A 72,089-nucleotide genomic window follows, 5' to 3' on the forward strand; every position below is an offset into this window, starting at 1 on the left:
AATGTAGCATTGCTCAGCCGTGAAAAAGCATGTAACTGTGAGTCCAGTCCATGGGATCTATGTGGGCATTGCAATAAAGTATGGAGCTCTGCAGAGATATAGAAAGTACTTGGGAGTCAGAAGTGGGAACGATGAATGAAAAACTATGACAATTACCTCATAGGAACCAGTTTTGTGCTGAATCTGATTTTCATTTCTCACAAAATTAAACAGTCACATTACAGATGAGGGAACAAAACGTAAATATGTACAATTTGGAATGATCAGCCAAGAAATGCAATAGAGTGCTGACAAATATAAAAACTTGGTAGATCTTCAAAAGCTTACACCTAGCGAGAGAAATCAGACACCAAGGACCAAACACTGTTGATTCTGTTCACATGAAATGTCTAGGAGAGGATGTTTCATAAAGATGGTAGTAGATCAGTAGAGGTGCAGGGAAATATTCTGAGTTAAAAATAATGACTGTTAATGAGTGTCCAGTTTCCTTTAAAGGTGATGGAAATGTTTGGGATTAGACAGTGGTTACGGTTCAATAACTTTGTGAATACAGCCAATTCTCAAGTGAGGAATGAAATCAGTTTCTAACGCTTATCTTTATGTCATATTTAACGTGAAGTCAGCATAGGGACATAATGTTCTTATTTAGTCTAGTGTGTGAAAAGATTTGCAGTTTCTTTAATCATTTATAAAGTGTACATCCAGCAAGTGAAAGGGATAGTGTTGAAGAATTTGTTGTAAATGGGTTCAATAACTTCACAAATAGGGCAAAATTGCATAAACTAAACAACAAGTAGAAAATATTCACTCCACTGAACTTTCCATTTGTTTTATTTTGTGGTGGCTTGCATGTTGCTACCAGACTGAAAGCTATGTACCAGGCATCCCAAATACCAACAGGGTAACCCGCTGGTGAACATAATAAATAGCCTTCAGTGGAGCTTCCAGACTTACGACAGACTTTTCCTTTTGAACTCACCGCCATCAAGTTGATGCTTTCTCATAAAGACCCTGTAGGACAGAGTAGAACTGTCCCCATGAGTTTCTGAGACTGTAAGTCTTTATGGGAATAGAAATCCTTGTCTTTCTCCCTTGGAGTGGCTGGGTGTTTGAACTACTGACCATGTGGATCACAGCTCAATGTGTAACCACTACGTCATCCAGGCTCCTTAAGAACAGACTGGAAGAAGTAATAGGTAGTCCACTTTTGAGTGATCAGCCACTGAAAGAACGTATGAATCATAGGAGAACACTGTCTGCTGTGGTGCTGGAAGATGAACCCCTTAAGTTGGGAAGAATTTAAAATACAACTAAGAAAGAATTGCTTCCTCAAGGTTGAGTCACTTTTAATGGGATGAGTGGAACAACGCTCCCGGGACCTTCATTTGGTGTGGGGTACAGCTCAAAATGAGAAGAAGCAACCACAAGTATCCTATGTTAGGGTTCTCTAGAGAAACAAAACCAGGGCACTTATGGTTTTATATCTATTTATACAGATAGATATATACAAGATATGAAATAAACAGCTAATTAGGCAATAGAGTAGTACAAATGGCTCAGCGCAACTCACTTCCATGAGACATTTAATACACTGGCAATCCTTCAAGTCTTGAGGGCTGGCGGGTGCAAGTCAAGGAAGCAGACAGTTGAGTCCTCTGTAGAGTAATTCAGGCCATCTGGCCACAGGCAGCAAATAGCAAGGCAGGTCACCAACAGTCAGCTAGATAACAGAGTCTGACAATCCCCAACTCAAGAGATATATACTCCTGTAGCGTGGTGAAGCAGGTCTTGAATGAACTACAAACTACAGTGACACAGTTCATGGGTTGGATGTCCCACAGGTAGTGTAGCTTGCAAGTTGAGAAAGAGAACCAGCTAAGGCAGCTGCACACTGATCCAATCATCAAAGAGCAAGAGACCAGAAAGGTGAGGCTTGCCGAGCCATTTACCTCTCTGCCCTTTAGTTAATCCCACATGTGTTCATTGGCCAGGTTGGCGCAATAAACCTACCTATCACAATCCACTAATTATCAGAATGTGAAATGTACATAGTATAAATTCAGTAAAATGAAATTACAGAAAACCCTACAGATCAATATCCCAGGCATCAATGAGTTGAAATGAAATCTTATTAGTCATTTTGGTTTAAATAATCAGACGATTTACAACCTCAGAAACCCAAAAGGGAAGTTCTACTCTGTTCTAAAAGGCGACTAATGACATACTTAATGATATTGGGTAGATGGATTAGGCACTGTTCTAGGCAGTCATTTGCAGACATGGAGGGGGAAAAAAGTCTTGCCATCAGAAAGTATTCATTACAGAGTTGTGAGAGAATTCTGAAAAGGTAAGAGTCATGGAAGATGAGAAAGCCAGCTCTACCTGGGATCAGGGTTCAGAGAAGATCTCTATGAGAAGGTAGCATTTTAGTTGGGCCAAGGGAAGGCAACGTGGTATTCATTGTGAAAACTGGAGGAATGTTTGTTTAATTATGGAACATCTAGTTTGTGATCAACATAGTTTTCGGAGCAGAGTTCTTGGTACCAGAAGCTCGATAAATGTGTCATGTCTAGATAAACACTGCAAGTCAAAAAGTGGGTAAAGTCTGGTTGCTCCCCTAAAGGAGCATTCAGTCAAGCAGAGAGGAGCAGTGAGGTGCAAGGTCATGAATGAGAGAAGCCAAGATTAGATGGAGCAGAAGCTCTGAATCGCATATACTCTTCTATATTGCTCCCATCCCCAGTACCCACTGGTCCCTCTGGCCCCTCTTCTGAAAATGTATTTTCTACTTGGGAGTTCTACATTCTATGTGTATCTGTTTCTTTTGTCAAGTGTTCTCCCTTAGCCTTTTCCCAAATGCCTCCTGCAAATGTTTATTTCTCTAAATGTTGCATACACAAGACAGGAGATAGAGGAAAGGGTTAGCCAGTATCATTTACGAAAGCACTTTGGCACTCTGCTCCGGAAATCATTTCCGCAGGAGGCTGTCCTGGACAGAGTGCACTTTACTCTCAGACCTGCCAGGCTCACTTCCAAGCAGAAGCCATTGCAGATTTTATTTAGAAGCAGAAGCTCCATGATGTTCCGGGCCCAAAGCATTCTTTTATGAAAAGCTGTTGGTGGCACCCAACATCCTGCCTTCACCTGCAGCAGGAACACGTTCTGCTCCAAACAAATCATGAGGTATCTGGGCAAGGGAAAAATCGTGGGTCAACTTCATCCAAACCAGTGGGCTTTTAACAGACACTTAATTAGGCAGATTCTGCCCTCGTCACTGAAGGCACAAATGTGGATCCCGAAGAGGTGGGGCTGTCTTTCATTGAGGACACGTCACATGCCACTCACTATGCCTGGCACCACAAAATCCTTACAAACTAGATGCTACAATTCAACTTTAAAGATCAAGGAAGAGTGAAAAAGAAGGAAACAGGGAGACAAAGGGTCTGAGGCTCTGTACCTTGTACACAGTCCCACTGCGGGTGTGCTGTCTTTATACCAAGTGTAATCCTCCAATCTTAATGGTTGCCTCCACTTCCCCACCAAAAGTTTTACCTAGGTTATCAATGACACCCATCTGCTTAAACCCATAATCAATTTTCAGTTCTCATTTGGTTCATCTCGTAGCAGCACACGATTCACTTCACCATTCCCTCTTTGTAACACGTTCTTCACCAACTTCCAAGAAAGCCCCTGACTGTCCTGGGTGTGTCCTTAACTCCCAGTTTTATTCTGTCTTCTTTTATGTCAGTGGTTCTCTCTGTTCCTAATGTAGTGACCACCCCCCAACCATAAAATGGTTTTCATTGCTACTTCATCACTGTCATTTTGCTACTATTATGAATCAGGTGCCCCCTTGTGAAAGGGTTGTTTGACCCCCCAAAGGGGTCACAACCCACAGATGGAGAACCCCTGTTATATGGCTTCTGCACCTGGCTTTCAGACATTGGAGTATCTCATGGTTTTGTCTTCAAACCTTTGATTTTGTCTTTTGACATTCACCGCTTTCGAGAAACCCATCTCATTGTCCACGTGCCATCTTTACACCAAGAACTCTCTTCTCCCCCTCCACTTTTGACCACTTCTGTGAACCTCAGATCTGTATCCATAACAGTATGTATACTATCTCTGCCTGGAGCTCTCAGTCTTGTTCCTGCCATAATACATCTTCCATCTTTTATCACCACACTTGCTCCTATGATGGATGGAACTCCTAACCCCATTCATATCTACCTTATCTTTTTTTCCCCCATTTCTCAGGACAAAAAAATATCTCTTTTGTCCAAATTCTCAAGTTTATGTTGCAGCTTAGGGCAGTAGGAATTCTCTTTCTCCCATCCCCCACCCCTACCCTCATGCTGTAGGAAGTTAAGGCCAGGTTGAAGTAGGGAGTGGCCTGCTAAAGCATGTGCTTGCTTCAGTGACTCTGACAGTCATTGGGCGGGGGTGAGGTGGGTAGGGGGTGGGGATGCTAGGCAGGGGTATAGAGAAGACAGGATGCTAGAGAACTTGAAACATCTGGGTGGAGATTAAGAAGGTAGAGTTAGGGCAAACGAAGTGGAAAGGAAGAGACAAGGAGAGTCCAAGTCAGTTTCCCTAAAACTTGGCTGTGTATTAAAATCACCAAGGGAGTTTTAAAAAATGTCTGATGCCCAGGACTCAATACAATTAAATGAGCATTTCTAGGCAATGGAATGAGGCATCATCAATTTGCAAAGCTCTGCAGGTGATTTGGATTTATATCACTGGATTAAATGGATGATTTACCGGGACCTATGTCTAACTGAATGTAACAGGTTAGGGGAAAAGATGGCTACAAATGTATGCTTTTTCCTGTTCACGTGATTTGAAGAAAGGATGTGTTTCAATGTTGTTGTTGTTTTCTCTAAAATCAAACTGGTTACATTTGTACTTGATAAGTAGCTTTGGGCATATGATCTGTTTCCAAGATAGAGATGATGGTAAAAGCTGACCTTATAGAATTATTATTAGGGTTACATAATTTATTTATAAATAAATAATTTATTAAACTCAGAAATTTATTCCAGCTACTCATATTTTAAACTTGGTTAGGAAAATTGAGTCTACAGGAGAAGGAACTATTTCAGGATGCGGAATAGTGAATTTGGTTTTCACATGTGGAAATTAAGTGTACGTCGGATGCCTTGTGGCCATTTGGAATTCATACTTGGATGTTCAAGAGGCATAGTGTGAGTATTTGACAGTTCAGCGTTGCTGTCATTGCTTAACCAAAGAGATAAGATCATTCAGGGAGAGGGCGACTCAGCTGTCATCTCGCTAAAGTAAATTATACATCAGAGCCTTTCTGGAAAAATTAAGTATGATGATGCAGGTAAACCATATGAGAAGTGTGGAATAAAAGAGACATCCAGTAAGCAAAAAATTAGAAATATGGGAAAGCTTTCAAAGGGGTAGTTGATCGAGGAACAAGCCTTTCCAATTTGAAGTAATGAGCAATTGCTCCATCTTTTATTTGGATCCTGGGTGTTCTCCTCCGTGCAATAGGCCATTGGGTTGTAGGGTGTTTATATGTGTAAATCTATTCTTCCGCTTTCAATATGTGGTTCCCTGCATTGAAAACCAAGAGCTAAAGCCAGTGAAAGACTTTGGTTGCAAGAGGAACAAAACCCAAACAAACTCAGTGCCATCAAGTCAGTGCTGACTCACAGAGAGCCTGGGGTTTCTGAGATTAACTGTTTGAGGAAGTGGAGAGTCCAGTCTTTCTCCCTCAGAATCACTGGTCGTTTCAAACTGTGGACCAGGTAGGTTGCAGCCCAACCCATACACAAGAGGAAATGCCAAGATGATTTTCTTTGGGATGGGGGGGGGGGCGCCTCATAAAAGAACATCCTGCCATAAGACAAACCATGCCTTCCTCACTGTATCTCGAACGCTTTTAAAAGTGAGTTTTGTGAAGCTGCTTGGTATGGTATCTCTATTTATGCTGTTCCTTTAACTGTAGGTCTCTCAGAGATCGAAGGACCATAATAATGCCTACTATTCACATAATAGTGAAAGAAGTCAACATTGAGCGAGCATTTGTGTCAGGTAATGTGCAGAGGACTTTATTTGATTCACATTGTATCCCCAGAGGAAGCAAAAGGCTAAAATAGTATTATCCATGCTTTCCATACAGGAAATCTGAGGTTCCAGGAGCCTAATGGACTGACCAAGGTCAAACCACCAGTAGGCGTAGTGTGGCCAGGATGAAAAGAATGCCTTCTTGCCTACATGGCTGTGCCTTTAATGCTGCTCTATTCTGCACCACTGTTTTATAAACATTTATGACATAAGTGGTTAAGGCAGAAAGCAACTGATTTTATCGATGAGGAAAGAGAGGCTGTCCGAGGTGAAATGAATTTCCTAGGATCCCATGGGCCTTTTGATACTAAGTGCCATATGCTCAGCCTCTTCCAGCTATAATTTTATTATTCTGTGCCCTGTCGGATAGAACACTGGCTGACATGAGAACAGAAGAAAGGTTCCTATGTTTCTGCCCTCACATGGGTCGAGGCAATTTTTCAAGAAAGTGTAGAAAATGTCAAGTAGATAGATTTTAGTTCCAACTTCAGAAGCCTAAGCGATCAAAAAGATGGTTTACATTTGACTTGCCGTTTCTTCTCACAGCGCCAATTTTACTTTAACGGTGAGTTGATGGCCAGCAAGAGCGGAATATGAATGGAAGCATTTTCACTTGGGCCATCTGGTTCAGTAACGCTCAATGCGGGCGCTCACTCTCCAGGGGAGTGTTGTCAACCAGGATTGTCTTGGCCATGTTTGCCCTCCTCTCAGAAATGACATCTTCGAGCCCCTCAGGGTTACAGAGAAAACTCTGCCTGCCCTTGAACAGCGCAGGCTTGTCGACTAGTCTGCCCTCATTAATCACCATCCAAATGCCTGCAAAATCACCTTCCAGATAAAGGCAGGGAGTTAATCAATCAACATCCTTTTCCATTGTTTTCTTTTAAATGAACGGGAGATGAGAGCAGCATTCTGAGAATAAAAGGAAATGATGTCACTTCGCGGGTTGTTTAGACCCTAAGGGACTGACAGACAGTCAACTGCTTCAACTTCTGACTCTGCTTATTGCGAAGAATGAGGAGGCGATCTGTCTCAGTTCGGATGCAGGCGGTATCCTTTCTTCAAGCCTTGGGCCCCACAGTTGAAAGTAGAAGAGGGTCGTTGACGGACATCACCTGTTAGAACCTTCCCAGGACTGAGCAGCTGCAATTCATTCTCGTCCGAAAGGGAGGAGCCCCGCCTCCCCGTGCCTATCTTCCCTCGACATAATTTTATTTGGACTCAGAGAATCACTTAGAGAAATAATTCACATTCCCCTAACTTCCTGAAAAGGTGATATATCTCGCAACCGCCTGCGTACTAGCGTCCCTCTGCCTTTAGCCAAAACTAACAGCACCTTCAAAGCAGAAACATTGTAAGTTTTCTTGCAAGTCCATGAAATTCTTATGATAGTACTATCAGGTAGTTACATTATTATTCTAATTTTTGAAACAAGGAAACTGAGGCACACAGAGATGCCAGAACTCATTTAGAGCACACGTCTCTCGAGCAGGCTGTCAAGTTGGGAAAGACTCAGCATCTGCCTGACCCTAAACCTCTCCTCTTTCACCACTTCTACGTGGCATCTCTTCTCTGATTTAATTCCGTATCCTGAAAGTCCAGCCTAGAACATTGAGGAGTGTACCTTATCTGTCTCCACACTCAGCTTATCAATTACGACCGCTCTCATTTCTCTCGCTCTTTGGAGGCCAATCTCTTCAATGAGGCCCATGCAGAACCAGACACATTTTCCCCATTGGCTGCTTTCCTTCTCTCTAAGAAATGACTCTGCATCATGTGGAATTTTTTTATAGGCCTCTTTCTATCTTCACAGCATCCCCCTGGTCCAAGACATTTTCATTTCTTATCTGAACTAGACATTGTGCTTCTAAGATTTCTCTTTCCCATCCAATGTCCATCCTGGAGCAAGTGGCATCTTTCTCAAACCTAGACTGGTATGTATATATATATATGTATATATATATATAAAGGGAATATATAATATATATTTATTTATCTATTAAAAGGGAAAGTCTTCCTAATTTGATTTTGTTGAGAGCACGCATAGTAAAACAGTTTCTACATGTACAATTAGTGATACTGATTCCATTCTTGCAGCTGCGCCACCACTGGCCGCTCTCTCACGAACAAGTTCATTATCCCACAGTCTCCATCTAATATTTCAAGAATGTATTGTAAACTTGACCCCACAGAGACTGTGGTTAAATAGCAGAATGCTCGGGCAGGCAGGCTAACTTAAAGATGACTTCGGGGTGTATTTCTGAGAGAAAAAGAATGATTTTAATCTCATTCCAGGTAACTGACTTACTTGTGTGATCCAACGCCCAGACGTGACAAATGGTAGTTTCACCAGAACTTATCATACTCGCTCCTATATTTCACTTGCTCCTCAGAACAAATTCCTGCTCTGTTCCCTGAGCAGGTTTTCCCTTCACTAGTCCATTTAGCATGTACTGTGCCTTCTTAACTTGGCTATGCCCCACCTCCAATGTCCCATCTCCTCCCAGAAAATTTCTCATACTCTTTAGCTGTTTGCCTAAAGCTCCTTATTTCAATTCTTTATTTTCTCTGTGTTTCCACTTGATTGTACAGATTGTGATTTAATATATATCACACCATCTCTCTCGAATCCATGAATCCATACTACTATCTTTCTGTTTCCCCTGGCCAGGGTCTGTCACACCAAGATGAGGACTGTATCTTTCTCACCGTTGGGTCCCCTGCCCCTTTGTTTTTGTTTGTTAGATGTCAGTGAATCACTTCTGAGTCATAACAAGCCTATGCACAATAGAATGGAACACTGGCCTGGCCTGTGCCAACTTCACAGGCTCTCCGCTCGCTGAGTCCATTGCTGCACCCACTGGGATCATCTATCTCATTGGCAGTCTCCTCTTCTTTGCTGACATGCTTTTTCCAAGCATGATGTCCTTTACCAGGGACCAAGCTCCCCTGATGACATATCCAAATTACTGAGGCAAAGTCTCATCACACTCATTTTTAGGAGCATAATGACTAGACGTCTTCCAACACTGTATTTATTCCACCATCGATTTGTTCTTTCTTCTGGGAGCCTTGGTACATTTTATAATTTCTCCAATACCGTAATTCAAAGGTATAAATTTTTCTGTGTCTTTACAGGTGATTGAAAATACCATGTCTTGGGCCTGTGTGCCCTTAGCTTATAGTCATTGAATAAATGAAATAATACATTGAGACATTGATTAGAGAAATTCAGGCTTGGAAATCATAGAAATATGAATTCAGTATTATTGTCTGTCTTGTGTTCGGATGGCCTTGGAAACGGGAGGTAAAAGAATGTCTAACATAAAGGGAATCACAAACACATTAAAATCACTGATGTCTCCCTTCTCCTGATTAGTTTCCTGCTTCGTGAAGACAGAAAGTGCAGTACCCAGAGTGCAGTTAGACACTTACTAAATAGGCTCTAATCATGTCACACGTTTGTCTGAAAATATTAGCGCACAAAGGATTAGGACGACATTAAGGGCCCCACCATAAAATAGTATCAGTCCTGTAGATAACGTCCCCAAAGCCCTTTGCCCTTGAACACGCTTTGATGTGCAGTGAGGCGATGAGTCTCTCTCAAAAACAAGGAGGAAAAATTCTTCAAAGTTTCTTTACTCCAGGAGGATTGAAATCTGCAAACTGCGCCTCATTAAGAATACTGTGCGGTTTCACGTCCTCTGAAGACCCTCGATAAATATTAATTGAATTGGATGTGAATGGAATTAAATAGGAAACCTGTTAATCACCCTTGTTTTTGTTCTCCTCAGAGAAACTTAAAGGGCTCCAATAGTGTGTCTTACTTCAGAATATTGGAAGCTTCTAGATGTTTTCCTGAGAGGAATAGGAAGAGAGCGGAGAAGGGGGAAATTAGAATCAAACAGACGTGGGTTCAAATCCCCATGGTTCCATTTAATAGTTATATGTTCTCAAGCAACTTGTTCAAATGAGCCTCAGTGTGTTAGTTGATATATTGGGAATTCTGATGCATATTTTGGGAATGTTTGGGAGGAGCTGTGAAATTTAAAATGTTTGTATTTTATCTCTAAATTCAGACACGCATTAAATAAATGTCTTCCGTGTATACAAATTGTCTCAGTATGATTCTGGATGACCCATCTCCTGAATCATCTGTGCCAAGCTCACTGGTTTGGTTTGGTTACCTGTCTGAAGTGAGCTCTAAGAACGCGGGGGTCCAGTGATGGCTCACCGAGGTGCCAATATGTTTGAACACTAGCCACTCTTTCAAGAAAAGCCTTGGTGACCTGCTCCTTGACAAATTAAATCATCCAAATTCACTGCCATTACGTCAATTCTGACTCACGGAAGCCTACAAGACGAACAGAGCTGCTCGCGTGATTTCTTATACTGTAAATCTTTACAGGAGTCAAAACCTCATCTCTTCCCGTGAAGGAATTGGTAGCTTCAAACTGCTGACCTCGCAGTTAGCAGAACAGCTCATAATCACACTAGTAAATCCTTTGGGGCAATTTTACTATGTCCTCTAGGACCACTCACAAAGGCGTTCAACTGCATGGGTCATAAGAAACTGTGGGATGCTTTGAGAGGAATGGGAATTCTAGAACATTTCCTTGTGCTCCTGTGGAACCTGTACTTGAATCAGGGGTGGTCAGTTGAACAGAACAAGGGGCTGCTGCATGGTTTAAAATCAGGAGAAGTATGTGTCAGGGTTCTATGCCCTCGCCATGCTTATTCAATCTGTATGCCACGCAGATCATCAAAGAAGCTAAGTTATATGAAGAAGAATGTAGCATCGGGGTTGGAGAGAGGCTTATAAACCACCTGTGATATGCAAATGACACCGCTGAAAGTGAGAAACTGAGTCACTTGGTGATGAGGATCAAGGATTGCAGTCTTCCCCGTGGCTTACAACTCAACATAAAGAACCAATGTCTGCACCCTTGGACAAGTAGGTAACATCACGATAAATGGACAACAGATTGAAATTTTGTCAAGGGCTTCATCTTAAATGGATCCACAGTCAATGCTCATGGAAGCAAAGTCAAGAAATCAAACGATGCACTGCGTTGGGTAAATCTGCTGCAGAAGACCTTGCCAGGGTTGAAAATAAAGGAGGCTACTTTGATAAAATTCCATGGCTTTTCTTTTGCCTCCTATGCATGTGAAAGTTGGACATTGGAAAAGTAAGACCAAGGAAGAATCACTGCATTTGAACCATGGTATTGGCAAAGAATATGGAAAGTACCATAGATTGCCAAAAGAGCAAACAAAGCTGTCATGGAAGAGGTGCAACCAGAAGAAGAAGAAGGCCCACAAGGAGATGGATTGACACAGTGACTGCAGCAATGGGTCCAACATAGGAACCATTGTGAGGATGATGTGGGACCAGGTAGTGTTCCACTCCGTCACTCTTGGCATTTCATTCTGAGTCAGCACTAACTTGACAGCATCCAACAACCACAGTGCCTCACACTGCTCGGAGCGGAATGGACTTCCCCTCATAACAAGTGAACTCCACTTCTAGATAGCTCTTTTTGGCTTAATGACAATGGTTCAAGTGTCCTAATGTAACTTAACTGTTATTATTTTTTTAATCTCCAGATTTCTGTGAGCATCAGGGATATAATCCTATTCCTGCATCAATGGGTTTCCAAGATTTTGACTTGAAATAATAAAATGAGGAAAATTATTGGCAAATAGGGAACAGGTTGGGCACTCTGCCTTTAAGTTTTGAATCAGCTGAAAAATAGGCAAGAGATATTTTAAACCAAACACACTATTACTGATTCCATTCTGACATACACTAACCCTATAAAGCAGAACAGAACTGCCCTGTGGCTTTCTGAGACTGTAAATCTCTATGAGAGTAGAAAGCCTCATCTTTTTCCTGTCAAACTTCTCATGGTTTCAAACTGCTGAACTTGCGGTTACCAGCCCAATAGCTAATGTCTTTGAAGTTTATGCCAAGAAATGCTAAGGAGAGGATGTGCGACCTAAAGGAAACTGTTCCCCAAAAGGAGCAATAGTCCAGTCCGATGGCTTCATATTGTTAATGAGACTTAGCAGGGACAATAGAAGTATAACTCTTCCCCTCTCCCTAGTCAGGGCTATGAGGTGGAGGGGAATGCGGAAGAAAGGGGAAAAGGCAAGGAGGTACAGCATGTTCTGCTCTTGCAGAAGTGAATTTCTTGATAGGAAAGCACAGATCCAAGTCTGCCTGAGATTCCATAAAACACAGATGTAGTGAAAAAAAGAGTAGTGTAAACTGCACAGATTTAGAGCATTAGAAAGCAAAACAAAACAACAACAACAAAACAAAAAACACCCTGTAACAGAAACATGGATGAAGGGAGACAGCGGACAGTGTAAAATATGAAAAGAAAAATAATTTACACATTATCAAGGGTTCATGAAGGTGGGAGGATGGGAGAGGGAGGGGCAAAAAGAGGAGCTGATACCCAGGGCTCAAGTAGAAAGAAAATGTTTAGGAAATGATGATGGCAACAAATGTACAAATGTGCTTGATACAAATGATGTGTGAATTGTTATAAGAGCTGTAAGAACCCCCAATAAAATGATTTATTAAAATAAAAACCAATTAAAATAAAACCCCTGAGCTTAAATTTTAGCTTTTCTGATTCCCTGTGTGTGATTACAGGCAGGGCATTTCCTTCTCCAAGGCTTAGTTGCCGTGGCGAGTGGCAGAGTGGGTTCCGAGCTACCAAGAAAGCTACTCAGAATCCACACGAGTTAAAATCAACCTGATGACCTTGACTTTTGGATACACACACACACACACACACACACACACATTCTTATTATTAGGAGAAATTTGCCAAATTACAAACTGAATGTGTTGGTTCATTTTATTTAAAGCAGTGGTTCTCCATGTGGGGTGATTTCGCCCCGTAGGGGGGGGGTTTGAAGATGTCTAGTGACATTTTAAGGAGGCTTGGTGTCACTATGGGGTCAGCACTGGACTGCTAACTTCAAGGACCATGGTTCATATCCACCAACCACTCCTTGGAAGAAAAATGGTCTATCTGCTTCTGTAAAGATATGTGTGGCTTGCAGACATGTTTGTTGTCACATCCTGGGGGAGGAACGCTGCAAGCATCTGGTCAGCAGAGATCAGGGATGCTACCCAATATGCTGCAATGCACAGGGTGATGCTCTGTAACAATGAATCTCCACCCCCCTGGAATCTCAACGATCTTGACCGGAAGCAGCCCAACTCAGAACCCACTTACCTTAGTAGACAAGGTGTACTCCAAACTTATATGGAAAAACAGAGTTAAAAATAATCGAAATTTTTGCAAAAACATTTTGAAGACCCTTCATATGCTCCATTTAATAAGTGAGAGAACATCCAAAATCATAATGTCTGGACATTAAAAATGGAATCATTACACGAAAGCCAACAAAACTTGCAATTTTACTAAGATCTAGCATTTGTTTTAACTCAAAATTTCTGTTAGAACCAGCAACATTTTTTCTAGGATACTGACCGAAAGAGAATCAACACATTAGATTTTCTATTTCAAATTCTATTGGAACCCAGACTTTCTGGAGAGACTGCAACCAGATGATCCTCTGAGACAATCTTTGAACCTTGGACACAAGCTGTCACCTGAAGCAATCTTGGAATCAACTAGTAGTCTGGGCTAATTAGAAAAGAATGCGCACTAAGCATCTCCTCCTTTGCCTATTATGTATGCAATCATATTGACAGCAGCAATTTAGAAGCATAGATGACATCAGTGAATCTGTGTTCATGATGGGGAAATTTCTTGGCAAAGGTTGTCACAAAAGGAAAGTAATTCATGTCGCTGTAGAAATTGCAAAGGGTCTGTGTGTGATTCTATGAGCCAAACAGACAAATGAAGTTGGAAACCTTCCTTAGGAACCAACACTGGTGCCGAGCTGCCCGATGAAACAAATTTTGCATCAAATATCCAGCTGCGACTAGTGATTCTTCACTAAATATTTTTATTTAAAATATTGTGCTATAATAAAATTCAGTAAAATTTTGCTAAGCTTTAAATGGAACAGATGTTCCAATGAATTTTTGAAGAAAACTGTGATTGCATGAAAGTCAATTAAAATTTTAATTTAAATAGTTAACTAATTTCAAAATAACATATGTTACATACTCAAATATTCAAAAACATGTCTCATAGAGGATAGATTCACATATATTCAATTTATGAATATGTCTTCTACAAGACATATAGGTGAATAAGATATGCATAGTTGAGTATATGTCTTGTAGAAGACATAGCCCAATTGTTTAAATCCCTTTAGAGAAATGAGTCTTTCTTGCATCATGCTTAGTATGATGTCTAACTCATATGTGATTTCTAATATAAAAAAACACATACTGGGTTATTCGTGGGGTTGCTAGCTGCACAGTCGTCAGTTGGAAACCTCCTCAGGAGAAAGATGAGACGTTCTAACCCACAGGGACAGTCCTCCTTCGCGCTCTTTGGCAGTCACTATGAGTTAGAGTTGACTCACTTTGTATATGTACGTAATGAACAAACATATTGAAAAAATAACCTGGAGAACATTCTTTTGAGTTTCTTTCTAAGAATAATAATTATATTTCAAATATGTGGTGAATTATGATTTTCAGAACCCTTTTTCTGATATTGTCATGCTTCCAAATAAGTAGGACTCTCCTCACTAAAGCTAATACATGTGGTTCCATAAAATGGTAAATCAAAAGATAAACTAGAAGTAAAAATATTAAAATGTGAAGCTATCATATCTTCATCTAGGTAAATACACTTCTGAAGATGATGCTGTCCTCTCTCTAACCTTTCTCAGGACCACCTGAGCCAATAGACAATATCACAATAAATGAAGAAAAGATTCCATAGTCAAAGATTTCATTTTACTTGGATCTATAATCAATGATCATAGAAGCAGTGCTCAAGAAATCAAACAATGGTGAAATTGGACAAATCTGCTGCACAGGGACCCATTTAAAATGTTAAAAAAGCAGAGATGTCACTTTGAGGAGAGAGGAGATCCTGACTCAAGCCACGGTGTTTTCATTGCCTTGTATACATGTATGCTGAGCACTGAATAAGTAAGACCAGGGAAGAAGTGATGGGTTTTAATTATGGTGTTAGTGAATAATATTAAAAGTACCACAGACTGCCAGAAAAACAGATAAATCTGTCTTGGTGGATGTATGTACAACCGGAATGCTGCTTGGAAGTGAGGATGGCATCTCATTGACTTTGGGTAGGTTATCAGGAGAGACTGGTCCCTGGAAAAGGACAAGATGGCTGGTAAATAGAGGATCATAAAAAAGAGGGAAGATCTTCAATAAGATGGATTGACACAGGATCTAAAACAGTAGGCTCCAAAGTGACAACGGAGTGAGTGGTGGCGCAGCAGGCAGCACTCATTCTGCGGTTTATAACGGTCTCTGTTAGGGGGAGCACCCAGCGATAGCCGCAGTGAACTCCTGTGAAGACTTTCTCAGGGTTCCATTGATACCAAGTCAAAATGGCAGTTAGTACACAGACACTCAAATGATATTTCTCTGACATGTGTTGGCAACAAAATGAAGTCTGAAAGGGCAATATCAAAGGTGTAGGGTGGATGGGATAAAATTTCCCAACCAAATTCTCATAGGATAGCATAGTAGTCTGGGTACTTTAGAGAAACAAAACGACAGAAAGTCATGTATAAGAGAGAGTTTTATATAAAGGTTAAGCACATCAAGAAAACATCCCAACCCAGTGCTGCCCAAGCCCACAAGTCCAACATTAACCTATTAACCCATATGTCCAGCACCAATTCACAAAGTCCTCCTCCATCCACACAATGATGCTGACTGCAGGAGGAAAGCCGACTCAGTGAATGTGTAAGCATCTCAGCACTGGCAGGGGTCTCCACAGGGCTGCTCCAGCACCCAGGGATGCATCAGGGTAGGTTCATGTAGCTTTTCCTTGGGGATGTCTTGCAGGATGTGAGCCTTGCCAGCTAAAGCAGGGAACTGGCTAAGACAACTTCACCCTGGTCCGACCATCAGAAAGTAAGAGACCCTAGAACTGGAAAGGAGAGCCTCACCGAGCCATTGATCCCTCCACGCTTCAATTAACCCCACCTGTGTTTATGGGCCAGGTTGGCACAATAAACTAACTACCTCAGATAGCCATTGCTACTTTCAAAGAATGAGCAAGTACATAGTTATTGGTCAGGAGTGGAAGAGGGTGGTTTCCTGAACTTTTTCCTCGCCAATGAGCTTTTCCTTATTCTTAAAACTTTTTCATAAAAAGCCTCTGTGCTTCGTTTGTGTTGTTTGTGAAAATATATCAAGATTACACCTTTGGAATCTCAGGCACACAAGTGACTGTAACCTTCTGAGCTGATCCGTCTACTTTGAATAAAACCAGAAGCCACTGTCTTGATTGGACCAGTTTTTGAAAGCAACCTGATGAGATTGACAATGGTATTACTGAGTAAACATATCTGCAGCTACCGAATGATCACAGAAACATGTTTGAGCATGTTTTGCTTTGGAATAATTCCAAGTGGAAATACCCCTCCCGGGTAACTATATATATATATATATATATATATATATATATATATATATATATATATATATATATATATATATATATATATATATATATATATATATATATATGATATAGTCGATCTTCAAGGAATAGAAAGACAGGTCTGAATTTCAACGCTGCACTTGATAACGTTTGGTTGCCCATAAACTTAATGTCATTTAGTTTAAATTTCCTCTAGCATACTACAGTTGATTGATATCTTTGACTCACCTGTAGGGAAAAGTTCCTGTGTAGAGCTGATGAAACCGTCTTTGTGTTATGAAACAGTTTCCTCAATTGGTCTAACCATCATTCAAGTGCCCTTGGATAACAGATTTCCAGCAATGGACTCATCAACAATTAAACCAACTGGGTGGGAAAGTAATGTTGAAATAAACAACGATGTATTGTAAGTGTGTGAAGAAATAGAATGACTCTGATGCCATGGATAGACTTCAAAACAAAAATACTGAAGAGAGTAGGAAAATCTCCAATTCTGGGTCACCTCCTGTCAGTCTTTCTCAGACTCTACTACTTTCCCGTAGTTTAGATTCTATGCCATTGTAAAGGACTCCTTTGCCCATAACATGCTTATATTTTCTTTTCTATAATATATTCACTAACAGGCCTGGGAAACTGTTTATTCTGGATAAATCCAAAGACACTCCTTATTGGTGCTGCCATTTTGGTTACTGAACATTGGGGAAATAAGACAATCATTCAATCGTGTGGATTTGGACCACAAGAAATTAATAAACACAAACCTTACATGAACTCCTCCTCATGGAGTACAGTATTTCATGCTTTCCTTACACACTACACTCACTCTTCCTACATTGAAGCTGTTTCACTATGTTCAGTTGCCTCAAGCTTCTAAATCCATTAACTCTCTTGACTCCCCACAAGTTAAGCCCATCTAAAAATAGAAGCCAGAAGGCAATTTCTAGAACTTTCTACCACTGCCAAGAAGTTAGGCCACATTTTAATGCATTTTTCCTTTGTTCTGTCACAGTTGAGTATATTCCTCTCTTTCTGTTGTTATCATTATTTGTCATTAATTTGATTTCCTCTAATGGTAACTGCTTCTTCAGTTCTTTGGCGAACTTTGTCATCTCAGCTAGCCCTCCATTGTGGTTCTTTTCAGGAGTCATGGAGTTGGTTCTAACTCATAGTAACCTTATGTACAAAATAATGAAAAACTGCCAGATCCTGCTCCACCCTTACAATTGTCCTGCTTGAGCCGATTGTTGCAGTCACTGTGTCAATCCATCTCCCTTCTCTGTCTGTCTGCTTTACCAAGCATGATATCCTTCTCCAGGGACTGGTCTCTCTTGACAACATGTACTTGGAATGAAGTTTCCCCATCCATGCCTCTAAGGAACATTCAGGCTGTAGTTGTTTCAAACAGGTGTGTTTGTTCTTTTGGCAGTTTATGGTACTTTCCATATTCTCCATCACCACCATAATTCAATTGCATCTATTCTTCTTCGGTTTTCTTTATTCAATATCCCGCTTTCGCATGCTTATGAAACAACTGGACATGCCATGATGTGTGTCAGGCTCATCTTAGTCTTCAGAATAACATCCTTGCTTTTCAATGCTTGAAAGAGATCTTGGTTAGCAGATTTACCCAATGCAACTTCCCTGGACTGTTGCCTCCATAAGCACTGACTGGGGATCCAAGCAAGACGAAATTCTTGACAAGTTAAATCGTTTCACTATTTATCATGATGTTGCCTAGTGTCCCAGTTGGGCAGATTTTTATTTCTTTTACACTGAGCTACAATCCATACTGAAGGCAGAAATCCTTGATCTTCATCAGCAAGTACTTCAAGTGCTCCTCACTTTCAACAAGCAAGGTTGTATTGTCTATTATTATCACAAGTTGTTACTAAGTCTTTCTCCAGTCCTGATGTTCCATGCTTCTTCATACAGTCCACCTTCTCTGATGCCTTCCTCGGCAGACATACTGAAGCAGTGGGGTGAGAGGCTACAGCCCTGAAGCACACCTTTCCTGACTGGAAACCATGTAGTGTTCCCTTGTTAGGTTCACACAGTTGTGTCTTGATGTACAAGTTTCACATGAGCACAGCGAAGTGTTCTGGAATTCCCATTCTATTTCGACTAAATCATTCATGTAAAGATATTGAAGTTTTTTTATGTTCCCAGATTAGCAAACTACAAAAATCAACCGGTTGCCTGCAGGTCATTCTAACCCGTGGAAAGCCCATGTAATCCATAGATTTTTCTAGACTATGACATTTATAAAGAAGTCTCCAGGTCTTTATTCCAAGGTGACTTCGTGGATTAGGAACCAAGCAGTTTACCACTTGCACCACCTGATGATTTAAAACAAACCTAAATTTATGCCCTCTTCTAGTGATTTTGATATTTTCCTTTTGCATTCAAATGTCAATAAGCATTGTCCATATTTTCTCCATTATCTAGTGCTAGTATAACTGAAACACCACCAGTGAAAGGTATTGTCACTGCTGAGCCGATTCTGACTCATAGAGGCCCTATAGAGCAGAATAGAACTGCTTTGTGGGTTTGGGAGACTGTATAATTTTACAGGAGTAGAAAGCCTCATCTTTTCCCGGAGAGTGGCTAATGGTTTCAAACTGATGACCTTGTGGTTAGTAGCCCAATGTAGAACCCATTATGACATCGGGGCTCCTAGCTCTTAAGAAAGTTCCTCATATCTTCTGAGCCTCTGTCTGGGAAATCTTGTGATTTGGCATCTGTCTTCCTGAATCTTGCATCTTCTGATTGCTTGCTTAATCTCATATCTCAGAAGAGATCGGCTTAAAACATACCTTATATTAATCCCATTTCATTAGCATTTCAAAGATAACCCATTCCTAATAAAATATGGAAAGGTCTAGAGTTCGAAAACCAAAAAGGAAGAACACACTCAGCACACCTTAAACTGAAATAACTCAAGAAAAAATCCAACATGGTCCGGTGTCCAGGGGGGATATATAAGTTGGAGTTAAAAAGGTGGATTCATTAGTATAGACAAATTTGACTATCTTAACATGAGTGATTTAAACTAAGTATAATGGGGATTCCCTAATCCTCACGATTAGACCAGAAGAAAACCTCATGATAAACTGAGAAAAGATTGATATAGACAAGATTTTGTCTCACTTGGTTCCACAATCAATGCGCATGGAAGCAGCAGCCAGCAGATCAAAAGACGGGTTGCATTAGGTCCATCTGTTGCACAAGACTTCTTTAAAGCATTGAAAAGCAGGGATGTTACTTTGAGGACTAAGGTGTGCCTGACCCAAGCCATGGTATTTTCAATTGACTTACATGTTTGTGAAAATTGGACATTAAGTAAGGAAGACCGATGCCTTTGAACTTCAGTGCTGACAAAAAATATTGAAAGTACGATGGACTGCCAAAAGGACAATCACATCTGTCTTAGAAGAAGTATGGCCAGAGTGCCCCTTAGAGGCAAGAATGACAAGACTTCATCTTACATCCCCGGGACATGTCAAGAAAGACCAGTCTCTGGAGAAGAGCATCATGCTTGGTAAAGTAGAGGAGCAACCAAAATGAAGAAAGCCTTCAATGAGATAGACCGATGCAGTGCCTACAGCAATGGCCTCAGGTGTACGGACAACTGTGAGGATGTTGAATGAACCAGCAGTGTTTCACTGTGTGTGCATACAGTTGCTATAGGTGACAACTGACTCAATGGCACCTAACAACAACACAATGGTATGGTAATCACGAGTATAAAGGATCGGATTTAAACACATATTTTCAGAGTAAGCAGTTACTCCTCAGCACTTTTCTGAATTGTTCTTTCCTTGAGGTTACTAATTAATCTTATAAATTACTGTTAATAGTTTGATCCCATAGGTCCTTAAAGAGCATAGTGCTCAAAGTAGACCGTTTTAAAAAATAATTTAAAGTGTTGATTTGTTTGCTTTCAGAAGACTTGAGAGGATATTTTAATTTTGATGTAGAGATAATCTCAGGGCAATAATTTAAGGTGTTTGTTCTGCCTCCCTGGCTCCAAAAGTCCATGGGAATTTGAAATTGTAGTCTAGGCATTTTCCCTTTTAACCAGGCTTCTTCCACAGAATTGTTGTAATGATGACCAGCCACCATCCAGTGTTCTTATCTCATGGCAGAGGAGGCAGTTGTTTATGGAAGCAATTCACCACACATCCCATATTTTCCTGCTATCCCTGAATACCATAATTCATCTTTGATACTGTGATGGCTTGGGTGTTGCTGTGAAGCTAGACCACAGATATTTAAAATGACAGCAGATCCTGCCACCCAAGCATGCACAGTAAGAATTAACTATGAAGAAGAAATAGGCTTTCTGCTTATGAGGGATTAGCCACTGAAAACCGTGTGGACAGAACAGCCCATTGTCATAAAAGGGCCAGAAGATGATGTCCTTAGATTGGCTATGGGAAGAGCTGCCTCCTCAAAGAAGAGTTGCCCTTAATGCCATGGATGGAGCAAAGCTTTGGGACCTTCTTGTTCTGGTGGGGCATGACTCAAAATGAGAAGAAACAATTATAAATATCTATTAATTTAAATATGAAATATACTCATATGAATCTAGGAACATTAGAATTAGGCAAGAATATATTTGAACACATAAAAAATGATATCACAGGCATTAGTGAATTGAAATAGATTGGTATTGGCCATTTTGAATCAGAAGGTCCTTATATTTTATGCTGGGATGACAAATTAAATAGGAATGGTGTCACATGCATTGTCAAAAATAATATATAAAGATCTGCATTAAAGTGAAATGCTGTCTATAATTGAATAACAACTCTACATCTATAAGAAAGTCCAGCTAGTACAACTATATTCAAATTTATACACAAACTACAAAAGCTAGTGATAAAGAATGTGAATAATCCTACTAACTTCCTAAGTCTTAAATTGATCAAACTTGCGATCAAGATGCACAGATAAGTATTGGTGATTGAATGCCAAAGTTGGAAACAAGGAGGAAGGAAAGACAGTTGGGAAATATATTCCTTGATGCTAAAAATGAAGCTGGAGAACACATGAGAGAATTTTGCAAGACCAACAACTTCTTGATTGGAAATTGCCTTTTTCAAAACACAAAACACAAATGGCAACCATTCCTGGACTTGGAATACATAGGGATCAAATTGAGTGTATCTGGAGGACAAGATGATAGAAATGCGCAGTCATCAGCTACATGGTGGCCAGGGGCTGACTGTGGGACAGATAATCAATCTCTCATATGCAAGTTCAGATTGAAGCTAAAGAAAATTAAAGCAAATCGATGAATGTTAACATAAAGCCTTAAGGATATCCCACCTGAATTCTGAGAAATTTCAAAAACAGATTTGATACGCTGATAGAAGACCTGACACCATGAATATTAAAATCTGGTCAGTTGATTCCCCTCTGAAGTATGTTAGGTCTGATCTGGTTTTCGACATTCTCTCTCTCTCTCTCTCTCTCTCTTTCTCTCTCTCTCTCTCTCTTTCTCTCTGTGTGTGTGTGTGTGTGTGTGTGTGTGTGTGTCTTTCTCTCTCTCTCTCCTATGTGTTTTCATATGGGTGTTTATATCAGATGTATTTTGTCATTGGGGGTAACTCTCTGGAATTGTAGTTATATGTTTTTTCTGTTCTTGGTATAAGAAACCCAGGGTTGATGAGCCTATAGAGAGAGCAAGTAGAGTATGGCTTCCTGGCGAGTACAGCAGGAGAGGGCTGGGTAAAGGGGTGCTGACACGAAGCAGTTCAAGAAGGAAGAGAATGTTTTGAAACTGATCGTGGTAGCAATTATATAACACTGCTCGAAGTGATTGCACTATGGAATAATATGATATCTGCATTAGCTCCCAATAGAGGGAGCGAATAAGTCAAGTATGTAAATTACAGCGCTGGTTTGGAGGGAAAAATAAAAGAATATCATTAACGGAGAAAGTGCAAGAGCATTTCATAAATAGGAAAGAAAGAACAAAGCTATCCAAAAAGCTCTGAAACTTGCTTTTAGACAGTGCAGCGAAAGCAAATGGAAGAAATGATGAAGTAAAATAGGAGATCAAAAAATTTCTCAAGAAATGTGTCTATCCTGCCTAGGCAATTTTATATTTTGTGTTCTGAACTTTTTACTGCCCACCATACTTATAGTCGTGTTGAGTTCTAACTGGAAATATTCATCAAAATAACATGCCAGCACACCATCATTCCCTCCATTTCTTAATGAAGAGAAAAAGCCGAGCAGAAGCTGTCAAAGGACAGCTTGAGCAGTCCAGTTGAAATATTAAGGATTCTATGGGTAAAATATTGAATGATGTGGGCACATCACAGTCTGATGGAAGAATTCCACAGCATCACTATACCAAACACAACTGACTGACATTGAACCCTTTATAGAAATGGCACAGGATCGAGCACTTACGGTACTGACGGGGAAAGTCTAAGCCACAGTGAAGAACTTGTCAGAAAACAAAGCTCCAGGAATTGATGGTCTACCAATAGAAATGTTTCTACATGCTGATGAAGAACTGGAAGCACTTATTGGTCTAGACCAAGAAATTTTGAAATCAGCTACTTGGCCAACTGATGGGAAGAGATCCGTATTTGTGCTCATTCCAAAGAAAGGTAACACGGTAGAGAGTGGAAATCATCGAATAATATCACATGAAAGTAAAAGTTTTCTGAAGTAAATTTAACAGCAATGCATTGACAAGGAGCGGCCAGAAATTCAAGCTGGATTTAAGAGATCATGGAATGAAGGATATCATTGATGACATCAATTGGATCTTGGCACAAAGCAGAGGATACCAGAAAGAAGTTTATTTGTATTTTATTGCCTAGACAAAGGCATTCCATGTGGGGATCATAACAAACTATGTATAGCCTTGAGAGGAATGGGAATTCTAGAACATTTCATTGTAGCCATGTGTAACCTGTACATGGACTAAGATGCTGAACTTGAATAGAACAAGGGAATGTTTCATGATTTAAAATCAGGAAAGATGTGCATCAGGGTTATATCCTTTCAATCTTTATGAGGAGCAAATAATCTAAGAAGCTGGACTATATGAAGAAGAATGTAGACTCAGGTATGAAGGATGGCTTATTAACAATATGCAGGTAACACAACTTCACTTGCAGAAAATACACGGGCTTGATGGCCTTCCTGCTAACAATCAGACTGTAGCTATCAGTATGAATTGCAGCTCAATGTAAACAAAGGCCAAATCCTCAGGTCGGGACCAATAGCTGTCATGAAACATGGAGAAAAGATTAAAATGGTCAAGAATTTTGTTTTGCTTGGATCCATAGTCAATGTTCATGGAAGCAGTAGTCCAGAAATCAAACAATTACCTTGGGAAAATATGCTGCACAAGACCTCTTCAAAGTAGAGAAAAGCAAGCATGTCACGTTGCGGACTGAGGAATGCCTGACCGAAGGCCTGGCATTTTTTGAGAACTGAACAATAGATAAAAAAGAGTTCAAAAGAATTGATGCATTTAAATTATGGTGCTGGTAAACATAAGTGAAACTAGCAAGCACTGCTAGAAGACAAGTAAGTATTGGTAGAAATTAGAATACTCCTTAAGAAGGAGAATGACAAGATTCTGCCTCACACATTTTGGATATAAAATAGAAGATCCTTATAAAAGAGGCAGACTGCCAATGAGGTAGATAGATCTAGTAGCGCAACCATAGCCTCAAACACAGCAATTGTGAGGATGCTGCAGGGCGGGGCAGTATTTCAGTCTGTTCTACATCGATAGCTTTGCTCTAGTTGGAACCAACTCTAAGGACATCCTTACTATCTTTCTTTCTCTGTTGCCCCAGGCAGTGGAGTCTTGTATTTTGAATGACTGCTTGCAAGATTTTAAAACCCTTGAAACTCTGTAATATTAGAAGTTAGAGCAGAAGTCTTAAATATGTTATTAGGCCAATTAACCATATGGCCATTGAACAATGACCATAAGATTCCAAACCAAGGAACCAGATCCCATGAAATGTTTGTTTGCATTTTTTGTCGGGATTATAAATATATTATCAGAAACTTTTGCCAATAAACCCTCTTTCTTCTTTATTATCTCCATCCTGATTTACTCTGTAATTTCAGTTACTACTTGTATGCTAAAGATTTCGCATTTGTAACTCCAACTCAGGTATCTCCTCTGGATGTCACACTCAATGTCTATGAAGATCTCGGTGAAACCCATTATGTCAAAAGCAAATCTATATCTATTGCTTTTTTTCCTGTCTCTTATCTGCCACTTTTCTGTGTCCAGTCATATCTAATATGCACCAGCCCCCAAAATCAACAATCATCCTTGAAATCAGTCTTTCCCTAGCTCACGCATGAGGTCAATGTTCTCTTTGATCACCCTCGTTTTCTGTCCCCTTCTCATTTCCCTTCTATGGTCTTCCATGCATTTAGAATCGTATCTCTGGGTCATGGGATCCACCAAGAACTTCAGGATTCAGATCCCACCATCCTTTCCAGCATCATCTCTCGCTCCTTTCCCAGTAAACAAACCATTTCCTTCATTGGGTCTCCCCAGAGCTGACTCTCTTGAGGTTGAAGTTAAAGATGGCACAACTTTTTGAAACAGCTCTACCCCTTTAGCTTCTTAAAATCAACTCCTCTCTCCATCCTCAGTACTTTCCCTCTGGTCCTTGAGCTCTGTAATTTGCTGCAATGGGTCACCGAACTCACAAACTATATTTGCAGATAAGGGGAGGAACAGTATGATGTGGTATCAGGAACTACTCATCAATAACACTAATAACTCAAGATACAATTCTTGATCAGGAAAGCTCCTTCTTACCTGCCAGTGCTGGACCTTCCTGGAGACCATTTCAGGCAAGTGTTATACTTCTTAACCCCAAGTGTTAGCGAACACTACAGCAACTTGTGCTTGTCTGCTGGTTCCTGCCACCGTCTCTTAGTACTCTCATTCTTGGTCTTGCTGTACTGTTATCTTTGCCACCCATGTTCAATCTCTCTCTCTCTCTCTCTCTCTCTCTCTCTCTCTCTCTCTCATGTGTATTTACCTTATTTTAATCCTAATAGGATGCTAAACCTGACCAACCCCCCTTTTGAGTTCCTTAGTCCTTATTTGCATTAGCAGTAAGTCATTCAATACCCATACTCAATCCCATAAGCACCTTACTTGAATAGGCCCATGCAGGCAGTGTGCAGGGCTTACAGAGTCTGCCTGGAAGAGCTATATAGAATAAGGTGCTTTCCAGAGTCTACCCCTGGTTCTTCTTACTAGTGACTTTTTCTTGAAGGGAACTTCCTTTTCCCAATCACTTTACCTGCCCAAACCTGTCATTAAAATTAATCATCCAGTAGGGCACATAGTCCTGGTGAAGTCACACAGGGGACCCCCCATTCAGGTCTGCTGCAGGTATCTGTCTGCTCTGGTCAGTTTTTCCAAAAATCATCTCAGCTTCTCTGTGCCACTGTTCATAAAACTGAATTTAGAGAAGGTTAGTCCTTTGCTCTGAGTCTCTCTTTTTGTATCAGCATAACAGTAGATTTTTCCCCACTGAATAACCATACTTTTATTACTTTACCTTCAGCTATTATTTCATTTTCCTTCCATTTGTCATTTATTTATGGCCTAAACTTTTCCAGCTTGCACAGGGGTATTAGGTTTGGGTACTCCGCCAGTCCAGATTGCTGGGAGCCAGACCAGTCCAGCAAGCAATTTTCCCTTGGTGCATCCCCATTTATGTTGGGTAGAGTTCATAGGTACAATGTTAGTTAGGTAATGTGCCAGTGTTCGTTGTCCATCTCAATTTTACTAAATGAGGCCATAAATATGATCTATCCAGCTAGGGACATGGAAATTCTAGTGCATTCATTCATGGATATAGTTACAGTCTTTTGCTACGTATCACTCCTGCTTCCAGTCCCCACAGCTTCATCCCTTGTCCTCTGAGCACAGTATCTGGTAGGGAAAAGGCAGTTTTAGGTGATGTAGGGAGGGATTGCGGACCGATATTATCATCCTCTCTCAACCCTTCTGCCTCATCTTTGACCTCTCATGCTCTCAGATGACCGCGTATTTCTGAACGTGTTTGAGCCAGCCCTTCATACTTTACTTGCCTCATTCAGATAACAAATCTTTCCGTTGCCTTTTCTAATCCATTATCAAATGATTAATCTGAGAAGGGATACAAGGTAAGTCCATTTAATAACAATATGTCTTGGCTCATTGGTGCATTCTGTGGGCTAAAATGTGTGTCCCTGGGTCTAATGAAATATTCATTGATAGTGAAAATTGGTAGAATATCTTTGGTTCTAATCCCTTAATAGTATTTTTGGCATTTGTATCTGTCACAGTTTATGCAAAACCCAGTCAAGAGTAAGTAACTATTCTTTGAGGACTCACTTGTTGCCATCTTGCAATTGGTCCAATAGAACCCGCTTGATAGCTATGTACAGGGATTACCCATGTCATCCCACCCCACCACATCCCTAGACTCTACCCTATAATTATATGAAACCTCTGGGTTATTTTTGCTGGGAGACAGAGCAATCCTTACTGGTATTATGTGGCTTGAAGGATACAGGAGGATGTGTCTAGAGTCAGCCTGTCTTTGCATTGCTACAGCATCCTCCTGTCCGGGTATTTCATAGAACCAAATAGCTAGCTCACCTTCTAACTTAAGAAATTACTTTTTGGATGGACATTCACTTTTCCTATTCTAAAATGCCCACTGAACTCCTACTTTGCTTTCCATAGGCCCAGGCCGCAAATAGGTGTCCTATTAACAGCTCAGCTTTTAATTGCCTCTTTGCCTGACCATATAGTCATGCTGCTGGCCATTCTCCATGAATTGGTAAAAATCCAATCTTACTATTGCCTAGTTCTGTCATAGCTAGGAAGAAAAGATGTAGTTCAGCCCATTGAGCTTACTTGTTCTTACCTTCTTCAATCAGAGTCATTCCTCCTACCAGTCTGAATGTGAGTTTCCCCACCAAATGTTGTTCCTTTACCATGGAATGGCCATCCATGGACCAAGCAGCTTTCTGCTGGTCAGCAGGAAGTTGTTTGTAGAACACTGTCCATGTCAAAAAGAGCTCTAGAAGCATATCAGGTGGTTCCCGGCTAGCATATATGAGAAAAGAGGCCATCTGCTCATGGTTATAGTGGATAATATACCCACGGTGTTTGTTTTTGCACAAACAATTCCCATTTTTTGTGAAACTATTTGGAGTACTGCCTTCCTTAAGAGAGTGTATATTGTGTACATGGTGTATATTGTGGTGCAGCATCTCGAAACCTTCTAGTCCAGAAGCCTAGTGGTTGTCATTGTTGGGTTGTTCCCATAAGCTCCAGTCTGCATAAGCATGCATTGCAGATACCCCCAAATCATGTCTGAATGTAGATCAGAAAGGTCTAAATATGATGAGAGTGAGATTTATTTTTGTAATTCAAAAATATTCTGCTATAGTTTTAGGCCCCATTCAAATGTAGTTTTCTTTCCAGTGGTTTTAAGGAGGAGGGCCAAGAATATTCCTAGATATTGAATATATTCTAAATTCCAAATAAGTGTATTAACACTGGGTCTTGGAGGCAGGGGGGCGGTGGGCCGGGGAGGTAGTACCACAACTTATTTTTTCGTGCCTGTGGATTATCCCACCTGAAAATTCTCAAGTTATTCCCAAGGATTTCACTGCTTAGGCAGAGACCTGGATTTATCATGTACCTACCACTATTGTATTGAGATCAACCCTGTACTTCAATGTTTGATATTAACATAATATCATCGATGCATTGTATCATTTTACTTGAGATCTGCATCAAGTCCAAGTCTCTCCTAACCAAATTATAACTATAAGTCAGTAAATTGAAATAATTCTTTAGCCATACAGAGGAAATAATTGGGATCTTTCCCATGTGGCAACAAACCTGGGCTGGCTCTCTTCTGAGACTGGATTGAGAAAAGGGCATTTGCAAGGGCAATTAGTGACAACCAGTCTCCTTTAATTTGCTGTGTGCATATTTTATGCACCATTGGTACCCTATCTAGAACAGCTGGAATCACAGGTGGGACTACTTTATTTAGACCTTAGTAAGCCACTGTCAGCCTCCATGGGCCATATAGGGCTCTTCGACAGAGATTTTCTAGGCAACAGACTTACAGCCCTTAACCCACTAGTGCTGACTTGATTCTAACTCATTGCAACTCAAGCCATTAGCAGGCATCTGACCAAATAAGTAATCTCTTTTGTCCAATAGGTAGTCTATACAGTTTCAAATTAACAAATAGAGTAGGGTTTGAGCAATTTTAGTGATTCTTATGTAGCATGTCCAATCATGTAAGTTTTATATACCTCCAGTTTTATAATATTAGAGAGAGGAAGTATTCCCCACTTATAGTACCCATACAAATAATACTTTGAGGTAAATGTGGAAGTTACATAATCTGTCAACTTGTGAAGGGGGTGGAGTATATCCTGTCAATCAGGTCAAAGCCAATGAGGTGCCTGTGTGGGGAATGCCTTCTCCTGAGGATTCTGGGCACTCCTATCTTCCTCCTTCGAGGTGGGACACACACTCTCCTCCTGTGAGATAATCCTGGTGACAAGCCACATGGAGCTACATTGGTGGAAACAGCCCTGGAGCTGGAGGAGCCACATGGAGACCCACGCCAGCTCTGAGATGCTTCCACCACCACTGAATCCACAAGACTTTCCACCCAATGATCTGTGATCTTCCTTCCTTCAGCATCATTGTGTGTTGAGTAAGTCTGAAGAGGAATTTATAGATTGGTGTCAGATGGACATATGGGCTAATATCAGACTTATGTACTTGATCTGGATTGAGATGGGATGTTTTCTTAATATACAATTACTCTTTTATATAAAGCTCTTTCTGTACACATATGAGTGTCTATGAATTTATTTCTCTAGTAAACCCAGACTAACACAGTAAGGGACATGCAACTATTTCATACAACTCATGCACTGTCATTGGGTCAATTCCAACTAATAGAGTAGAGTGGAGTGAAACTACTCCATCAGGTTTCCCAAGGTATAAATCTTATGAGAGCAGAAAGGTTTATATTTTTCCCACAGAGCAACTGTGGGTTCAAACTGCTGAACTTGGGTTAGCAAAAACTCAGTGACCCACTAAGTTAACAAGCTCCTTATACTTCCTACAAATCTGTTTAAATCTTCCAGTTCTTGACCAAAATTTCAAGGTAGCCCCATATCTCCATCTAACCTCAGGCCCCTTCAAGACTTAATTAGCAAATTTTAGGATTATACTACATTGGGCTATGGTTTCCGGGATCTTCAAAGAGGTCTCTTCAAAGAGGTCTCTCACTTCCTGGTTACTGACTCATACATACACCTGTGACTGTAGGTCCCTTGCTACCCTTCCTCAATCCTTATCTTGATCAACTCATTGAACTTCTGCTTCAAATGGTTTCAGGTGGAGGCTCCCGTTACCAAATTCCTCCTGATTTGGATAAACTAGAACAGGTTTGTTTGGGTCTATTTAAGTGTGGGACCATCAGGAGTTTCATTGATACACTCAATATCCTGTAGTGCTGCATTAGAACACTTGTCTGAATTTCGTTAATGTCCACTATATTCATCCCATTTCTTTGTAATCACTTAAAAATCTTCATTCTGCGAGGCTAAATTCTCCCCCAGTTGCCTCATCCCACTATCCTATGAATCACGCTTACAGTTCTTGCATTTGTGAGGTCCATGCAAGGATAGCTGTGCCAGATATCCTACAAGACTCTTCCAACAATTGCTGTGTTTCACAGTAGCAAGATCAGCCAGAGGGCCCATGTAGAAAGGGTTCCTTTGATTATCATATCTAGGTAAGGAGCATACTCCTTAGACCATAGCTAAGGCTGGGTTTTCTAGAGAAGTAAAACCAGTAACCTTACATATGTATACATTTAGAGAGGGGCTTCCAAAGGAGACATTTGGTGTTCACAGGTAAATTTTAGAATGCTATTTGGTTGGTGGGTCAAACTTATCAGCTATTTCATGGGATAAAGATGAGGCTGTCTGCTCCCAAAAAGAGTTATAATCTCTGACACCCTATGTAGGGTGAGTGCGAGTTGCAATGGCATTGAGGTTCTTTGGATTTCATATAGAGGTTTATGCCAAGAAAATGGCTTACACCGTTGTAGAAATGGGAAAGTACCAAGCCCCTCGGTCAGATGTCAGGCTGTAGGCAGATGAAGCCAAGATCAGCAGATCAGAAGGCTGGCTTCTGCATGCAGAGGAGAACGAATCGAAGGTTGGCAGGCAAGACAAGCTGCTGCTGACTTCCAGGATTTGGGCACTATTTCACGCCATTGGTTCAGGTCCAAAGGAGCAGAGGTCAGGTGAGAAGTCAAATGCTGGTTCCAGACCCAGTGAAAAGCAAGCAGGATTTCCACAGAGTCCACATATATTGGAAGCAAATCACAGCTCTTAGGAAACTTCCTTAGGGTTTTTGTTTGTTGTTTTCCCCACTACTTTTTAAATTGTAAATTATATGGGCATTTACATTTCGGGTCATCAAGGGGAGCTGTCTTTCAATCCACTGGCTGTTCATAGCAGATCGCATCATGGAGGTATTGTATTGTGTTAGATCTCATCATGGTTGTGACTACGTCTTGACTGCCAAACCATTAGAATTCTGGTCTAGCAAAGTTAACACACACCTTAACACAAACCTGTCACAGATGAACTTCCTTATCGACATAAAGCCATCCCAACATGGCTTGCATAGCAGTATATCTGATCCTCCACCTGGAAGTTCCATTGGATATTTTGGTGGGGAGAGACCAGTTTCCCTTCTCCAAGTAAACAAATCTCACTGCAAACTTTATTCAATTCACCTGCTGTCACCTCTGGGTCAACCCACTTTGTAACTGGAGCCTTTGTCATCATTTACGATTGTCCCATGATGAGTTGTGGGTCTGGCATCAAGCCAAACGCACCCATCTCTTCTGCAGCATTCGAAACAAATGACTGTCCCTAAGTTACCACTTCCAATATTTTAGTAACGCTTTCTCAGGAAGTTGATAATATCGACCTCCAAACTGAAACAACTCCTCTCCTTGTATTACACCCGCTGGTTTCCAGAGGGGTTTGTTTTGTTCATTCCTATCTCGAACTACTTTCTTGGTGGCAGGCAGTATTGGGCGTATTTCCTGTTGTTTCAACAGTACTCCTGCATTCTGAGACAACTGAGACGGGCGGCCACAGCTCTGACCAGAGCAGATGTAGACTTGGCTCAGTGCTACAACTCATCCCCACCTTCTTTTCCCCTGCCATTGCGGCATTATTGATGAGAGCAACCAAATACTTACGTGTCTCCCCTTTCCTTATCACTCAGAGTTTTCTTTATGCATCCAACTAGGCAATGCCTCCGGAGTTAGATCCACTGCTCCTATTTCTCATGAACTGCCTTTGCTTTGGGTAACTGATTGCAACAGAATAGCTGCTTTAATTCAAGAGTGACTTTCATCCTTTCCAGAAACCAAAGATTTGTCATTCTCCAGTTATCCACCTTTCACTAAACTATATATTCAGTGAGTCTGGGCTGTTTCTGTAAATTCTATCACTCTAATGCCAACTAAATGAACAATTCCTGTTATAACAATTGGCACAGAGCTGCTTTTTATGAGATGGATGCTAAATGTCCCAAAGATTTCAACTTTTTCAAACTGCTACACCCCTCCATCAACTGGAACGCCCTCCAACTGCAGTGCTCTCCTTCATCTCTGCACCCCATGATTTGCTGTAATGTCTCACAGAGCCTAAAGTTGGGTGGCTTCTTAGGGAAGTATCTGAGTATAATTCTAGATGAGGTAGATCAGGAACTACTCCAAATACAGTTTGTAATTCAGTTTGTTTCTTCTCTGCCTCTGCTGCTGGGCATGCTCAGCTTTCCTCGGAAAGTCAAAAAAGTCCTAGTTCTTGTGTCAGGAGCCCTCCCATCGCCATGCTAAGCCCTGCCTCCTGCCTCCTGCTTCACACTGTTAAAAGTCTGGCAAGTGCTCTGTTGCCATCTCTTGCTATCTTCTGTGTTACAACTCCTCTCCTCCCTTCCCATGTTTTTAAAAATATACATAAGACTAGTAGAATGAAAAAACTGACTAATCCCAATAATAGAGTTCCATGCGCTTTATCTGCAGGCTTCCTTGTGCCTCCTTTGCGTTAGCGCCAAGCTATCCAATCTTTTGGTGAGCCAGGAGACATCTTATTTGCATAGCCCCTGCCAATCATTGTGTGAGAGTCACGAAGACTATAGCTAGAAGGGTGATGCTAATCAATTCACTGCATGAGACACAGCCACATTAAATTTTCTTTCCTATATTCATTATCTTTCCCACAAGCCACTCCAAGAGAACTTCACTTCTGTGTCCCTCCGCACTCCTCACTTAACACGATTGGGGTCCAAAGACCGGGTCGCTATGTGAAAATTGGTATCATATGTAAATGGAGGTTTACCACATCAGATCATAAAATAGAGGATACCTGCATTATCACATAGTTTGTCAAAATAATCATTACATAAGTGCCAAACTACTCAGAATCGTGAACCAGCCAAGTTGACACATAACCTTAATCACCACAGCTAGCATGACTTGGCATTCATCACTAACAGATGTGTCATTAAGATCCAAAATACTTGGATGGTGGTTGTATTTTTTTTTAACAAAGAAAGAGAATTTTAATGATTTCATTTCTGAGATCAAAGAAATTGCTTAACAAGGGTACTTACGCATACTGGTTTTCTAATACCAGAACCACATAATTTTACTGTTAGCTGATTATAATTTGCCAACTTTCAAACCACCCTTTTCTCCTTAATCACAAATGCAGGTCCTATCGATCTAAGTGATAGAGATGAAACACATCTCTCATTTGGGAGGAGTGCCTTTTTATTCGGACACTTTAATTAGTAATAGCTTTAAAATCATTCTTAAAAAATAGTTATGTATGTCTGATTAGGGAAAGATGGGACACACAGAGTCACATAATCACACTAAACATTACAACGGCACTGCTAAATCATACAGGAAATCACTGGAGAACTTCATCATAAAATAATGCGAACTTCAGAGCTGTATTGACCTCTAAGAGTCATGTATATGAAACAGTTAAGAAGTAAGTTGTGGTCATATTAATGTTCCTTGTCTTGTTTATCCTACCACAAAAGGAGCCTTGGAGGCATAGCAGCTAAGCATCTGACATTAACCAAAAGATCAATGGTTCAAATCCACTGACTGCTTTGTAGGAAGATGAGATGGCAATCTGGGTCTATATAGAGTACAGACTTAGAAATCTTATAAGGAAGTTCTATTTTATCTTATCCAATAGGCTTGCTGTAAGTCAGAACAGACTCAACAGCAGTGGGTACCTTGGATTAGATTCTGTTACTTGCAATCCAAGTAACACACTGCATTTCACAGCATTGCTCTGCATGTTAATTTTAAGCTCATTCAAAACTCTGCTGTCCAGACAGACCAGCCTCATGTCAGACTCAGGTTTTCCCCTTCTCCCTCTCCATATGCAAGATACCTCATTGCAGCCTAATAACCAACTCTCTCCTCTTAGCTCATAGCATGCTGGGAGATCTACCCCACACTAATATTAACTACCAAGAAGAGTTTCTCTTTCTTTTGTTCATCTCAAATAAAACTTCCTTTCTGATCACTTCAGTCAGTAGGGAAAAAAGGGATATATTTACTAACTCAAATTCATGACCACTATATATATTTGTCCTGGAATCAAATATTCGACACTTTTATTTAATGTGCATCCAATATATATAGATTATATTATAGCTTTTTAAATTGTAAAAGAGTGCACAAAAGTGAGCATTTATTCTGACTCAAGGGACAAAAATTCTAGGTTTCCTATTCTTTGTTTAAATACATATCTACCGATCATAGGGGCGATTTAGGCAAAATCAACATAGTTTTGGGGTCTGACATATTATGTGTTGAAAGCTTACTTCCTCTTACTTGCTAGCTCCTGACCTTCAGCCAGTTGTTTTACCACTGAATTCTTTTCTTAATTTTCAAAGGGAACTAAGTCTGTCCCTTCGATTTCCGAGATTCAGTGTTGCTAGGAAAACCAACTGGGTGAGCGCATGCCAACTCCTCACCTAGTATACTCGTCAGTGCCAGTCACTCAAAAACCAGCCACTCCGTTTGTCATCAGTATGACCATCCGCTGCGTGACCTCTGCTCTGTTAACAGATTTCAGCCTCGTCATCTTTTGCTTCTTCACTCTAAGCCTTCACTTCCTCTGACTGTACCCTTTTGATTCCAGGCAAGCAGGCCACTTGGGTCTGGCAGATCCTGAAAGCTCTGCTTGGTTTTGCAAGACAAGTTCAGGCATGTACAGACATGTCCACGGGTTTCTCAAAAGTCTGGCTTTGCCAAAGCCAAAGCACCACTCCCCCTCCCTTCCCATCAGGTCATGTGCTCCAAGCTGTTTCACATAAGTTTGTGCTTTCAAAACTTCAGTATTTACACAGAATCCGTGGCTCTGATTTACCCAGGGTCCAGCTGCTGATACTTATCTGGAAATTTCTGAAGTGCAAAACGGCAATCAAAGCGCCGGGGCACAGAAATGAACAAATAAAGATGTTTGGGTACTGCCTGCGTTTCTCATGCAATTTGCTCGTTTTTCTTGGCTGGCGGAAGCTGAGGTGGCTGGGCTCATGGGCTCCTTCATTCCTTGGCCCAGTGGGAAAGCAGATGGCAGTGTTACAAATACGGGAGCTGGACATCCACGGGGGGCCTCACCCCTGCTAGGAAAGCATCCACCTCTGTGCCTCCCAGACAGCGTTGACGCATGCAGACGAGCTGGACAGAGAACGCACAGTCTACTTTCCCTGGCCTTCGAAGGGAAGATGTTGCAATGTACAGGCAATTGGACTGTTTGCCTCATTCGTCAAAACAGTCACATTTGCTAGTAATACAAAGGAATACAATGCATCTCTGATGAGAAGGACTCTCAGAGGGAGCTCCGTGGATTAAGGGTAAAATGGCTCATGTCTCTTAATTTCTACCATTCAGCTAAACTTTGAAGTGGTCTTTTCTCCATTCAGAAAGTGTTGCGGGGTTATTTAAACTGCCTGGGCTTTGGAACCAGATGGATGTGCGTTCCGACTTGCCAGCGGTGGGATCTTGGGCAACATACCCTCATTCAAGTCTTTGCTCTCATCTGGAAAGGAGGGGTAGTGAAACCAAACTCTCTGAGTTTTTATGAGCATTCTTTGAGATAATGTATAGTGTTTACTGGGTAACAGACACTGTAAATGCTATAAAGGCAACTTTTATCATCCATCTACTTTTTAAAAGCCTAACATGTGCCAGGCACTTGGTGGCCACCAAGTTAGTCTTCCTTTTCACCTTGGGGTTGGCTGAACTTTTGAATTGGAGATGAGAGACAGTAAGAAGCATATTTTTAAAGAGACAGTGAAGCCTTGAGTCTATTCCGCATCTCACTTCAGAAGTAGCTGCATGGCCTTGGACAAAAGACACCTCTCTGGACCTCAGTCTCTTCTGTGGCAAAATAATGATTCCTCTTTCAAGGATGGGAAGATTGAATAATTATAATAGCCACTATCGACATGGCATTTAATGGTTTCCTAGCACTTGCTAACCATTTTATATTTACTACTTTATTTCATTTTTATAACCTCTTTAGGAATGGTTGCGATACAAATTTTACCCACGAAACAATCAAGGAGTCCAGAAGTTAAGTGACCTGTCCACTGTTGGCAATAAGAAAACACCTCGCCAGGCGCCATCATCCTCTCTCCCAGCCATCACACTTGGTACTTGGTGGATGAAAACCCCTGTATAAATATAGACATTTTTATGGTCGCCATGGGAAACTACATGACGAACTAAAGTGAAGAAGACACAACTAGCCTTTTGCTCTGATTCCTGCAGAATTCAGCAAGATTCTCTTGAACAGAACAGATGCCCACCATTGCTCCCTAGTGCTTTCGCCCAATATTTAATGATGAATGCCTTCCACCATGCAGATAAGATGAAATCGTGTAACTGTGAAAATGTCATCTATCCAACACCTGGATTCCATGAATAACACTGTCCATGCTTGTTTTGAAGGCGTCCTGGTGGTCCTGTGGGCCAGGAGTTGGGCTGCTAGCCACACTGGCTCTGGGGTTCAAACACATCTGCTGCTCCAAACGAGAAGGGGGCGGGGCTATAGACAGACTCCTGTCAAGATTACGCCGTCTCTGGAATCCGACATAGGTTGCTATGAGTTAGGAGAGACTCTCTGAAGGTGCATTAGATTGCTTGAACACAGATGTAGCTCTCGGGAGCTCTCCCCATTTATCCACCCATCTCATTTGTGATGAATTCCAAAGCAAGTTGCAGCTGTCACCAGGCTTCATTCAATTATTCCAGTGTCATTAATTAGAACTGAATATACTTCATGATTTTTTTTCTTGTCCAAAAATGCCCTTTAAGCACTATATCTCAGATGAGGAGTTGGTAATCTTAGAAAATAACTAAACTAACACAACCCATGTTATACTAGTTTATTGTCCTTCATGCTGTTGTTGATAAATTAGTAATTATAACTACTTTATTATTACCATCCTTGATGCTGTTGTTGTTGATTTTCACACCTGATTTCTCAAGTAGGAGTCAGTGAAGCTGTTTCCCGCCTGCTCAGACCTTCCATTTTATCCTAGACATAATGACTCCTGTTCAGTTTGTCCCACCCTTTCCCTCACCCTCTTGTGCCCAGATTCAACCACAGTTTGCTCTCTGCCAGACCTCCATATAGCCAGTGGCATTCCTATGCTGCCACAGAGTCCCAGACGGTATCCAAGTATCTGTCTGAACCAGCCAATCATTACAATAACACCTTATATTTAATTTGTGCTACTTCATTATTTTATTCAGTATGTTTTCATCAGCAGCCTATTTAACCAGGTAACCAGGAGTGGAGGAGGCAGAGAGTGGGCAGGGGGCATTGGATACCAAGGGGAAATGAATCAACCAAGACAAATTCAGGATCTGACTTCTGTGTGCACAAAAATGACATCAAGGCATTTAAAATCAAGTTCAAAGAAGGAAAAAAATACATTAGGCACAACTGGAAAAGAGCCATCCAGAGCAAAGGAGGCAAACGTTCTATGTAATCATGCTTATGTGCATGGCTGCCAAAAAGATGCGGTATCGGGCTGCTTACAGGATTCAAGTGGGATATCTCTAGAAAAAGAAGGTTGGTAGTGAAGGTTGGGGAGATTCAAGTCCAAGGAATAAGGGAAAGAATAAAAGAGAACTTATATTAGAGTCGTCAGAATGAGGCTTAGCTGTTGGTTAACATGGGAACAGGATAATCAAGCCTTCTAGAATCATGTTGGTCAATCTTTAAGATGGCTTAGCATGTGTGAGAGGATTGAGTAGTAGAGTCAAGGACTCTGAGCTGGAAGAGTCACAAGGATGGATGAGAGAAGATTAGAAATGTAGCCTTGTTGCATGGGGCAAAATTATTCCAGAAATGAGAGCTGAAATACGTTGGTAACAAGCTATGACCTCCATCAGGCAGAGGGAGCATTCTATTTAATGGATGAAAACATAGTAACCCGACCCGTGCCCTCACGAGCTAGTCAATTCTAACGCAGAGCGGCCCTACTAGAGAGAGCGTGTTCTAGTGAAGTGACCAAGAAGCTATCCAACAGAGAACTCAACACTCTAAAAGGAGAAAACCATGTGTAGCATATTTTAGAAACAATGTGGAATGAAGTCGGTGTCCTGATTCTACCACCTTATGAGAACACCATCTTTTTTTTTTATAAAAGTAGAATAAAGTTTACTTTCAATAAATAGTATGTAGGTTAACTAATATGCCAAATGAAATACTCCTGGCATAACACATACGTGAAAGATGCTGCTTACATCTTTCATGTATTTTTTTGGTCTAAATAGTCTAGAATTTGGGGATGCCCACTAAATCTCATGAATTGTTATTATGACCCAGATTTGTTCAGGACTGCTCTTAAGCATACATGAAGACTTTGTAGTGGAAATTTAAAAGGATATCCTTTGGTTCAATTTAATTATAAAAAAGCAATCCCTTTTATGCACTTTTTTTTTAAAGGTGGAGCTTATTTCACCAAGTCCAGACACAATGGATAAATAAGATTCTGGATCTCAGTTTCCACTCTTCTTTGCAACCATGACATCACTGCCCTTGTGCCCAAACAATGATTGGGAAAGGAGAAAACTGAGACTATCTTGATAAATGATTGGAGTCCATCAGATTGAGAACCCATCTCTGTTTGCTGTGGAGTGGAGTAAAGAGAGCTTTTAAAACCCTCTCCATCTCTAAAATTGATGGGATAATTCTTGCTATAACTTGCATTTCTCCATAATACACTTCTCATGCTAAAGATGAGAATCCATCCTTTATTGCCCATAACAAAGGATTCATTCCAATTCCAGAGCTCAGCTCATTAACTCTGCAAGTTGTAGGAGTTGCCACACACAGGCCCCCAAACAAGTCCATCAGCTGTTGGTACTTTTTAGTGTCTACCATGTCTTTCCTTCCCACTGCCAATTCTCTGCCTTTAGGTGGGATAATAGTGAATCCACTTAGAGAGCGGATTTCAGCACCTCAAAGGGCACTGCCATACCCGAGAGCTCTGAAAACTGGTGCTTCAGGTACACTACATTCCTATGTATCGCCAAAATGCCAGCATCTGTCTGTTTTCTCCACTGAGGATGGAGGAGGTCATTTACTCTCATTCTGTGTCATGTTTCATCTCTTGAGGACAAGGATGTCCTTACTTGTGTGCGCGTTTCCCACAAGTACCCTTATGTCAAGAGTTCCTCAATATAAGTCATTAGACCATGGCCAGAGGTACCCAATTTTGGTCCCTCTTTCCCTTTCCTTCTTCTCTGCTGTCCTCTCACTCCATCTGGTGCAAAATGATACATATAAATAAACATCAACTCGGGCAGTTCTCCAGACATGAATGAATCCCAGTGTCAGCCTCAGTTTGGGATCTCAGTATTGCTCCATAGTAAATAGATCATAAGTATTTGTGAAGTTCCCACAGGATGTTCAACTGAACTGAATTCTTGGGATATATTTTCAGTGGAATGTCAGTGGGCCCTGCTGTGCAGAAGTGCAGTCAAATAAGGACAGGTTTACTTTCAACATAGCTTTGATTTTTTTTTAACTTTACAAAATAAAAGTCTCATTGTAAACAGATTTTAAATTCATAGACAAGAAAAAGAAATGGAAAGAATCCTTAAAAACTCTACTGTCCAGAGAAGGCATTTACCAACATTTTGGTTTATTTAATTATAAGATCTCATACAATTTACTTAAGTAGTGTAGATTTCAGTTTCTATCTAACATTTTCTTATTTTAACTTATGGGTATTCTTATAACTGTATTGATGATAACATTCATGTTTCTCACCTCAGGATACTTTAGTAGAAATGTTGTTAGTGCCATACATCCCCAAACCAATCTGCTGGCAAGTCTTGGGATCTCCATCTTTAAATGTATCCCAAATTGCAGCCCTGGTCACGATTTACACTGAAACACTAGTACACCTCCCTGTGGCACATCATCCTAGTCCACCTTCACCCCAGTCCACCACTCTAGTATATTTGCTCCTGCCCCATCACTGTAGTTCAGTCACCCACCCACCATCCCATCTCCCACAGACTACTCCCTAGCCCAACTTCCTGCAGACCAACTACTCTAATAAATCTCCCTGCTAGTCCATCTCCCATAGTTTCCACACCTGCTCCACCTGTCTCCCTCATCATTTCAATAGCATCAGAAGTAGTTTCCAGCTTCCACATTAACCTATTTAGTTTGTTCTCCACTTGTCAGATGAGAAATAGTTTAAAAATATAAATCAGATCAGTTCAATCCCTTACTCTACTATACTACAAATCAAATCTCCATCATTACCCTTGAAGTCTTCAAAACTTCATCCAGTCTAGCCTCTCTCGGGTCTATGAATTCCCCACATATTCTTTTCTGCGGGTCCATTGGAATACAGCCGCTGTTCTTGTAGTCTTGGTGGTAGGGGCAGTTGAGTGAGTTCTGGCTCGTAGTAGTCCCATGCACAACAGAGGGGAACGCTGTCCCTTCTTTCACCAGCATCACAATTGTTCTCAGGTTTGACCCCATTGTGTCAGCTGTAGTGACCCTGTCCCAGTTGCTTGACCCAGGCAAGCTCATTTATGCTGCAGGCCTTTCCCAGTGGCTCTTCTTTGGGAGCTGTGTGAGAGTATTGGTTAAATGCTCAGCTGCTGTCCCAATGGCGAGCAGTCTAACTCTAGGGCAGAGGGGTTTCACACTGATTTTTTTTAATCAAAAGGTCATTTTATTAGGGGCTCTACAGCCCTTATAACAACCCATTCATCTCAAGCATATTTGTACATATGTTGCCATCATTGGTTTCTAAACATTTACTTTATATTGGAGCATCTACACAGGTACAAATAAGAGATAAGAGCTCAAGACACAGGGAATCCAGGAACAGGAATGGGCAGGTGGGAGGAGAGGAGAGGAAGAGAGGAAAGGAAAACCAATCTCAACGGTTGACACATAACCACCACCTTCCAGCCTCCACCCCTTACCCCAGCCAGGGGAAGAAACAACAGAAACCATGGGGGAAAGAAGACTGCAGTAGGTGTAAGATATGAAAAAAGAGGAGCTGATACCAAGAGCTCACTGATTTTTAAAAAATCATTTTATTGGGGGCTCATACAACTCTTATCACAATCCATCCATCCATCCATTGTGTCAAGCCCATTTGTACCTTTGTTGCCCTCATCATTCTCAAAACACTTGCTTTTGAGCACACTCATTTTTATATAAGTCCCTTCCCTCACTTCATTCTAGTCTCTGCTCAAATTATCTGCAATAAATCAGTCCCCTTTTCACTCTTTCTCCTCCTGTTTTATTCTTACTTTTCCATGACGTACCAACCCCGCTGACACGGAGGTGTTTCCAACTCCCGGTGACCTCTCAGAAATGAGGGGTTTCCAGGGCTGTCAGCCTTTACAGACGCAAACCACCCCATCATCCTCCCAAAGCATCTCATGAGTTCAAACTGCTGACCTTTCCAGTAGCAAGCCAGGCCTCCCTTTTCATAGCATAAATCCTATTAATATATACACTGTTATTTTTGGTCTCCCTGAATGAAATCCATGTTTCATGAATCCTTCATCTAGTCCCAAATAGCTAGAAAACTGTCTGCACATAATAGATTCCCAACAAATTAATATTTATTGAATCTATATTTAGAAGAATGCTTATGGAGTTTTATTAATCTTTATGTGTAATATTAAAACTTTAAATACCTAATGCCACATTGACCTTAGAAGAAGCGTATCTAATCAATACCCTACCATTAAAAATATGAACGGACCATATTTTTTAAATGCCCTAATTACTTAGATATCTATTTTCTTAATCATATCACAAAATAATATTTTAAAGATGCCATTGACTAGGAATGAATAGATTGAATATTTTTTTCTGTTTATTATTACTTTTCTAGAAAATGGTACAAAATAAGGGTGATATAGAACTTTTTTGAAGAGTAAGCATGTTTCCTCATTGTTGTACCGCCTTTTATATATGCATATGTGACTCTATACAAACAGCAATCTAAACTTGAAAATATCCAAGTAGGTAAAGCCCAAGAGGCAACTTGACATATGAGAAAAATCTTATCTTAAACAAACATGGAAAAAAAAAACCGTCTCAGTCTCAGGAATCAGATCAATCTGAATTCAAATTCTAGGGGCATCATTTAGTTACCACGCAATCATGGTCATTTTAAATACCTCCTGGAGGAGATTCTATATCCTCATCTATGTTATGAAATAATCATTACCTTCCTTTCTGAGTTGCATTTAGGATTAACTACAATATATGGCATCGAAAATATCTAGAACAGGGTCTGAGGTGCTCAATAAATTAAAGCTATTTTTAGCTACGCTGTGGTTGTATTGATGATGACAATGGTCTGCTCTGAAGTGGAATAATGAACTGTCTTTAAATATTCAAGGAATCATTTTGGTGAAGAAAAGGATGTACAGTTTATCAGACCTTAATTTAAAAAACAAAAAAACGTGGCTCTTCTGGCTAGAACTGTCCAGCAAATAACAGAACCCCTGAAGATGGACCAAGCAGCCTCATGGGCACTGTGATTAGGCACTGGACTGCTAACCACAGAGGTCATTGTTTTGAATCACCCCCTCTGCTCCTATACAGATTCAGATTCTATAGAGTGTCGTGATGAGTCGTAATCAAGAAAATGACAGTGGGATTGGTGTTTTGGTTGGCCGTGAAGGATGATACACATGGAGTTCTCAAGAAAAGACTGGAGGAACAATCAGAGGTACATTTGAATTCTAGAAAATACCACCCCTAAACCATTAACAATACCGCAAGCTATATTACTGCATATGTATCCTACTTGACAAAGGCAAATATATTTACAGGAAGGATTTTCCTGTACTCTTTCAAACCATGTTTTCCAACAGTTTCCTGCATGGATACAAAAATATGGCCTTGGCTGTTCACATGAAATTATTAGAGAAAATTAACCCAATCTTCCTTTTAAATATCTCAAATTTTGACTGTGACTGTAAAAAAAGTGTTGTAAAATTTTTTTTAAATACTGTATGTTGAAATTCTTAAGTCTTTAGGTTGTCAACAAATTAGAGTACAAATAAAATCACTCTTTTTTAATTCTGGCACTCAAGAAGAAAACCAACTCGTTATTCTGTCTTCTAATTTTAATACCTTTACCTCTATCGTATCATAGCAAGAGCATTGGACTAGGCAGTTCACTGGCTCGATAGCCAACAGAAGCCAAAGCCTACGGTGTATCTCCCCACTCCATTGTCCATGTTTTCCTAAATGGCTTGGAAATATCATTCCAGTCCTATGGTAAGAGATGAAAGAGGATTTGCCAGTCTTCTGAACCAGAACACAGGTATAAGACAAAGATCCGGCTCCAAGTCCTAGGAAAACCTGACTCACTTTGCGGCTCTGAGCAAGTTACTCTCTCAAACTCTGAACATCAGGGATGGATGGTATAGGCTTTGAATAACCCTAGCCTGGTTGACACTCACTAGCTCTCTGACCTTGCATGATTTTCTTGACATTTCAGTGTCTGCAGTTTCCTCAGCCCTCAAATGACTATTATCATAATATTCCATTCTGTAGAGAACCCTCATGAGACTTAATTGTACTAGTATGTGTATCTTACTTAACCAAGTGCCTAATACGTTGTAAGAGTTCAGTAAATGTTATGTCATTATGATAACTAGCTAAATGTGCCCTAATAGCTTAAGAACCTCTATGCATAATTTCCTCAATTATGCATCGGTAGTCAAATCTCTGTCACCCGAGGTAGGAATGTTACTTCATTTAACAATGTACTATTGGGACCCTACTATGAGCCCTGGACTTTGCAAATTGTTGGGATACACTGACCCCAGGACAGATGCGATCCCTGCTCCTCCAGTTCTTGCTACTTGCAGATGAATTCTGGAGTTATTTCATTCCGATAGCTCTGCTCCAGGCAACCAAGTACCAAATCCAATTGATTTTGTTAAAGTTCCTTGGCTCCACAGTCTTCTCTCATGACATCTCACTCCCACCAGCAACTCGGGTCTCGCTTCTTCATCATTTTCCTGGATGACCTGAGCAGGGTCTTCACTAGTTTCTTTGATGTGCACCTCCCATTACTCTCGGCTATTCTTCACAGTTGGATGCAAGGGTCTTGCTAAAATATAAGCCTCATTCTTTCCAGAACAAAACTCAAAAAACCTGTTGGCATTTCATCTTCTGACTCTACTGAGTTCTAGCCTCATTTTAGACACTTTTCTACCTGGGAAGACTGGCCATTCCAAAACATGGCATTACAGACATGTACATTTGAATTTCCATGTCTTATGTGTTTGTTCTTTTGCATATAAAAAGTTCTTGCCTCTTATCTACTAGGAAAATTCATTCTTGAATCTTTGTATTCAATGTTACTTCTACTGTGACTCATTTGCTGAGAGTTGGTCATTGCATCTTCTGAGCGATCTTCATGTTTAGAACCTACCCCTCGAGTAGCACTTACTACTTTTGAGTTCACCTGTTTATTGGCGAAAATATAACTTCCTCTAGGAAGCCTTCTTGGATCATTAGTTTGCCCAAAGAACTCAAAAGGCACAAATTTATGGTCCAGCTACTTATGGATCACCTATTTCTCTGATGATTTCTTGCAATTTACAAATATAGCCCAGAGTCTTATGGGCAAACTTATGCAAAAGAAATATATTGCCATATAATTATAAAAATGGAATAGTTTTCTCATACAAATAAATAAATAAATATGTGTTCATTTCCTGCAAAAACAAAACCAAATCTTAAGGAACACTGAGTTTAGGGCATGCTAACTACTATAACCTATTGTCATTTATATCTTCCAAGGTATAGTAATTGGTATCTAGTTGCCTGGAAGAGTAAGAAAGGGCATCAGGAATAAGAAGAGGATATAGAATGTGTGACTAATTGCCTCTGTGAATACGACCTCAATTTTCATTAGATCCGAAGAACTGTATGGTACCCACCTCAGTACTGAAAAATTTGATCAAAGATCCATTGAAAAATCCTGATGAAATGGCAGGGAGAGAACAAAACAAATTCAATTCTCATGCATTCCAGATATTGTGGACCGTGAAAGCTGGGTGATCCCCTTAACCCATTGTCCTGAAATGGTCTTTAAACTTTAAACCAAAAATATCCCCAGAATTCTTCTTAAAAATAAAACAATCATTTAGCCTACTTAGTAAAAAAAAAATTGTCTAGAGCACTAGGCTCCTTTAAAAGTTATATGAATCTATTTAAAATCTAAATAGGAATAAAAGATAGGAACTAATTTTTAGGAAGCAGTGAAGTTATATTAATGTGGGAGAAACAACTCAGAAAAAGAAGACGAGAATTGTTGCACGATTTAAAGAATGTAGTCACTGTCACTAAATGGTACACATAGAAACTATGGAATTGGTGTGATTTTAGTGTGTACAATGATAAGCAAAAATTATGTCTACTAGGGTTTCACTTCATACAGTATCTATGTGATCAGTGGGTGACTGAAGATAAGCTCTCCCATTAACACATTTGTCTTAGTCACATAAGGGGCAGGGGGAGGAGAGGGGGCCGTGAAGGAGACGAATCAAAACAGTGGCTTCCAAGGGACTCTGTTGGACCAGGGAATTCAAGGCAGATGGGCCCGCCCAGAAAGTTATGGGTCTGATTTGGAGGGATTCCAAAGGAGTAAGTTTGCTAGATTTTCTTGAAGAGGACACGCGGATCCCAGAACTTATTAGGAACACTTTTAGAAAATGTAAAACCCAGTGGTAAAAAAAAAAAAGTTCAGGAAAGTAGTTCCAAGATTTTTATTTTCATCATGACAATGCACCTGCTCATTCTTTGAGGATATCAAGACCTGTCCCATGAGAATTTTATTGAGAAATCTTTCCCATCTGCCCCACAGTCCTGATCTTGCCCCATCAGAAGACTTTTTGTTCCCAAAAATTTCAAAGGAACTTGATTTGAGTCCCTGGACGAGGCCAGCACTTCTGTTAGACGTGGTGTAAGTCAAAGAGCATAGAATTCTCTGGGTCAGGAACCTACCTTCGGAAGTATATTGACCTACCTCGAGGATATGTTGAGAACTGATAGCTTCATGTTTTGACATTTGTGTTTAATAAAGGTATTCATATTTTTATAACAGTGCCTTTTTTACTAACCCTTATATATTATCAACAAGAGCAGTATATACATATTTATGTTTTTAAAGAATGTATGCTTTATCCCTGCTAATCCAGATCAAGAGAAAGTTACATTCCTGGATCATATCCTTTAGCCATCTAAATACGTCTTGATGGAAGCATGAGTTACTGCTATGCTCTTGGTGCTCGTCCAGTTTGCTGCTACTATAAAAAAGCAGATGTTTCCAAACATCTTTTGGATTCTGGATCAAAGTGCTACTAAGACCATTTTCCAGGGTACAGCTCAGTGTTTTTTGTGACAAATGTCTCTCATCAGTAGAGTCCAAGAAAACATGTATCTATGTTATCTTGTACTACAAGCCAAGAAATAGATTTCCATTGTGTTTCTCTTTTTGCCTATGTTCCCAGGAAGCTCAATTAATATAACTTTACCTAACTATGATTTGAAAGTATCTGTGTAGTTTTTACTCTTTCCGTTTCTCAACATTTTCTGTCCTATCTTCTTCATTTTTAAGGTATAGTTTTCTCTGTCAGTTAAAGATGTATAGCAAATTAGAGACACTGAGTGTCTGACTTCATATAGTAGCAAGTGTCAGAGTCAGCTTTGTCACTTAGTAAATGTACAACTCAGCTACCGGCATCTAAGTTACCACAATGCTGAAATTCAGAAGATAATGCACTCAGGCCATACTTGTGAGGATTATGCATGAAAAGGGGATCTGCAAACATACCTATCACAGTGCTTAGGGTTTATCAGGTAGTCATTTTTCAGTTATATTTTAGCCTCATATCCCTCTAGGAAGTTATAATAAAAATGCATGAATAGAAAAATAACAAAAAGATGAGACAGTAATAAAGACAACAAGAGTTTTCATGATAAAATATCTAGCACATGATAAGGACTCAGCTGTAGATGGCCCAGAATGGCTTCACGGGAAAAATGAAACCCTGGGCTGTAAAGGATGCAGAGAATTTAGATATGTAAAGTATGAGAAAGAAAAAAATATTCTGGGTGTAGTAATTTTACTGGGGAAGAATGAAGAGGGGAATTTCAAAGAAGGCAGGCCCAATAGCAAGTTTATCAACAAAAGTACTCAAGTATGTATGGCAACGAATTCTTAATTTAAGAAACCATAAATATCCGGGTTATACATGGGGGCTACTGAACACACTGGAAAGTTAGTCAATGTTTTGGATTATCAAAGGGGCGGACAAGGGATGACATTTTCAACATGACTTCTCCTTCTTAAATTTCACACCATGTAAGTTCCAGAGTGTGTCAACAGGATTATCTTTGGGAATTCCGGGATTGGCCATTCACCTTTGAAAAGCCAATATGTATATTGGTAGAGCGAGGGAACATAGGAACTGGATGGTGTGTTCAGCATCAACTCGGGATTCATTTAAGAAGGGAAGGGAGACATTTGTATTTCACTACAGGAAGGGGTAGAACCAGAACCCAAACCTCAGTCGACTGACTCCTAGCCTACTGCTCCAGCCGACTCTAGACTCCAGGTCTTCTCCATCTCAGCCACTCTGTTCTATTCCATCTCATCTGATGAGGTGCAGCAGAAGTTTACTTAATATAATCTTTTCATCTCTCTCCTCTTGATCCTTTGCTTAATTTATAGGCAAAATTTAGAATTATGAACCTACACTCTCGCAAAACATGACACAAGATTATAATAGATTAGTCATGTTTCCCATGAGCATGAAAGGTGTTGGTGACACTAAACAGTCCAGATGTATATCATATGTGATTGGATGTATCTAATCTTTATAAAGGGAAGAGAATGATAGGAAATAGACAGAGGTCATCCACATACTGACCCTAGATTTTCTAACTCTACTTAAATGGTTTTATCATTTGGTACCATTTTAGACCTGGTGACTTAACTTTGGCTTAGCTACTCTAAAGAAAGAACAAGCCTCAGAGTCTCTTCTAACATCGACTTGGATGTTTTCTTTATTTCATGTCTTCTTAATGACCTTGTGCTTTCTTCTTAAATGATGTTCTTGATGTCATCTTCCCGCCCCTCAGATCTTCTGTTATTAGTGCTCAATGTATCAAGTCTGTTCCTGAGATATTCTTGAAATTCAGGTAAGATATCCTCAAGGTCATATTTTGATGATGGTGGACTTGTTTTAATTTCTGTCAGCTTCAGTTTTAACTTACATATAAAAATTGGGGGATCTGTTTTACAGGCAAGCCCTGGTCTGGTTTTAGTTGCCAATATTGAACTTGTCCAGTGTCTCCAAACTGTAGAGCAGCTAAGGCAAAAGGAAGAAGTGATAAAGTCAGAGAATTGAATGGAATTTCTTGAAGGAAAGCTGGATAGTAAAAAAATATAATGAAATATGCAAAGACTGAGAATTAGAAAACCAAAAAGAAAGAACATGCTTAGCATATCTTAAGTTGGACAAACGCAAAAAAAATACTCAAGCCTCCAATTGCAATACTGAAAGATTCTTTGGGTAAAACATTGAATGACATGGGAAGCATCAAAAGAAAATGGAAAGAATATACAGAGCCACTGTTTCAAATTAACTGATGGCATTTCAGCATTTCAAATGGAAGCATATGAACAAGAGTCAATGGTGCTGACAGAAGTTCAAGATGCACTGAAATCAATAGCCAGAAATAAGAATCCAGGAACTGATACAATCCAAGAGAAATATATCAACTAGCTGATGAAGCACCAGAGACACTCACTCATCCATGCCCAAAAAATGGGAAGACGGCTACATGGCCAACTGTCTGGAAGTGATTCCTAATTCCACCCATTCTAAAGGAAGGTGACCCTATAGAGTGCTCAGATTGTAGAACACCATCCATATGACATTCAAGTAAAATGTTGCTGGAGAGTCTCCCACAATGCTTGTAGAAATGCGTTGACGAGGAGCTGATGAGGCTCCAGCTTGACTCAGAAGAGAATGTGGAAAAGGGGCGATCCCTGCTGACATCAGGTGGATCTTGGCCAAAAGCAGAGAATACCAGGAAGATATGTATGTGTGTTTTATTGACAATGCACAGACATTTGACTGTGTGAATCAAACATTATGAAGACTCTTGAGACGAATGAGAATTCCATAATACTTCATTGTGCTCATGTAAAACTGGGACGTCTGTCAAGAGGGAGTTGTGACAGAACAAGGGAACACCGCAGATTTCAAATCAGGAAAGGTGTGTGTCAGGGTTATATCTCTCACCACACTTATTCCATCTGTATGTGAGGAAATAATCAGAGAAGCTGGATTGTGTGAAGAAGAATACATCTTCAGAATTTGAGGAAGGCTTATTAGCAGCCTGTAATATGCAGATAACACAACCTTACTTGCTAAAAGTGAAGGGGACTTGAAGGACTTGCTGATGAAGAGCAAGGACGACAGCCTCGAGTGTGGATTACAACTCAATGTAAATCAAACAAAAGCTCTCACAGTTGGGCCAATAGGCAACATCATGAAAAAATGGAGAAAAGATTGAAGGAGTCAAAGATTTTGTCTTGCTTGGATCCACAATCCATGTTCATGGAAGTCAAGAGGTCAGATCCCATTGTATTAGGTAAATTTGCTTTGTAAGACCTCTTTAAAGTATTGAAAAACAAGAATGTTACTTTAAGAATTGAGGTGTGCTTGGCATATGATATTTTTCAATTGCCTCATATCCATGTGAAAGCTGAACACTGAATAAAAAAGAAAACATCCATGCATTTTAACGATGGGGTTGCTGAAGAATATTGAAAATGTCATGGACTGCCAAAAGAACAAACAGACCTGTCTTGGAAGAAGGACCGCCAAATTGTTCTTTAGAGGCAAGAATGGCAAGGCTTTGTATCCTGGACTTTGGACATGTTTTTAGGAGAGACGGAGTCCCTGCGGAAGGACATCACGCTCAGACACGCGGAGAATGAATGAATGGATGGATGAATGAATGAACTCACTGCCATCAAGTTGAAGCTGACTCATAGTGACCCAGGAGGGCTGGGTATAACTGCCCCATGAGTGTATGAGACTGTAATTCTTTATGGGAATAGAAAGCCTCATCTTTCTCCCAGTAAAATCGAGGGGCAGAGTAAAAGAAGACCCTCAACCAGACGGATTGCCCTCACGGCTGCAGAAATGGGCTCAAACGTGAGAACAATTGGGAGGCTGGTGTGGGACCGGGAGGTGGTTCATTCTGTTGCACGTGGGTCACTGTGAGTTAGAAATGACTGGAAGGCACCGACCAACAACTACCTCTGCCATTTGAAAGAGGGGAGACTCATTAGATAATGGTATTTCCATGTAACTTATTTAGAAATCAAAAGGGTTAATGGATATAAAGTTGTTGGGGTTTTTTTCCTACCAAAAATACGGTCCAACTTGGGCCTTCCCACCTAATAAAGTCTTGCCGTGGTATCCAGCCTTCTGACCTCACCTCACAGGAAAACCTTATGGCGTCCTCATTGATGATCTTAAGTTTGAAGGCTAAGCCCAACCCTTTGTGTTTTGCTCAAATTGAACCTTATCTGCAAAAAGAGTAAACAAAGCCTGATTTTTATTCATTGGTGGGAATATGGGAAGCTAATTTTTCCAGGTTCTATATTATATCAAGAAGAATTCTAGAAAGAGAGGCCCTGCCTTAACGCAGCGAGGAACCAGCCAGACTGAATACACTTGCAACATGTGGGAGGAGGGTAGAGTAAGGCTGAGCAGTGCTGGGCAGATGTGCTGAAGCGGTGTATAGGAACAGAAGTCCACCCCCTGCATTTTCTGATCGATCATCTTCAGCTCATTCCACACAAACAAATCTTCATTAGTACTCACAACCCCGAGAGGACCGAAAAAGCCTATGCCCTTGGTGTCCCCCTGTTTTGGCTCCTTTCTTCTCCTTAGTAGGCTTGGAGCCAAATGGCTCTGAACTATTTCCTACTAATTCGGAGCATATTTTAGGCTTGCAGGGGAACACACCTCCCCATAAACATATGCATGCACAAAAGTTAATATATAATATTACACACACACACTGACTGATGCAAACTGGGCTGGATGCAGACCAGCCCTATAAGATAAGAATGTAAAATTTAAGTGATGGTGAGCAAGCAGCCCAGTGATGTGCCCCCTAAGCGGGACTTGATAATAAGATATGAACTCTAGCCTTATCTCTGACACCCTGGAGATCTTGAGTGAGCTATGTGCTTTCCTGGGCAACTATAAATAATCTCTACCTTCCTTTAAGTAGCATATTCTCCTATAGAACCTCATGCTCACCTCTTTCCCTATTTTTTGCCACATTGCCTTGTAATTATGCATTTTCAATGCTAGTATGGAGTGGAGTGAAGTGGGGAAAATCTGGGCTTTAGAAGCAGATTTGCTTTGTCCTACTGACTGCCTGACTCCTCCTACATAGGCTTGAATGAGTCATTTAACCAAATTTGTATATTGGGGGTAGGGATCTTGGTGACAATAAAAGTCTCTTTTACCAAGATTTGTTTGAAGATTAGGAAGTAAAACACATGAAATTGCCTATGAAAACTCAGATGACCTTGTAAGAAAGAATGTATTTTAAGTTGTAGCTTAAAGGAAAAGCAATAACAAAAACAGTTGCCTTTGAGTAAGGCTTAGCTTTCCATCCCATTGCCATAAACCTGGCACATGGTGGATGGCCCACCAATTCCTGTTGGAAAGAAATGGCAGGGAATGATTTCACCCAATGGGCTGTGAGGACCAGCTTCATGAAAGCCATCGTAGAAGAAAGGTTGGGGTTTGCAAAGACACAGACATCAGTGAAGAGGTAAGAACATTTTAGTCTGAGCGAGCAGAACATGCAGGAAGACATCGACTAGGAGTGACAAACAGACCATAAAATGAAGCTGCAAGTTTAAGGCCGGAGCACAGGCCACATGATCTTGGGACATTCTTAATCCCAGAGGGTATAGGGCTGCTATGAGTCAGAATTGACCCCACGGAAATGAGTGAGTATAGCAAAGAGGCATTACATTATATTTCTTTAGCGGGCAGGCCATTTTCTGAGGACCACAGCTTTCTATTTTGAATCTGAATCTCTCACAATCATGGCCAGTAACCAACCCACTGCTGGTGAGTTGATTCTGACTCACACTGACCCCGTCAGGTATAATAGCATTGCCCCCCAGGCTTTCCAAGACTCTAACCCTACAGAAGCAGCCTGCCACATCTTTCTCATGCTAAGAGATTGGTAGGTTTGAACCGCTGACCTGTTGGTTAGCAACCAAGCACTTTAACCACTGTTGAAATCATGAGGGCCCCTAATCATAATAGAAAACTCCATAAAATCAAACCCACTGCATCAAATCCATCCCAGCTTATAGCATCTGGTCTTCAGAGACTAAATAGTTACCCGAGCAGAGCCTCGTCTTTCTCCTCAGAGCTTCTAGTGGGTTTTGCAATACTTACCTTGAATTTCATGGCCCAATGTCACCACCACCACCCCCCCCCCCGCCTGCACCACCAGGGCTCTTTCATTATAACCTATAACACTCAGACCATCTAGGCAATTCTCGCTTACACTGTAATGCATGGAAAAGAGCTCCTGCTCAGCAACTGTCACAGTAAATGGTGGAGGGATGCAGAGATGCACAGACTAGTGAATAAAATATGATTACTAAAGATAAGTACACAATTTCTTGTACTTATAATTAACTTACTAATTAATTCATTCAGCATTTCACAAATATTACATAAATTACTACCCAAACAGTGTTACACATAACTTACAAATGTCACATAAATGAATACTACCCAAACAGTGCTGCACATAACTTGTGCTTTGAAGTTGGCAGGACTGTAGTCCTCTTTACCATAGTAAGTCCAGGGGAAACAAACAAAAACATATTGCCTGTCCTATGAAGAGACCAACTTTCTATACAGTATACCTGTTGAAACACAAGGTTGTTTTTTTTTAAGACTCCACAGTGCTTTGCAAATTGTCTTTCTCAGTTAAAAAAAAATCCAGTAAAGTTGATGAATCACCAAAACCATTTTGATAAGGATAGTTGAAACAGTTGGACCCCCAATGCCAATTTTTATGTTTCCCCAAGCACTGCAATTGAGACGGCTGCGCCTGGCTATTAATACTCTAATGGAATGATGTGCTCTCTTACAAAGGGGAAATCAGACATTGTGCTGAGCTGATTAGAAGTGATGGCATGGTGCTTCTTCCTGAGAACGGAAGTCCTCTAACCTCACAAACTAAGGACTATAAATCTCAGCAAATATATAATGGTAATTGGCTTGAAGAGCCTAATCGACACAGAGAACAGAAGCCAAGTGCAGAATACTCAGGACTGGAAGCTCCCAGCCTCTGCTTCTTTCCAGAAGATGTTTCGTTTTCCTCTTCAGTGCTGGGAACAGCAATAAAGGATTTCAAAAGCTGAGCCTCACCAAATGCCTGGATTGGAAGCCCTGAATGATAGCCATTAGGGTCTAAAATTGAAGTCCAGCTACAGCACAGTAGTCCTGAGAATTAAAGGTGGGGGGGGGTTCCTTGTTATCAATATAGGCATATTGAGTTGGAATCTCTAAAATAGAGCCCAATGATTAGGATTTGAAACAGGTGCTCAATGGATTCTTCTTCACAGCAATGTTTGAGGGCCACTGGTGGCATAATGGTTATGCATTGGGCAGCTAACTGCAAGGTCAGTAGTTCAAAACCACCAGCCCCTCCATGGGAGAAGACATGGCTTGCTGCTCCTGTAAATAGTTGCAGTCTTGGAAACCCACAAGGGTCGCTGTGAGTCAGCATTGACTCCAGGGCAATGAGTTGGTTTTCTCGTTTGTTTATTTTGTTTTGGGGGTTCTAAATATCAATCTTCATCTATTTCATTGGACTTCCCTCAGTCCTCTGACTTTAGGTTAGACTGAAAAACTCCTCTGGCCTTGCGTTTAGCCAACTGTGCCTCATTGTCAAATCAGCCATCTACACAGTGATTGGCTGTAGGCAAACTTAACTTTCTCAGTTTCGTCAACAAAGTGAAGGAAATGATGTCAGCCATGCTGCATTTCCCTTAAGGGTCTGGACTGATTATATAGTGCATAGAATTCAAAAATGTGACAGACATCTAGCAACATTGATCATGGGTTTAGAATATGCATAACCTTGGAATGTAAAACATAGGGATGCACGTATGTGCCTTTCAGTTTGAAACTTAGCAAATTAAAACTTTCTAAGCACTGAAGCCATTTGATTAAGAGGCAGAGCGCTGAGTGGACCTGAACTTGAGTCCTAATTTCATTGGACGGTAGCTGTGGAGGGTTCAGAAAGCGATTTGACTTCTCTCAAACTCCTATTTATTTATTGTGGTTTGGGTGAAAGCATAGAAAGAACTCAGTTTTCCAATCAACAATGTATACATCTTTGATTTCAGGACATTAATGCAATTCCTTTGATGTATCAGCGCACTTCCTACTTCTTCCCTGGGTTCCTCATTTTCATTTTTCCTTCTTTCCTTCCCCTTCCAGTCTTCTGAACTTTGTTTAAGGGCAAATGCTGCCCTGTTGGTCTCCCTTGGTTTTGTATTCTTAGGAGTATGTTCTTATTGGGTGTTATTGTTCACTTTATCTGTAAAATTAGCATTAAATTACCTGCCTGTGAGAGTTGTCATGAGGAGTAGAGATATTTATATTACATACTTGGCCCTCATGGATTCTTAATACATGAAACCAATGATGCGGCCTAAGGTGGAATAGCTATAGTTTCTCACAACTTATCCACACTTGAATTATTTTATATGCATATGATTGATATCCATATATATGTTTGATATACATATGATTCTGAATCATACGTAATGTGCCATGGAAATTGCTCTTCAAGCTCCCCCCTCGCACTTTCCAAATATATGTTTGCAAAAGCTCCCAACACAAGATACTGTTGCATTATTAGAAATGGTAACCAATACTTGTCATTTGTATAACTTTGAGGAAGTTGCTTAACCTCTCCGAGAATCATCTTCCACCTCTGTAAATTGGCCCTGTATTAGTTAGGTAAGCAATGCTCAATTGTAGTGGATAAACCTGGGAACCCCACTGTCAGGTATCGGATTAAAAGAGTAGGGTTTGTTCACATCCTCGTTAACTACAACATGGCTGTGTTGGAGAGGTTTTTACTCTCCATACAGTCTCCAGGAGCCAAGCCTCCTTCCACTTGTGGCTGTCACCCTCAATTAATTGTTGCCGAGGTCACTGCAAGAAAGAAGGGCGAGCTCGGGGGAAATATCCCAGACACCTATGTGCTTCAACCTAGGAGTGACACACATCCCTTCTCATGTTTCACCAGAGCCGCTCACATAGCCCCCTCTAAATGCGAAGGGCAAAGGGAAGCGGGGGGAGATGGAAAATCAAATCTGTAGTGAGTCAACCATTTCCCCAAAACTACTCCTAAGAAAGGTGTGGAAAACCTGTTGGTGGTTAGTGAGCTTTCTCAACTACTGTCCCTGCCTCACTAACTTGAGAGTCTTAAATGGGAAAAGATATGCTTTTCCACAGGCTGGTCTATGGAACATAGCAACCGAGGCCCACTGAAGCCATCATTCTTAAACCCGAAGATTATTTTACTCTGTGCTAATGTTAGTGGAATTATTTAGATGCCAATGGCTTATTGAAACACAAAATTGGTCATCATGATGATCTATCATGATTTTCGTCTAATTTTCATTAATTTATTCAACACACCATTATTGAGTGCCTACAAAAGCTACCTGACATCAGTCATGAATCAGGCCTTGCTTGTACTAGGGAGTGTCACATAGTCCGAGAGAAACGAACATTAGCATTTATGTAAATAATTATGTAAATGATTGTTTCTATTGTAACTGCATTTAGCAATGTGAGAGAGAAATTCTGAGAGCTAGAAATGCACACAATTAAGGCTGTGGACTCAAGAAGGTCTTCTGTAAAAATCAGAAATTAAATGGAAATTCTCCAAGTGAAGAAGGCAGCGGCGGATTTCAGGTAAAGGGAACAGGCACGAGCCCACTAACTCGGAACGGGGGATCATTCCGCTTGGACAGCAGGCTGAATGGAATGTTCCAAAGCATCGTCATCTTAGAAATCTAAATAAATAAAGCCATCCAGGCAATACGGCTACGGGGAACACGAGCAACTTCCAGAGAGCACGTAATGCCAAGTCCTAGGGCAGCATTGGTAGACTGACGAAGGTTTTTATCTAATTATAAATATTAGTTTTCCTCTCTGGAATCCCCAGTCTGTTCAAATTTTTCTCAGTCTGATTCGAGCCACAGTTTGAGATAGAAATATTTCTGTGATCTGTAATTCTGTGATGACTCTTAAACTTAGGGCCAACTCCCTCCATTTCCAGATCTCTTCAAATAGTACAGACATAGTATATGCATCTGCAGTCATAAACAAGCATACACAGGCCAATGAAGGCACAGTAGTCATACACACACATCAGCACATACAGAGACCTGTGTCCTCTCTAAGCCTTGCTTTCCTCCGCTGTGGGCAACCAAAAAGTAATATATGCTTTCCCCACCTCCTTCATTTATCCTCCTATTAAATGAGAAAATGCATACAGAGGGCTTAGCACTCTCATCTGGTGAGAGTGATTGATTGTGTCAAGGAAACATTTGTGTGTCTTCTAAGTGCTGGACCATGAGTGTAAAAATGTTGCCAACACTGAAGAATTCTACAAAGAGAGGCATCAATTGAATACTCATAATGTGATCACTACACTATTAAGACAAAAACGTGCACACATGCCTATCTCTTTAATTCTAGCAATAATAACAACATAAACAACTCTGTTAATGTTCTTAAAGAAGAATGAGCAGAGTAAGGAATGTTAAGTTTGCAAACATAGGGGTTGTGGAAAAGATGATGGTACTCTGTGCTTAACCAGTTATGAATTCCAGGGTCAGTGAATTTAATACATTTTATATCATTGTAAATGTTTGCTCTCCTCCCGGGGAAGATGAACAAAGTAGAAGAGGAAGATTCGTCTGTTTGGCTGAAGAGCCTCCTTCTCCCCTTGCAGTGTGCATCAGACTAAATGTCACAGGAATATTCAGCATATGTGGGTAAATATTTACACTCACTTTAAACAGATATTCCAAATTCCTTGTTGTTTTTCAGCAAAGGCCTAAACCTCATGGTGAAAGTCATGAATACAAGTTTTCATTCTCTTAAAGCAAGAAGGGGCTTTTCAAGGATCCTTGCCCCCAGGGTGTTCTATTTTTCTCCTTCCTTTCTGTTTGGGTTGAGCTCTTGGAAAGGAGAGCTGGCCCCCTGCCACAGATCGCTCCACCAAGCCACTTCAAATTCCTCTTCTATGGCCCCTGCGAGCCAGCGGAAGAATCAGCTGTGATCTCAGACAACCCAAGCAAACAAAAACAAAACGATAAAGAAAATGGGGGGAGGGGACTCTAAAAGCAACCACATGAAGAATAAACCCTTGAGGAGATGCAAAATGCATAGTTCCTATGAATGCAAAGAGGTGGACGAGGCCTTTTAAGTTTCTGCTTATAAGAAGAATGAGAAAGTATGGCTGGAACAGGATGAAGATTGTCCTTGTTCTTTGGGAGTGTAGAGAGTGAAACAAACATGGGGGGATCATGCTGTTATTAAAAGCTGCTGGGTTGATAAGTGGCTACAAAATTGGAGTCATGCACATTTTTGTGTTTGAGGTTCATCAAAAGGCCGTGTATCTACGCTGGCATGTGTGATCGACGGGAAATTCCATGGCTTTCTAAAATTCCCACAAAATAAAGCCTTTCTTTGTGGGAATGGTTTAGTGGTCCTACGGATAAAAGCACAGTTAGACGCTGGGCAGTCGCTGGCTCTGAAAGCATCGTTGGGGCTACAGCGCTGTCCTGACGTGAGGCAAAGTGGCCGATTTTACACCCTTTTCCCAGTCCGTTCTTAACTACAGGCTGCTCCAGTAATTTGAGTTGAGGGCCATGTCTGGGTTGTAGGAGTAAGGGACTCACCACCACCCCAGGAGACTCTGACTGTGAATTCCGGGAATTGTTATCAGCTAAGTTGCACAACTGCTCAGGAATGAATAGATGTCCCATCCCCAAAAGAGAATCTGGCCGGGTACCAATAACATCGACTAAGCCTATGATTGCAATGGACAGACGGACGAATGACAACATTAGAACAAATACAGAGCAGCCAGACAGATTCATCTTCCCTGAGCATTCCCTATGTTAGCAATTCTGCCAGGCTGAGGGGACAAAGACCAGGGAGGCCCTTTCTGTGTTCTGGGACCATCGCAGTAAGGCTCTTGCAACTTAGGATCCTATAAGACAGGAAAAGAAATGGAAGCAGAAGTCCCCACCTCAAGACGACAAATATAGAGCATAGCTCCCTGACCCGGCATCGGAGCCCTGCAGCTGTGGTATAACTAACTGTACAATCACACGGCTCTCTTCTTTCTGTCTGTCTGTCTGTCTCTCTTTGTCTCTTCTCATATACAAGGGCACCAGCCAGGTTGGAATAGGACTATTTCAGTATGTCCTCATGCCGAGTTAATTGATCATATCCATACGAAAGTTGGTCATTGAATGAGAGGGACCAAAGAAGAGTTCATGCATTTGAACTGTGGAGCTGATGAGCAATACTGAAAGTACTATGGACTGCCAAAAGAACAAACAGATCTATCTTAAAAGAAGTACAGCCAGAATGCTCCTTTAAAATAAGCGTGGAGAGACTTCATCTCATGTACTTTGGATATGTTATCAAAAGAGACCAGGAACAGCATCATACTTAGTCAAGTAGAAGGGAGGGGACAAAAGAGAAAGACTATTGATAAGATGAAATGACACAGTGGCTGCCAAAGTGGGTTCAAACCTAGTAATAATTGTAAGGATGGCCCAGGACCAGTGGTGTTTTGTTCTGTTGTGTGTAGGGTTACCATGAGGCAGAACTGACTCAACAGCAGCACCTGACACCACTACAACCACCGCCGCCATCTTCAAAGACAGACACCCTCCCCCTCTATCACACCTGCTTTCTGAAGTTGGACAGTTCATTGGACGTCTGAAGCCTTTCCCTTGCCCTGGAAGGCTGAGATAATACGGGTTGCTGTATCACAGAGCTGTGAGAGAGGTCTAAGATTCCGCAGAATCTTAGCCCACGTTTTCCAGAAATCAGAGCCTGAGGCAAGGGCTGGGTGATGAAGGTTGATTTTGTAAGATGCAATGTCAGAGTAGCAAGATGGTGGGAAAGGAAAAGTATGACATGGGAAGGTGGACAGAAGGGCAACATGATGCAGCATTGTGAGAAGCCACAGAAAGACACAGCTGAGCTATCAAAGGAGTGTCCAGAAACAGTAAGGAAATGCATCCTTCAGACTAGTTCATGTGAAGAAGGAAGGAAAGGGGATAGCCCGCTGCACCCCACCCCCTCCCACCCCCTATTTCTTCTGCTCTCACAAGTAGTATCCCATGATTCAGGTTTTCTGTTTCTAGTCCTTTCAGCAGCTGTTCAGAGAACTGGACTCTCTGCCCTTGACTATAGTCTTTCATTCAAGTCTGGAAGAGGCAAGAAAAGCCTATATTTTAGAGCATGTCTTTGGTAGGACTGTTAAGGTATTTGTGTGGGCATTCAAGGTGGGGGGTGAAGGCTCACCCTTCTAAGGAAGTCCCTGGTCCAAGTTCAAGAGGTAGAAACCCTGTTGTCCCACAAAGAGATGCCTGACCCCAGAGGCAAACTTGGAAGCCTCCCCTTGGGCGGCGCTGGATTGTGCAGTTGGGATGAACTAGCCTCAGAGTGTCAGGAGAGGGCTGCACTCAGGGAGCCAAGATGGTTTGTTAGTTAGGCTTGATACGGCATGCAAAGAATCGAGCATATTCTCTTTGATGGAGTAGCAGCTTATAAAGACCAGTCATGTTTTCTCTTTCAGCTATGAATTATTTTCAAGTCATTGAATCTATGCAAGAGAAAATATATTGAATAGAGAAAGAAACGCAGAAAATGCTACAGCAGAAGATAAAGAATTTTTGGATTACAAGTTGTATTGCTAGGGGGACTGTATGAAAAATTCTATGTAAACCACTGAGTCTACGGTAAGGTCACAGTATGGACTCGATCAACAGGAGATTTTATTTTAAATACTGGTTAAAAGAATGAATAAACAAATAACAGAAGTCAGCTTTAGAGACCAGATGTCTTCAAGGATGACTTACAACTTCTTAAAAATCTTGCTTCAACAATTCCCCATTGATAATCGTTTTATAGAAAAAATCTAATAATTAGAAGAGTAACTATCATATCTTTAGTACTCAGCACATGCCAAAACACTTAACTCCCTGTGAAGTGACTGTGCCCATTTCACACACAAGATAACCTGGTTCCAAGTGAGGAAGTCCCGGACAGGTACTGAGGGGCAGAATCAGAAGGCAAGCAGGTCTGCGTGGACCAAATGGTCCTCTACGAGAGTGTTACCCCATCTCTGATGCTCTGTGATGAATTTCCCCTCTTGTCATCCTGGCAAGATTCATGGCACAAGAGGAAGAGATGCCAAGTCCCGTGCACAGAGTGAAAGACGGGCACCGAGGGGATGCAGGAGGAAGGAACTGTGGACCAGCAGACAATTTAAAACCCAAATGCCCTCTCTCCGCCTCTGCTGACTTCGCCTTTTTATAAGAAATAGTCCCATCTGGGAAAGACTCGCTCAACTCCAGATACATTTCCAAGGCATTCTTGGAGCTGAGGTTAGCGTATCCAATTTGGCAGGGCAAAGTGTGATTTTAATTAGGCCATTTCCCTCATGGGGCTGGGGGCTGTGCTGGCTGAACTTCATAAAGGGATCTGTGGGTGGGCAGTGCTCACGGAGCATGGAGGTGAGGAGCGTTCAGGACAAACCTCCCCGAGGGGCCTGGCTGTCGTTTTGTGAAATTCCCTCTATTCCTTCCTCCTCGAAAAGTAATTGGAAATTGCTGCAGCCCAGGGAGAGATGTGGCCTCCCCTGGATAGGAAAGGGCGGGTGGAGCGCTTGGACTCAAGCCAGCTCATATCCAGGGCATTTGTTTTCCAGCCATGGGGTCCTTCGTGGATCAGTCCAGTTCAAGCAGATGTCCACCTTCTTCAATCCTTGCAATCCATGTTCGGCCACGGGAGACTGAATGTGCCACTTCGCAAGTGAAAGCCTCACGTTTCTCCTGTGTGTGAAATAATGTGGCCCCAGCCTTCCCTCCCACGGTGTGCCTGCTGATTTAAGGCTTTGGACATCTACACCGAAGAACTGGATGGAGATAAATTGCCTGCTGCGGACAATATCTCTTCTGTGCTGAAGAAACCCCAGGTAGTGCAGCTGGGTTTGTGGGTGGCCCTGGTCACTCGGGAGAGGTCAACCAAGGGCTTCCTGGAGAAGAGAGAGCAAGCACCTTCCAGAGAGCCTGAGGCTTGGAAGACAACCCAGAAGACACCTGGGATAACTCTTTTTCAGGTCTATTATCTGGCTCTGAAAGAGAGAGATGCACCAGGTGTGAGGAGAACCTGGAGGAGCTTTCTAAAGTGCCAAGCCCAGCGCATTACTATTATTATGGTTATAATTATTTTGTTTTAAAACATGCCAAAAAAGCTATATATATGTATATATATGTGTGTGTGTGTGTGTGTGTGTGTGTGTGTGTGTGTATACCATATTGAATGAAGGGGGAAGAGCAGAGTGGAGACCCAAGGCTCAAGTGTCGGCCACTGGAGATCCCCTCATTGAGGGGTTTAGGAGAGGAGATGGGTCAGTCAGGGTGTGATGAAGAACACATCTTTCCCCCAGATCCTGGATGCTTCCTCCCCCCAACTACCATGATCCGAATTCTACCTTGCAGGACTGGATAGGGCAGAGGTTGTACACTGGTGCATATGGGGGCTGAAGGCACAAGGAATCCAGGGTGGGTGATACCTTCAGGACCAGGGGTGTGAGGGGCGATGCTGGGAGAGTGGAGGGTGAGTGGGTAAGAAATGGGGAACTGATTACAAGGATCCACATGTGACCTCCTCCCTGGGACATGGACGGCAGAGAAGGGGGGGAAGGGAGACTCCGGATAGGGCAAGATATGACAAAATAACAATGTATAAATTACCAAGGGCACATGAGGGAGGGGGGAGCAGGGAGGGAGGGGGAAAAAAAGAGGACCTGATGCAAAGGGCTTAAGTGGAGAGCAAATGCTTTGAGAATGATTGGGACAGGGAATATGCGGATGTGCTTTATACAATTGATGTATGTATATGTATGGATTGTGATAAGAGTTGTATGAGCCCCTAATAAAATGTTTAAAAATAAATAAATTAAAAAAACAACAAAAAACATGCTAATGGATCCCTGGTATATGATAGATATACATGACCTAATATAAACATCTCACCACCGCCTGGAGCTTTCTTTATGCCCTGCCCCCATCCTCTCCGCTTTCCAGCTTTATTTTTTATTTTATTTTTTTTTAATTTTTTTTTTTTTTTTTGCTTTCCGGCTTTATTTGTTCTTTTTCCACAGTCACTGATTACATCATCTGTTGCTACCATAACAGAAAGACCACAAAGAGCTGTATGTTCTTATACTTTAGGGCCAGGAAGTTCAAATTCGGGGCTCAAGCTCTAGGTGAAAGCTTTCTCTCAGGTGATTGCTGGGGAAGGTCCTTATTCATTGGATCCTTGGTGATCTTCCTCTTCTTGTGACACCTATCACCGTAGTCCCTGCTTGTTCGCTGATTTCTTCCTTCAGCTTTACATTTCAAAAGAGGTTGGCCCAACCAAGACACACCCTACACTAACCCTGGATTCTTAGCATAACAAAGACGAACCTTTCTCCAGTGGGCTCATTAGGTTTCCTCTAGCTAAATTTAGCACCTTTCAATGCATCTAGGGAACCTGGGGAGCTCCCCTGCCCTCCCTTCTTATTCTGCACTTACCTGGTTAAATTATGTACATTATTCATAGCTCTCAGGGACTCCCCTTTTATTTTCTACTCTTGCCACAACTAGAAGGTCCTACCATCTCCACCCAGCTGACCTACTTAGTCACCTTAAAGGAGACTTCAGAAAGTTGGTGCAAAAATTCCATTATCTTTTCATTCCATTCTCTAAGAATGTGTGAAAGACTCCTGTTTTAACATTTAATGTGCTATGTTTTCATGGCTTACTTAATTTTCTCTCTCCCATTAAACTGTAAGCTCCATGGAACTAAAGACCCTGTTTGTATTTTCTTTGCCATTATACACTTTGTGCATGCTAGACGTATAGGCACCCAATAAATACTCCTTGAATTAATGAATGAGACCCAAGGGAGCATTCTATCAAACTTTTAATGATCTTTGTCATTTCCTGGGGATTAAATAGTGATCTTGGAAACTTTCAAAGTCTGCTATGGATTTGGCCCAACTTTTCACCAGTAACGTGGAATTAGATAGTAAAACTATTGCTAAGAAACATTGAATTTTTGATCACCCTCAGACTATTTATAGAAAGTATGGCATGTGTAAATGTGGGAATGTTGTGTTAGGTCTGAAATCCAGTCATGATAGTGCCCAAAATAAATACACCTGAACACATTAATCTGGTTAGATTTGTTTTGTTCCCACGGTATAAGTAAGGGCTTAGGGCAGTGGTTCTCAACCTTGCTAATGCCACGCCCCTTTCATACAGTTCCTTATGTTGTGGTGACCCCCACCCATAAAATTATTTTAATTGCTTCTTAATAACTGTAATTTAGCTACTGTTATGAATCGTCATGTAAATAGCTGATAGGTAAGATGTATTTTCATTGTTACAAATTGAACATCATTAAAGCATAGTGATTTCATCACAAAAACAATATATAATTATATATTGTGAAATGTTTATTTCTAATGACAAATAAATGAAATTTTGTCTTGAAGCATGGTGTAGCATGGGTAACAGGCTTAATATAACAACAGTAAACTACATTGCTACATTTTGCGACAGTATGTATAAAAAGTCAACGTCAATGCGAAAGTTCCTAAGACCATCGGAAATATGTGTTTTCCGATGGTCTTAAACAACCCCTGTGAAAGGGCCGTTCAACTCCCAAAGGGGGTCGCGACCCACAGGTTGAGGACCACTGGCTTAGGGTATAGAGATGTTGGTGGAAATGAACCCAGTCGTCTCCAGGAAGTCTTGAGAGACGCTCTAAGGAGGGCAGCTGCCCTTCTGTGTTTTGGTTTTGTTTTGTTTTCCAAGAGAGGATATCCTGGGGCGAACCTTCAACAAGGGTAAGAGCTAGGACACAGAGGGAGAATAGAGCTAGAGGAAAGTTCATTGGAATCGAAACAAAGCAAAAAGAAGAATAACTGAACCCGCGGTCTAAGTAAATCTCACACGTGGGACCCTTCTACTCTGCAGCATCCCGGGCTGCCTGAAGTCCTGGTCCTCTGCAGTGTGAGATGTGAGACGGTCAGTCTGTGCCATATTTTGTTGGATTAGGGACCCCTCTAATTCATTAGGGCATCATGTCAACTAATTATATATGGAAAGGCTCTTTTTCCAAATAAGACCACATTCACAGATACTTCTGGTTATAAGTTAACTATATGTTTCTGGAAGCGACATTCCAAGCTATAACACTCGTCTCCTGTAGGTCTTCTTCATTACATATTAAAAATCATTTCTCATGAAAATAATATGCAGAATTGTTACTATTTTCCATTATATTAATTTCCAAGTGACTTCCATGAATATTTGTTCAGAGAATTGGTAATGGGTGCTGAATAAAAAGAGTGGTTCCAAGTTTAAAAGTTTGGAAAATTATACATATAATTACAGCCTTCTCTTAAAAAATTCTTATTACACATGAGAATATTTGAGGCACTGGTACCTCCTTTTAAAATTCTTCATCGACAGTGCTATACTTATTAGCTCTAGTTCCGCATCTAGGTTTTGTGTCTTATATACACCTAACTTCTTAACTCGGTGTTCTAGTGATTAAAATCAATTATTTGCCCACTGGTCTGTCAAATTCTCATGTTAGCTAACCAGTCATTTATTATGAAAGTGCTTTAGAAACTTTTCAGGAAAAAATTCCATGATCTTTTCATTCCATTTTTCCATGAAGTTTTGAGTGACCCTTCCTATTATAAGAATTTATGACTATCATGTACTGTTGTTTGGGATAAAAAGTGATATTTAAATTTTTAAATAAATTTTGTAAGCACATAGTAACTGAGAATTGACTCAATGGCACTGAAAACTATTTTTTTTTTGGTTTACAATATCTTAAATTATAACTTACCTGCAGAACAGTGATATGAATTATATAAATAATAATGACCACCTTTTACTGAGTGGCTAAATATGGATCAGAAAATAAGCTGGGTATGTTTCCAACTATTTTCTCATTTCATACTTACAATATGCCTAGAAGGAAAGTTTTATTGGGTTCTCCACTTTTCAAATGGAGAAACTAAGACCAAGAGAGTTTAGGTTATTTGCCTGAAGTCATATAGCTGAAAAGTAGTCTAGTATGTTTATGTACATAATTTGCACTGTTGACCTTCAAGAACACTAAGGTGAAGGGGATTACACAGCCCGATTCTGCTTTCAGTTGTTTCTGGGGAAAAGTTGCATTTTATTTCCTCTAAGAACACTGCGGATTCTCTTCACAGTCCCTGCACATATTTAGGGTGCCCTCTTCCCTCAGTCTTCATTTAAGTAGTAACATACAAGGGTAGGATGCACCAAATGTAATGTACCCTTGGGTCACTGGCACCATGAAGGAGCACTTGCTGATAGCATCTACACAAATAATTCCTTGAACTTCTAAGAGCTGGCAAGATCCAATGAAGTGATCTTAAAAAACCCCAAATTCGGAGTTGACTTTTAGGGTAGAGTGATGAACCATAAGATAGACACAATTGCTATTAACCACTTGAAATGCACATAAGAGTTCAAAATAAGGTATGCCAACAAAATAAACAATGACTCTTCACCAAGCTGGGGTGGAATGAAGGATTCTGAAACAGGTAGGCAAGGATTTGGAGGTTCCGGAAGCTCCACGTGGATCATGAACACCCTTCCTCTTTCTAACAGAACCCCTTTGTAGAAAACATTTCAAAGGCAAAATAGTCAACGCACTGCCGTTGCATCAATACCAACTCACAGTGATCCTACACAACAGAAAACAAACTGTCCGTTTGGGTTTTCAAGACCCTTAACTCTTTGGGAGAGTAGAAAGCACGGTCCTACTCCTTCAGAGGGACTGCTGGTTTCAAACTGCTGACTCTGAGATTGGCGTCCCAACACATCACCACTAGGCCAGCAGTGCTTCTACAAGTGGCCTTCAAATCAGCCATCCTTTCCCGAATGTCTACAGTGTGTCCTGGGGAGAAATAGCAACAAGACTCTTGCAGTCCACACTCCCAGAAGCCAGAATTGTTATTCTAAAATATGAAAATGATCATGTAATCAGAAACCGCTGGGCTTTCTATCTTTCCTAATGTCCTGAAGCCGCATATGAGCCATGGGGCCTCTATCATTTCGCCCTCATGTTGACTACATTCTCCCCCACAGCCATCTTAACTTCCCAGGGCAATGGAATTAACTCCTTGCATTCCTTGAAACCACTAGATACGCTCTTGAGTGTGTGCCTGCCGCGAATTTGCTATTATTGTTTTCCACTTCTTCTCTACTCGGCTTCGCTGCTAATTATAATTTCATGTATTCTTTTAATCACGAATAATTACATTCATTTAACCACTTTTTTTTTTGAGGAACTACTTTCCTAGAACTGGACTAAAGGAGGTGACTTCAAAAAAGTTCGTGGAAAAATCTCATTATCCTTCCATTCAAGTTTTCCCTTGAACTGTTGAAGCACCCTGGCACAGAAACCTCGCCCATTCACTTCAGTGCCCTCTGTTTGTAGTAGGGGGAAAGTAAATACGTGAACCACTTGGAGCTCTCGGATAATGAACTGGGTTTGGGTACGACCTACAGAGCTTCCCACCACAGAAAACGTTCATGGAAATGCTACGGGATAGACACCAGGACTGGTACCTTCAATAACTTGATATGATCAGACTCTGAAGCAGGAGGGAGGTGAGGCTGGAGAACAAAAAGCAAAAGAAAGCTCTCATCATATGAAAACAGGAAAGTGTACAAGGGGACATTTGTTAGCAAAGAAACTCTTGTTTTCTCTGAAGAATGGGATGGTATTTTGAGCTTTTAAACAAGAGTAACATATTCAATATGTGGTCTTGTTTTATTAGTCCCAATAGCTTTCTGAAGGATACTAATTATTTTTATGTTTTATCTCATTAGTCTCTCTATTGTACACATAACCTTTATTATTATTTTTAATTGTTTTACTTCTTTTACTTTAGTTTGCTGAAGCCTGCCATCTATGTATTTCATAGCACTGATGTTATTTTAATTTCTGGGATGGTCATCTAAATGCAGGTTTCTGCAAAGGTTTTGCATTAGTCTTGGTGCTTTTTAGAAACAAATCCACAGAAACTCATATGTATAAGTGAGAGTATTATATAAAGTGTATGTGCACATCAAGAAAACATATGAACCCAGAGCTGCCCAAGCCACAAGTCCAACACTAACCCATATATCCGACACCAATCCACAAAGCCCTTCTCCAACTCACAAAACACACCCCATGACACCAACTGCAAGAGGAAAGCCAAATCCGTGAACCTGTAAGCATGTCAGCGCTGGCAGAGGTCTCCACATGGCTGCTCCAGCACCCAGGGCTACATCAGGGTAGGTCCATGCGGCTTCTCCTTGGGGATGTCTTGCAGGAAGTGAGGCTTGCCAGCTGAAGCAGGGAACTGGCTAAGGCAGTTGCACCCTGGTGCGACCATCACAAAGCAAGAGACCTGAGAACTAGAAAGGCGTAGCTTACTGAGCCGTTTATCTCTCTACCCTTCAGTTAACCCCACCTGTGTTTATCGGCCAGGTTGGCACAATAGATTTTAACTAACTCAGGTTTTATTCATTGTTTTCACATCATACCTGACTTTGCTGCCATAGCTTATTAATCCCATTTAACTCTTTAGTTCTTGAATCCTGAGATATTTTCGAATCCTTAGTTCATCAACATGTTTATTTAAATTTTGTAAAATCAGTAAAGTATTTGATAACAAATACCATTTTTTCCATGGGAATATTATTTAGAATATCTTAAATTGCCTTCTCTTTGTACTGTTCCTTTGCTCTTGAAACTATTTGTCCATATTCTATGCTGAATCCTCACATTATAATAATCGCTAAAAGGGTTCACATTTTGTTTTTATCAGTTTTTTAATTGTAGAAAGTTAATGATTGTGAGGAGAGAATAAGTCACACGTTGACTCATAGCAGTATAAGTCCTTTTAATAGGAAGCAGTGTGTGTGTGTGTAGGGGACATGAAAATGAACGAGAGAGAACCATAGCTTTTTTATCTCTGCCCCCCCAACCCCCACCCTGCCCGTGACCAGGTGAATGTGACTAGAGCTACATTTACTTTTCGTTCTTAAAATGACAAGTGAAGGTATGTGTTTTTTAAAAATCCTTTTGGCTACCTTGGTAGTGGTGGTAGGGAGTGGGGGGTAGACTAAAGAGAGAGAGGCAAGACTGAAGTGAAGAACCTGTAAGTAGGCAATTAGACCAGTGTATATGCAAGATGATGGCCAAGGTTATGTCCTTATGCTTACACCTTGATTAGTTCTCTAGCACCTAGCGTGGGCCCCAAATAACTACTAAAAAGTATTCATTGAATCCAAGGATTAAATATACATTTTAATCCATTAGAAGAGTATCCTGAATTAAATATTTTCCAATTTTTTCAGAGGAAGCTTGAATCACTGTAGAGGAATTTGCATTAGACCTTTTTCAAAAGTTACTGTGAAATATCGTACAGCTGTTGTCCCAGAAAGCTCTGGGATGCTTTGAAAGTAACCTATAAGGAGATGAAATTTTGCTCTGAACATCTGTTTTCACATTGAAAGACATGGATAATGAGGATGTTTGTTTGATGCGTTTTTATTAGCATTAAGTGTCTCAATGTGTAAGGTGCCTCCCACAGCCTGACTTGGTCTAGGTACTCACTGCCTTAGGCAGCTCCTGTAGCCTTACTCTTTCTCCCACCATTCTGTGAAGGGTCTCTCAGGCTCTTTTGTAAGATCTCCCTTCAGTTCTTCCCTTGTAATAGGACTGCTCTTTGTCAAAGTCCCCTCCCAGTTTAACAACGATCTTTCTATGTGCCTAACTTTCACTAGGATAGTAACTATCCCATTTTGTTTTCATATCTACTCACACCTGGATATGTTAAGTCTTGAATATATTTTTCATGAATAAAATCATTGCTTTCACCATTCTATTGAAGCTGGAAGCACTATTGATGCTGCTGAAGTGTAGTCATCCTTTTATGAGAGTGGTACTTTGGTAAACTAATTTGTCCTCAACACACTTGAGTTCTTAAAATGAAACCAAAACTTCAACTCTCTATTTAAAATGCTTACCCATTATTTAGTTGTGATTTCAGATCACTCCCATTACACCTGGGAATGCTGGTAAATCCTCCCTATCCCCTTTTGTTGAAACTTAAACGTTAAAGTCAGGTCACGATAGGCTTTGACAAGAGGAATAGCCCCTAATGTGTCCATATTTGGAAGAACGCATTTCTCAGACATATGGACTTCTCTGAGCAAGAGGCCTAAGCTATCATAAATGGCTTCAATATCAGCCAGCTCCAGAAGCAAGGAAGAAAATGGCTTTAATTCATGAAAGGATACATTCCATCAGAGGAGGGACATATTTCTGAACCAGAATATAGGTTCTTAGGAAAACACAGACACTATAAATATACAAGATAAAGCAAAACTGTACTATCGTCCAACAGTTAGATGTTTTGTTCATCTTTTAAAGTTGATTTCTTTTGCTTAGGGAGCCCTTTATTTTCATTTGGGAAATTAAATAGTTGTAACTAACCCAATGGAATTATGTTTTGTAAACATTGGCCTCCTATAAATCAATTTCACTTCCTTCTCTCTAGTGGTGCCATAGCTCATCCTAGCAAGACAGTCAGTTGGCAGTTGTTTTCTGAATTCCTGCAGGGTCTCAGCAGCACACTCAGTGATGTATGGCTGGACGCGGCCAGTTGATGACTGAGAATGGGAGGGAGAGTGTCTGCTGTTAGTCTACTCACTGTTTTATTGAAGCTGGCAGAACTATTGTCATTTCTGCAGCGCAGTAATCCTTTTATTAAAACCGAGTGTCTCTAAACCAATTTGTTCTTTTAACTTAACTGAATGCTTAGAACCAAACTGAAAATCCAACTTGAAATTTCATCCATTGGTTATTGTCACGAGGACATGAGTGAGGTCTTTTTGAAGACTTACTATGTACCAATATCTTTGGGTATCATTTTATTCTTCTTAAAAAAATTGAGGTGTCGAAATTCAACCTGATCTAAGAGATCAGGAAAAGTTGTAATTGTCTCATTTGTTTCACAGATTAAATCCACTCTTCTTTAATCAATTACCAAAATAATATATTATATATTTCAAATAGTTTTTATTGACAAACACTCCTATATCATACAATTTAATTATACAATCACAGTAAGATTTATGCAATTTCAGAACACTTACCGTATTTCTCATATATATTGTTCTTTGCTTCCCACTTCCCCCAAACTTGCCTGCCAGGCTCCTAGCCAGTTACTGTCTCTCTAGACCAGTGGTTCTAAATGACCCTAATGCTGCGACCCCTTCATACAGCTCCTCATGTGGTGGAGACCCCCTGCCATAACATTATTTTCATTGCTACTTCATCACTGTCATTTTGATACTGTTATGAATCATAATGTAAATATCTGATATGCAGGATGTATTTTCATGGTTACAAAATGAACATTATTAAAGCATAGTGATTCATCACAAAAATATGTAATTATACATTGTGAAATATTTATTATAATTACAAATAAATGAAATTTTGTCTTGAAGCATAGTGTAGCATGGGTAACAGTCTTAATATAACAGCAGTAACAACATTGCTACATTTTGCCACAGTCTGCGAAGATTGAGATAGTTGCTCTCTCACCAGATCAGCATATCTGCATGTGGGTGGACCTGCCTGCAGACAGATAGAGGAGCGGTGTCTTCGTTCTTAAGACCATTGGAAATATGTGTTTTCTGATGGTCTTAGATGAGTCCCACAAAGGGGTCGTGACCCATAGATTGAGAACCGCTGTTCTTGTGCTACCTAGTCAGGATTTCACGTACAGAATATCATATAAAACACAAACAGGAAGCAAACAAACAAGCAACAACAACAAAAAACAAGGGGAGACCAAATGACAAGGCATTGCATTTTAACCCAACGACATCGGCCATGACAGACTTTCCAAGCCCTCCGTCTGAGAGCAAGGTTGTTCCCATCCCTGGACCGTGGTCACAGACACCACTGGACACCACTGGACACCAATCTGCGTGGGAATTAGGGATCAGGGCCTTCATTAATAGCCTTCTGCAAACTGGCTCTTCGAAACATGAAGCAACGATCACTTTTTATATCCCTAGTTTGTAATTCTTGAAAAGGCAGCACTTTCAACTCATTTTTTGCTGGCTTTTTTTCTTTTTTTAATGCTTTATTGTCAGACATTATTTTAATT

The sequence above is a fragment of the Tenrec ecaudatus genome, chromosome 10, assembly GCF_050624435.1.
Source record: "Tenrec ecaudatus isolate mTenEca1 chromosome 10, mTenEca1.hap1, whole genome shotgun sequence".
Lineage (NCBI taxonomy): Eukaryota > Metazoa > Chordata > Mammalia > Afrosoricida > Tenrecidae > Tenrec > Tenrec ecaudatus.